The 72089-nt window shown below is 37.5% G+C and overlaps 1 protein-coding gene and 1 pseudogene across 1 annotated transcript; one reads left to right on the plus strand and one right to left on the minus strand.

The window, feature by feature from the left end:
- Window positions 1-22788: 22788 nt before the first annotated feature.
- LOC125869790 (F-box protein PP2-B5-like) lies at window positions 22789-31288 on the plus strand. Its single transcript, XM_049550226.1, has 3 exons — window positions 22789-22892; window positions 30886-31000; window positions 31088-31288. Exons 1-3 carry the CDS (start codon window positions 22789-22791, stop codon window positions 31286-31288), a joined length of 420 nt encoding a protein of 139 aa, XP_049406183.1.
- A 1326-nt stretch (window positions 31289-32614) lies between these two features.
- Window positions 32615-55899, minus strand: LOC125871852 (1-aminocyclopropane-1-carboxylate oxidase homolog; annotated as a pseudogene).
- Between the last annotated feature and the right edge of the window lie 16190 nt (window positions 55900-72089).

A 72089-nucleotide genomic window follows, 5' to 3' on the forward strand; every position in this document is an offset into this window, starting at 1 on the left:
AATGTCTTGTTGATTGCTTAATATATATGTTGATGCTCATTGAATATGGAGAAGGAAGTTCCTCCTATACTTATGTGAAGTAAAGAGTTTTAAGCATAGTGATGTGGTGGATTAAATTCCTACATGACCTGATGATATGATGTTGTTGATATGACTGGTTGTTGTGCTGCTAGTTTTAGTCATTGTCACTTAAAAATAGTTAAATGATGTTTCTAAACCTAAATTAATGCAACTGACTTGGTTTGGAAGAGTAAAATTCTAAACGTCAAGAAACGACCACGACGTCTGGAAACTAGAGAAGAATGTGTTCTAGTGTGTCCTTAGGTTTTGGGCAGGTTTGGGAGTGTTGTATGATTGTATAATCTTGTAAAAAGGTTTAAATTAGGTAAATATATGTTTATAGGGTCAAAACGTTCGAATATGACGCCCCGGGGCCACCCTAAAGGTTCCCCGAGGAGGACCCCAGCCTTGGCCAAGCAAACTGCCAACGCAACTTGCAAATTGCACTTGGATGGAGTAGCTCCATGTCACGGACTAGCTTTCCCAAGGAGTAAAAAGTTAATTTGCGACGCGGTCGTGTCGCAGACTCTACTTTCTCGAAAGTTTATTCCAAATATCTTCAGGGAACAGCTCTGCGTCGCGGACTGGTTCCGCGACGAAAATGCATAAATTCAGCAATCAATTTTTATTTCATTAAAGAGTCCAACTAAGTAAGGGGTATTTAAGGTACTTTAGGGGATGTGTATATAATGATTTTTAAGTCAATTTACCTCACTTTTATCACTCAAACATAAAACCCCAAAGATCAAACCTAATGATCCTCCTTCTCTCTACTCTCTCTCTCTTCTCAAGAACTCCATTGAAGAAGATTGGAGCTTCAAGAGGTAGACCAACTCTACAAGTCTTCAACTCGGATTTTCGTGGTTAATTCGTCAATAAGGTATGGATGCTTATCACTATTGGGATTCCTTTCCTCAAGAGGCCCATTCAAGATGAATTTCAAAACTTCCAATTTCTAGGATTTCAATACAAAAACGTGGGTCTTCTTTCTAAAGTGAAGTTGATGTTATAAATTGACTTTGATTGATGTTATATGAACAATTATGGATGAATTTATGTTTTATTTGTGTTTTCTTGAAGAATTCCCCATGAAACCCATGTTTCTCCTTATTTTCCTAATTCTAACCCTAGTTTGTGTTGGATATTGATTGAAGGCTATTAATTGAAAGTGGTGTTATGTAATTCATGTTTGTATGGTGATTCTACCCCAGGTTATGTATAATTTCTATGAAATTAGGGTTGAGTCTTTGAATGAAGCCTTGAAGGCTATGAAGGGAATATGTTAATTGCTTATATTGATGTTGAATTACCTCATATTATGTATTGGTTATGAATTGTTGGGTAATTGAAGTATGAATGTCCCATAAAGGGCAAGAAGGTATGAAGGTTGTTTCTTCTTTGAACTCATGTATAAAAGGTGAATAACTTAGATTGTAATGATGTTATACCTAATGTGTTGTTGTGGTGTTGATGACCTAGTTTCCTCATCGTTAACCCTCTACACTTGAATTAGCTATGCACTATGTATGTATGTTATGGTATGATTGCTATATGATTGAAAGGTAGTCCTCATGATTATACTGTAATGTAAAGTGAAAGATTTACTCACTTGCTAAGTGTTTCTAAAGTGAAAGGATTGTCACTCACTTATGAACACATATGAGCTATTATGATAAGATATCTACATAAGAGTCTAGTAAAGGCTAATGTGAACTTATGTGATGACTAGATATGGTTACAAAAGGGAATTAGATGCTTAGCACCGAAAGGGCGTGTAAATGAGATGGGGCTCTCACGTTTAGTAAGTTGGACTCCCCACATGGGTTTCCTCACATTTAGCAGGTCTGGATTACCCACGGTATGTGTTGTCTCATGAAATAGAAACCCCAACGTTTAGTAAGTTAGGGTTTCTAGAAGCAATCTCCTTTACCCTTAACTATGTACCCACATAGGACTCTAGCTTAGTGGATCCACCTAGATAGCTATGTTTGAATGGTTACACCTTAGGCAAGTGTTAACCCTTTCTTTTCGGTGTAGGATTAGAACACCGAATTCCATGTAGCTCTCATGGTCTATGTCGGTTATTACAATATTTCCCTAATGTAAAAGTAAATGGAGGTATGAAAGGTGTGAACTCTTACTAGAGCATTCATAATGGTCTCTACGTAGTGTAAGGGAGGGTATGGGACTTCTCTTACACATTGCACTTGTGGGATCCTAAAGATGGTTGTAGTACTGTTCTCTTATGATGATGATGATTATGACTTATGTATGTTGAAGCTATGTTATGTATGATCATTATGAATATGGTAAGTTATGATATATGATCTTATGAATGTATGCATGAAGTAGGTTGATTAATGTGATACTTGGCTTTGGCTAGAGTTATGGGGTTCTATTCTTTACATTGCACTAGTATTGGTTGGGTTGTCTACATGTTGGGATGATATTATGTTCGTTTGGAATATGATGCTTACTTTGTGTGCATATTGGATTTACTTGGTAAAAAACATGTTTTGACTAAATATCTTTTTATGCATGTTTCAACGGTTTTTATGCATAGTAGCCATAGTTAGTACGTGTGTTGTACTAACCCACATTTTCGCCTTTTTCCCCACTTATTTAGGTTCGGGCCATTGAGGATTCAAGCTTACTTATCAAGACACTTGGTGTTCGTTCCCCAAGTTGGTGAGTCCTCAAGTCCGAGGACAAGACTCTATGATCTAGCTTCTATGTTTAGTTCTTTGCCTATGTTGGAAGATTTTGTTGTACTTCCCTAATTAAAGACTTCTTATTGATGTAAGGGCTAAGTCCCATTTTCGATACTTCCATGTCTAGATGGTACATTGTGACGAAGTTAGATTCTGTTTTTCATATATGAAGTGAAGTTGAACTTTCAAAGTAAAAGTTTTAAATTTTCCATGATTTTATTCTATGATACATGCTATGATGAATGTTATGGCCTTTTATGAAACCTCTTCGAGGTTGAATATGTCGGTAACGACTAGGGGGTACTCTCGGGTTGTTACAAACTTGGTAGCAGAGCATAAAGTTAAGAATAATGTAGGATTTATGTCACAAGATACCACGTCGAGTAGAGTTTTGTTCATGGGTGTGAAGCACGCCACACTTATGAATGAGAGGCTACGAGATGCTTAGGAACTTTCACTTTTGTTTTATTCCATAGTCGTGCCTAAGAGTCTTAACTCTGTTTAGTCCTTTTCTTCTAATCCTTCTCTTGTGCTTATAGGCAATGAATACAAGAAGGAACATTGCAAGGAGGGCCGGTGAGGAGGATGTAAATGAGGCGGTTCCCCCTCAAGCTCCTCAAAACCCTCAACTTCCTATTGAAGAAGGGGCTATGTCTAATGTTAAGAGAAGGTCGACTATTCATAAGCCCTCAAATCCCTGTTCGCCTAATCCACTCGGCGCATCATCAAACTTCCACCTAGATCGCTGAGTTACCTTGGTAGATTGTCAAGTTTGGCGTGCCGATCGTCAAGTTGGTGAGCTGAACTTCATGTTTGGCAAAGAAAATAGGCTATTTGGAGATGGGAAACTCATGTTATGACTATACTATCTATAGCAACCCATTATGGTGTGAAGTCTTCCCTCCCAAAGATGGAAATCTCTTCTTGGAAGATGACAGTACTATTGTGGAGAAGGAATGTGTTCAGGAGGGTGGTGTCTATTTTCCCATTACCGCTTCTTATTAGTGTGTTCCAAATCTTAATGGTATGGCCACTGATTTTGAGTCTATTCGCAGTCCTACCCATGAACACACCCTAGAGGAATTTGACTTAAGAGACACCTTTCTCTATTACTTGTTTACATATGATGATGCTCATGTCGTTGAGTGTAGTATGTTGTTGGGAGGAACGAGTTCCCAACTAATAAATGGAGGGGAACTTGATCCATTAATGTGGGCCTTCTATCCTTTTGGTCCCGATGGATGCTTGAAGGCATTTGAACTGGTGAGGGTATCATCTTTTGGGTGGTATTCCCATGTTTTTTTAAAAGAATGACCATTGTCCTTGTTCTCCATTTGTGGGCTTAAATAGCCATGAAAATAGATGATGTTTGATTGTTCCTTGAGTTTGAGTCTCCTCAGTTAAATGTTTTCAATGCTAACCTTTGTACTACCCATCATGCTAAGAGGATAAGCTTCTTGTTGCTTGTGACCTATATGGTTTTACAATGTTGGGATTCGAGGACTCTATTTTATCTACTTGCATATGATTATAATCATGCTTGTGTAGGTAGCTATCTTATGTTAGTAGTGGTAGCAATAGGGCAAATGAGAGTCTCCTTCACTCGATGCTATGCAATCCTTTTCCATTTGACCCCGGTGTCAATTTTAAGTGTGTTGAATATAGTAATAACACCATCTGTTATTCTAAAGATTCTTCTTCGGTATTATTACTTGATCCTATGTGCTTGAACGAGGTATGTTTACCAATTTTGGTGGGGAACACTTATTTACTTGAACCTGCTCATGAATTGGGAATAATTACTCTCTTGAAGTTATCTAGTGAATTGGATGGGGTCTTAATTTGGGTCAACACTAATTGTGCCTTCACACTTAAGTATGAGACTGTTCATGTGCTACTTGTAAAGGAGGCCTTGTGCTTATTTAGATGTGCAACCAATGAGGGCTTACATATTAGGTTGTTTAAGTGTATTGGTTCCTACCCTCTACCCTTTTATCTATGTTTCTTGAGTAGCCAAGTATCTATTACTTTGATGGGTTACATAGCCTTTTTGTTATTTGCAATGCTTGGTTATATGTTAAATGTGTGCATCCTTGGCATGGTGAGGAAATTGTTATTGCTAATGCTAACCCTTATGCCATGAGGTTCTTTGTACTATTTTCTTCCCCTATGATTTCTCAAGGTATGGATTCGAGGACGAATCATTTTCATGCGAGGGAGAATGATGCACTCCAGATTGTCTCAAGGCTAACCTTTCACGAACTTCAAACCTTTGATGGAGTGTTCACAAGGATTGAAGTTGTTGAGCATATATGGATGACGAGGATGGAGTTCCATACCTTGCATGGGAACATATGATGTAATATAGATTACCTCAAGGCTATCCAACCATGAACTTCACTGTATTGATGGATTGTTCACAAGGATAGAAGTTGTTGAGCATGTATGGATGATGTGGATGGAGTTCCATGCCTTGCATGGGAATATATGAACCTTGAATGAGCTCCCTGTTGGGCAACACCATTCTTGGATGATAGCTTGGAGCGTGGGAGGCCTAACGAACCGAGAAGGATCAAGTGAAGAATCTTCTCCATTCGGCGAGCGGAAGGACACTTCGGTGACTCGCCAAAGCCCGTTGGCGAGGGTTCCTGGATCGCCAACTAATCCAATGAGCTGCAGGAGAAGGCTGCCAATTCGGCGTGCATGGAGGACACTTGGCGCATCATCCATTGACCCCCAGACCGCCGAAAGTTATAGCAAACCATCCAAGAAAAATCCTAGGATCAGGGTTCTCACCGAACCCATTGGGTGTATCGCCGATCCATTAGGCGATCCCAATTTGGCTCTCCTATTAGGCCATTTCGGGTCACTTTTAGGCCCATTTATGTAATAATGTCTAAAACTATAATTAGGTCTTTAGGGGTTCATTTTAGGTCAGACTAATTTTGAATATTGTGGTTGTAAACCTAAACTCCTTGTGTTAGTGATTGAAAGCTTGGTATAAGCTTTTGTTGAACCTTGTTTAGAAACGGGGGTTGCTTGGGATATTGATTCCCTTGAGGTCTTTGTAAGAGTTAGGTACTTCTTGTTAGATTAACGAGGTGAGGTCTTTGGGTTTAATATACCCTTAGGTTGCTCTTTGTTTCCTCTTTTCTGTGTCTATCTATTTATCCTTTATTTCTTGTATTTTTTTGCTGCTGTTTCTTGTGATTCTTCTTGTGAGAATTACGTCATTTGGTATCAGAGAAAGGCTTAGTTTTTTCCCTATGAATCTATCTTGTGTTTGTTACAAAAAAAAATGTCAAAACATTTTTGTGAATTTTCTGAAAATGGGTTTGATAATTTGTGCCTTGTTTGAAATTTCTAAGGTTGGATTAGTGTTCCCTAACCTTATTTGAGTCTAGGATTGAGATTTGAAAGGGTTTGGATCACTATTGAAGAATCCACTATTGTTGGTTGAAGTTGAACAACACAAAGTGGGTTTTGAAATCTGGAAGTTTTGGCAAGGAATTGAGTGCTAAAAAATATTGGGCTTTGTTCCCTATATCTACGAGAGCTTGTATTTCGAATTTCGTAAAATTCTGAGCTAAAAATCTAAAGGGTTTTATTTTTCAGTCTTCATAGTTGTTCTTGAAGTTCTTGAAGAATATTCAAATCTTCAAGAAAGAAATATTTGAAAGAAAAAGAGTTTGATTCTAAAAAGAATGAAAGAGAAGGTATAAAGGTGTTTGTACAAAAGGAATTTACCTAAAAAGGGTAAAAACTAAAGGACAAAGGAAGGGGGGGACCACAACAGGTCCAATTTTAGAGCTGTACAGTTTCACATTGAGCACATTGGGTGAGCCCCGACTTAGCTCACCTAGTTCACTTGGCGCCTCGCCCTTTGGGTAGGTTGGTCGCTGAGTTTGCCATTCATTTTGGTGGAGATACTAGAAAATTCGGCGAGCTCAACCTTGGCCATCGAATCCACTCAGTGCATCGCCGAACTTCCACCCAGATCGCCGAGTTGCCGTGGCAGATTGTCATGTTTGGCGAGTCAATCTTCAAGTTGGTGAGCTGAACTTCACGTTAAGGGAAGAAAACAATGCATTTGGCGGTCGAAAGCTCATCTTGTTTCTAGGTCGTTGTTAAGAATCCTAAACTGATTTTCAACTTGTAACTATTCTACTTGTTGACTATTGGTTATTGAATTCACTTATTTGTTAGTGCATTTTCTTTGTGTGCTTTTATTCGTTTTTACTCCGTAGTTAACTTCTTGATTCAAGTCTGTTTGCTTAAATCGAGTCGTTCGTTCTTCTTGAAATAAAAATCTATTCTGACCAAGAGTAGAAATCCAGACCTTGTGATAAACTAAGTATAAGTAATCTTCATCATTAGCCGCGCCAATTTGAGAGGCAATTAAATGTGTGTAAACATGCGGTTGTGAGTTCATTTTTTTAACGCTAATATTGTTTGTTGTTTTTGTGAGTTGTCACTTTGTAGGTACACGAAGTTATAAGGAAGCATGACCTTGATAGCCTCATACCCATGTGACTATGATATAAGAGATTATGATTGTGATGATGAGGGCTTTGGATTTGAGTATAATAGTGATCATGGCGGCTATGATAATAACCATGATCAAGAACCGAACGGAAATGAGAGCTACTATTCTGGAGGAGAATATGGGGAAAATGGTGAACATAGATCTTATGGTGAGGATGGAGAAGAAGCATCTTGTTGAAGCTCTTATGGTGATAAGAGAGCATGTGAGAGATCTTACTCTCATTTCGAGAGTGAAGATGGTTCCTATGATGATGCCGGAACATGTTGCACTTCCCACTCCTAAAATGAGGGTAAGGTAAGGTATAATACTCTATTATATACGAAGTATGCGGAGAATGCCCCTAAGGCTTGTGAAGATTCGTATTCTTACTCTTGTGCTAATACTTAACCTAGTCGAAGTAGTGTGTGGCTATGCTAGCTCAAGTTAAAGTCATCTGAGGGGAATGAAAGAGTGTGCAACTCTAAAGTCTAAGGATACTTTATCCTATTCTTCTCATGGAAATGCACACTATTCGGATTTGGGAACCAAGGCAGGTATGAAGGATGTGTCAAGGGAATCGGTACCAAAAGGATTGATTTTCCTATCTTTAAGGGATTGGGTGATCCCAAGGCATATCTTGATTGGGAGTGGTAATGTGAACAGATTTTCCAAAGAGTATCATCAAGCTTCCTTGACCAATCCGTTCTATTGGCATTCACAGTTTTCACCAAAATCGGTTTGATCTCTTTGTTGGACACTTCAACTTGCCCACTAATCTGCAGATGGTAAGGAATAGCTACATTGTGGCGGACACCATATTTCTCAAGTAGCACTTTGAACAACCTATTACAAAAGTGGGAACCTCCATCACTGATAATTGCCCTAGGTGTACCAAATCTAGAGAAGATATTTTTTTTCAAGAATGCGGTGACACTTTTACCTTCATTGTTGGGGAGCGCAACTGCTTCCACTCATTTCGACACATAATCAATCGTAACAAGAATATACTTCATCCCACGTGATCTCACAAATGGACCTATGAAATCAATGCCCCATACATCAAACCACTCAATCACTAATATCAAATTCATAGGAAGCTCTTGCCTCTTTGAAATTCCTCATTCTCTTTGGCAACAATCACAAGACTTGACAAAATCATGAGCATCTTGGTGGATGGTGGGCCAGTAGTACCCACACTGCAAAATTTTATGCGTAGTTCGAACACCACTATGAGGCCCACAAACTGGCGATGAATAACGCGCCTATAGTATATCCATCATTCGACCTCTGGAACACAACGACGAATAATCCCATTGACACAACTACGATACAAATAAGACTCATCCCAAAAGAACTTATTCACATCATACATAAAGTTTTTCTTTTGATGAGAAGACAAATCCGGAGGCACCAAATCACTTGCCAAATAATTAGAAAAGTCTGCGAACCAAGGAATCAAATCATGAGAAGTAGCCAATACTTGTTCATTCGGAAAAGCATAATCGATTTCAGCCCTACCACCAAGCTTTAACATCACCTCTTCATCTAAACTGTACAAGTGATCGGTAACTTGATTTTCAGTCCCCTTTATATCCTTCACCACAAAGTCAAACTCTTGTAGCAACAATACCCATCAAATCAACCTTGGTTTCACATCCTTCTTCACCTTCAAATACCTTAATACAGAATGGTTAGTATGCACTACGACCTTAGTACCCAGCAAGCAGGATAGACATTTTTCGAATGCGAAAACCACCGCAAGAAGCTCTTGTTCAGTTACCGTATAGTTCTTTTGGGCCACATTTAGAGCTTTACTAGCATAGTAAATAGGATGCAAAATTTTCTCTCGCCTCTGTCCCAATACCACACCAAGCGCCACTTTACTAGCGTTACACATTACCTGAAACGGTTGTCCCCAATCCAGTGAAATATTGATAGGTGTAGTAACTAACTTCTCCTTCAACTCTCTAAATGCTCTTAGACAAGCATCATCAAAATAGAACTTATACTCCTTCTCGAGCAGTTTGTACAACGGATGTGCAATTTTTGAGAAATCTTTGATGAACCTCCTATAAAAACATGCATGCCTAAGAAAACTCCTAACACCTCTTAGAGAGATAGGTGGAGGAAGTTTTCTATTACCTCAACTTTCGCTTTATCTACCTCAATGCCCTTCTCAGAAATACAACGACCTAGCACTATACCTTCTTTCACCATAAAATGGCAATTCTCCCAATTGAGCACTAGATTGCAGTCTTCACACCTCTTAAGCACCTCAGCCAAATGATCTAGATAATGATCAAAAGAGTAACCCACCACTGAGAATCATCCATGAACACCTCAATAGTGTCCTCCATCATATCAGAAAAATATTTACATCATACAACGCTGGAAGGTTACTGGAGCATTCCACAACCCAAATGGCATCCGTTTGAAGGCGAATGTTCCATAAATGCAAGTGAAGGTGGCTTCTCTTGGTCTTCCGGAGCTATAGAAATCTGATTGTAGCCCGAATAACCGTCAAGAAAACAATACCAACCTTTACCCGCAAGTCTACATCTGATCCATGAATGGCATAGGGAAATTGTATTTTTCTGTCCAAGCATTTAACGTTCGGTACCATCCAGTCACGGCACGTATCGGAACAAGCTCGTTTCTCTCATTAGGAACCACAGTAGTCCCACCTTTCTTGGGAAGACACTGAACCGGACACAACTAACTACTATCAGCAATGGGATAAATAACTCTGGCATCCAACCACTTGATGTTAACCTTTTTAACTACCTCTTGCATAGGCAGATTTAATCTTCTTTGGTGCTCAATATTAGCCTTGTGATCCGGCAAGATTTTGATTTTATGAGAACAAATACCAGAAAGGATCCCAATAATATTCGCAATAGTCCACCGAATGGCTCGCTTCAGCCTCTTCAATACGGTAACCAAACACTCTATTTGTCGCCCATTCCAATCAGCCGTAATAATGACCGGTAAAGTATCATAATTTCCCAAGAATACGTACCTAAAATGCGGTGGTAGAGCCTTAAGCTATAATTTTGGTGCCTCCTCAACAGACGGCCGTGCAAGTGGGGACTCACGATTTTTCATGTCCAACTCCAATTTCTTTGGTTTTGACCGATATTTACACTTATCAAGTTTGGCGACCAGCTCATCATATGCTTAAATACCATCATTGTCGAAGTTCATCATAACCGCTGCTAATGCCTCAACACCCATCTCTCCTCAACCTACACCTCAGAAACACTCTCAACTCTATAGTTTATCACCAATACCGATTCGAGCTCACTACTTTGCTTCATAGACCTACAAAAATTGAAAGTCGCCTCTTCATTGTTCAGTTTGAATTTCATCTGCCCCTTTTCCATATCTACCAAAGCGCGTCCCGTATCTAAAAATGGTCTCCCAAGAATGATGGGAACCTCAAAATCAACCTCGCAATCAAGAATCACAAAATCAATCGTAAAGATAAATGACTCCACTTTCAGTAGTACATCATGGAGCAAACCTATGGGCCTCTTCACAGTTCTATTGGCCATTAGCAATTGCATCGCAGTCGGTTTTGGATCTCCCAAACCTAACTTTTTGTAAATCGACAATGGCATCATATTAATGCTAGTCCCAAAGATCACACAATGCCTTAGCAAAATGCAACAACCTGATGGTACATGGAATAGTAAAGGCACCAGGATCCTCCTTCTTCTGCACAAGGAACCTAGTAGCATAGCACTACAATGTTGCAATCTCTCATCATCCTCGAAGCTCATGACCCTTTTCTTGGTCACCATATCCTTCATAAATTTTACATACCCAGGCATTTGCTCCAAAGCCTCTATCAACAGAACATTGATGGAAAGATGCTTCAACATGCTAATAAACTTGCAGTATTTACTTTCTTCAGTATTTTTCACTAACCTTTGTGGGAAAGGAGGTGGAGCCTAGGTATGGGGACAACTTTTTGAGTTACCTCCTCTTCCTTCTCTGTCGCATTCTCGAACTCTCCAGTCACCTCAACCACATCATCATCTTTATTAGCATCAATTTCTACCCCAAACGACATAGGCAGATCAATGGTCTACTTACCTTCTCGAGTCATGACTGCCATACAATGTCCATCATTCTTTGGATTTTGGATAGTATTACAAGGAGGAGTTCCAGGTTGACGTGGGTTTACTATAGTCAACAACTGAATCATCTGTAGCTCAAGATGCTTGATCGACACTGCGTGGGTGTCAACATTTTGACCAATACCAGACAAGTCATTTTGCATCTCCTTCACATTCTCATCAGTCGCGTTAAATCTTCTCATCATTTTTCTGCATCATATCCTGAATACGTGACATATTACCTCCAGCTTCCGTAGGAGCAAAATCCCGATTTCGAGGAGGAATATAAGGTCCAGCCCAATCATTTCTGTTGCCATAGTTGTTTTGGTTGTAATTGTTATCGCGATTGTAGTTCCTATCCCAGACATATTAACCCCTGCGGTTGTAATTGCCATAGTTTCGATCTTGATTTCCTTGACCTTGACACCAATTATCCGTGTTGGAACCTTGGGAGTTTGGTCGAAAACCCGTCGTCTGCTTATTCACCGCATAAGTATCCTCTTTAAAATAATACTCATCTGCCGGTGGTGGAGTTCTAGTCAGATAATTCACATCATTTACCTTCTCCGCTCCTCTAGTCACATTCCTTAACACCAACCCTAGTTCAGTTCTCATATGTGCCATCTCCTCGTGAATATCATCTGCGGGTTTGTTGTTTGTAGCTTGAATGGCAAATGTGCTCCTCCCAGTGTTTGACTTTCTACTGCTCCAAGATTTATTATTTTGAGATATCTTCTCCATTTACTCTGTAATCTGTGCAAAAGTCCATTCACTTTATGAACCTCCCGCAATAGTATCGAGCACTACCTTACCATAATCATCCTATCCACAATATAAATACTCCTTCAGTGACTCATCATCAATACGGTGATTCGGGGCACCCCTCATGAAGGCAGTGAACCTATCCCAAGAACTACACACAGACTATCTAGGTAATGCTACAAAGTTATTGAGTTTATCCTTCTTGTTCAACTTCTTGGACATTAGAACGAATCTTGCTAAAAATGCCTTTGTCAACTGCTCCCATGTATAGATTGAATTGTAAGGGAGTTCATTGAACCACACAGCAGCATCTTCGGTCAATGATAGGGGGAACACACACAACCCAATGACGTTCATATCCTAATCCAGTCGACCTATACAACTTTTACAGACATGATTAAGTTTGGCTATGTGAGCATGTGGATCATTCGCTGGCAACCCCGCAAACAAGCCCCTCGCTGTAAGCATCTGCATCAAGCTACTGGACACCACAAATGTATCCCCCTTTAGGTAGAGGCAGTAGGACAAGAGTTCTGGCAACCCCGGAAACAATCCCCTCGCTGTAAGCATCTGCATCAAGCTACTGGACACCACAACTGTATGCCCCTAAGGTAGAGGCGGGACGACAAGAGTTCCATCAGAATCGACAAAATTAAGGTTGACCCTAAAATTTTCATGCAGGCGTGGTCCTTGTGGTTCCTGTGCGCTCAGTGCATCTCCCAATCTATTCTAAACTGGAGCCTGATTATTTGCATAAATTACCCTCAGAGGTTGCAATCTAACACCCTCACCTAACTCTCCCCCGGTAGGGTTAACTGAAACTCCTTGATTATTCACTCTTCGCAAAGTTCTATTCAGTTCGGGATCGTAGGGAGTAAGTGGTTCGCCTTGGCTCCGTGTACTTGGCATACAGTAGACTAAGACCCTGTGAGAGACAAAAACAAAAGAAAAAGTAAAATTAGGAAATATTTGACTAAAGTTCAATAATTCAATTAAACTTAATTTAAAAGCGTTATTCCCCGGCAGCGGTGCGAAAATTTGATACGCTCAAATTACACTTCTTCTCAGAAGCATGAGAGATAGTTATCACGTAAAGAACCCAACTTGTAGGTTGGGGTCGATCCCGAGAGGAATATCGTTTAGACTTAAGTTCAATAACGATTATATTCGTTTAGCTAATGTATTTCTGAGACAAATAAGTAAAACGGGGGGGGGGGGGGGGGGATTTGTGTAACAAATTTTGGAAATTATGAAAGTAATTAGCAAGCAAGATTCAAAATTTTGTTGTTATCAAATTGACAATGAAACTAGGGCGTACGTGGTCCCGATAAGCTCATAACTTCGTAATACTATTAAGCAACCCCTTCCTGGTGTATTACATGCAAAGCGATAAGTTATGTATCTCTAAATCCTTGGTTCGGCATCTAGAGAATTTCACCCCGCATCTTTGTCCTGCTACGTATGTATAATTTACTAACCCTTACCATTACCTGATATTAGATGTCACATCGATGCATGGCTTAGTTTTCACCCTCGCACCAATAGACTTTAATTTTATTAGATAGTATCACACTAAATCTATGTTGATAACTATTTTCTTATTCAATATCTCCTTGGTCCGGCAAGTAGCAACAAGGCGAGTTCTAACGTTGCGCACCATTAAAAAGTCTTCTAGACGAAAGAATTATTAATGCATGCAAAATACTATTCGGGAATTACTTAGTTACTATTCATACCTCATTAATCTCTCATGGTTCCCACAACCCTAGTTGTGCATTTAGTTACCCATATTAGCAAGAAAACAATTCATAATATTTGAAAAATAAATCATGAACTTACGTAGTAGAGTACAATAATCCAAGAATTTCAACTTGCATTTCAAAGTAAAAATCACCAAAACGGCTTAGGAAATTAAGAATTGCTAAAGTTGCAAGTTAATCTCCCAAGCCAAAACTAGAACAAAAATAATAATGTCTACCCTCCAAAAACGAGGTTTACTATCTATATATAGAAAAATAAGTCCTAACTAAAAAGTAAACGAAATAAGGAAATAAAGTTGCAGGACGCGTCTTCATGCTACGAGACTGACCTACGGTCCGTAAGTCGATCTACGGTCCATAGGTCCCTTACATGGCTCAGGACTTAGGCAATTTTTCTTTCTTCAAATCTGCAAAAACTCTATCGCAATAGACAATTCAACAGTACGGACCGTAAGTCGATCTACAGTCCGTAACTCCACACTAAGATCTTTTCAGCATCAGGTACTGGAGCCAATCTCTGAATGATTTGACGGAGCAACAGTACGGTCCATAGATCAATCTATTGTCTGTAAGTCACAACCGTGGTTCAACACTTGGTCAAGAACTTCCTGATCTTCAACAATGCCTTTCCTGCCCTTCTACGACTATCATCTACGGGGCGTAACTGGACCTACGGTCCTTAAGTTGCCTCTGTAGATGTCCTTTTCTGCACTTCTTTCAGTTGTGTCTTCATGTTTCCGCACCTAAACCTATTCCCTGCAAACATGAGAAAAACACATATAAACTAATATAAAATAGCCCTACACACACACAACTCTCAAGTGAAAGGTATCAAAAATATCGTAAACTCAAGGTACATCACCTACCTTAACCCCTAATTAAATAACTAATCAATTCCCAAACCCCCAACTTAAAACTAAAACTCACAAAAGTGTGACCACCTACGCCCACCTATCCACGGACCATAGATGGGTGTACTGGCTATCGTTTTGTCTTGTGGTTGAGGTCTGCAGCTTAGAAGTTGCAGGCCTGTGCAGGTGTTGACCCACACCATCGACCTACGGGCGTGGATTGATTTACTGGCCGTAGATGGCCATCCGTAGGTCACTATATTTAACTGATTTTTAGGACTGTTTTGGGGTCCTCCTCAAGGGACCCTTGGGTAGTCCTTGGGGGGGTCGTACCTGGTTGTTTAACCCCTAAAACCCCTATTCTAAGTACGGGAACCATTTATCTTGATTTTAATGCTCATACGACACTCCACAACTCTTACCAAAGGCTCTAGGACTCATTAGTTCAACTCACCAAATTACGGGATGTTACAATACTGCACAGAATTACATCGATAATTCATGATCCATGGGGGACTCATAAGATTCACATACCAACACAAATGATCTCCATGTGTCTGTGCAGATGATCTTAACTCACTATCATAAAACTAAATGATTTCAACACGGACGATCTCCACGTGCCCAAATTATAATCTTAACTTATACTCAGTCTCATGTCAATGCATGTGCACAATATGATTTCAATAATAGGGGATGAAGATGAATATCAACCAATCAATTATCAGTATGATATATAATAACCTAAAATATAAAAAATATACTGGTTTAATAAAGAAACACAATCACACAAAAGAATTCAAGTCAATGATATATCGGCTAAAGCCCATATGCTTTTGCATTATCGGATTACAATCCGCATTATATAGTAATAAAATTTCCCTATAAAACACTAGCACTCATACCAATGCGTGTCACATAATTGGTAAGAGACCCCCATCTTTCGCCCTAACCCATGGTCTATTCCATTTTTAATCTTTAATTAGAAAAAATGTCCTTTAACAAAGTCTGAAAGTCTTAACATACCTTAAATGTCGAACATCTATCACGAATCTTCAAAATTTTACCTTTCCCTTTCGTAATTCTTCAGAATGTTCCCAAATCTATCAAATATGCAATATTTGTAAGCAAATGAGCTCATAGACACCCCTATTACTACATGTCTAGCCTAGATCCAAATCTCACCGCAACCTAAACTTAAGTTCCTAATCATGACGTAAAGTTTCATATTTTTCCTAAATTTTTAAGCCTAGGGTTGAGTCTCAATTCCTCCAAATATTCTAAATTAATAATATTGATGTAATATAGTACCTCTAATATCTAATGATCACAAGATTTTTTGATAGAAACCAATATAAAATTTTACAAAAAGGACTCTACACTTTTATAACAAAAACACTCTAGTTCCCTTCCAAAATAGACTTTAATATGGATCTAATCATTACCTAATGATTAACCCTTCAACCCTAATAAGTTTTGATGAAAGATTCTAATTTGGTCAACTTCAAATGACCATATCTCAAGTCTAGAATGAGTTATGTTTTTATACATTTGAGCATGGGTTCTACGTATTATTGGGAGTAATATTAAGCACTGATATGGGGATGAGTTCAGACAACTCAAAATCCTCATAAACCATTTATGCCAACATGGATAAACGATCATATTTTTCAGATTATTCCTTATTGATTTTAAGAATAGCTTAGTGGATCCACTTAATTGAGGATGTTCTATACCCCGGGAAGGTATATGAATGTTCTGACATCATAGACAAGATGATGTATCATCACGTAGATCATAGTGATGGTTATCGGCTAGAGAATCTCCCAAATAAGAGTAAGGAGTTTATTATTTTATTTTTATATACATTTTAGTTATTATATATTATTTTAAAAGCTTTATATAATGCATATTTTATTGTTTCTGTCATGTTGAGTTGAGTTGAGTGGAGGTGAGTGTTTTTCCTTTCTATCCATTCAACTATGTATCCCTATGTTCAGTTTTCCCCTTGCATGCTCGTACATTCAATGTACAAACGTCATTTGGCCTACATAATTTCATGATATAGATACAAGTGTCCACGATCATCAACTGGCACTTCATTGATCCCATTGCATTCTAGCTAGATTGGTGAGCCTCTTTGCTTCTAGAAGGCTCCACAATTAGATTTCAGTTTTGTTAGGATGTCGTGGGTGTTTTCACGACTTCCATCATAGTATTTAGAGGATTCATAGACAATAGTAGTTAAGGAGTCTCTTCCCATTTCCCTTCTGCCTTGCACACCTGTGTTCATTTGAGTATTTCAGATAGTTTTGAGTTAAACCATTTCATTAATGAGACATTATGAGTTGATTTTTGACTTTGAGTTCCTATATTGTTTAGTAAGTGTTTCGGTGAGTATTGAGCCAGGCCAAGGGTTCCCTTGGGGACCAGCTGATGAGTCCGAGATTTGGACTCATTTAGGGCTTTGTTTATACAGATTTAATATCCTCAAATGCTTATTTTGGGCCAACAACTGATGTTAAATCCTTGATTTTCAGGAGTATGGATTGAGGAACAAAGCAAAGACACTCACAGGCAAAAAGGAACAAAACATGCTGAAGAACAAGAAGATGGGCGAACCTAAGGATCGCCAAGAGCACTAGGCGTGTCGCCGAGTGACTCATCAGACCGCCTAAAGTTCCAATGTGCCAAGCCCTAAAGTTCCAATGTGCCAAGCCCTAAAGGAAAGAACCAAGTAGGCGATGAAAAAGAGCGGTTGGAGGATCACCGAGTGATCCCGCAAACCCAAGATAGATCGCCCAATGTTACAGACCTTGAGGATGTTGAATGCCAAGGTAGAAGGGCGATGGAAGAGACCAAAGGGCGGCTCGCCAAGTGGTTTGGCGATCCCGACTTACTTCGCCGAATGAGCTTTGGTAGCGTTGTAAGGACGAAATCACTCTTACCCAGTTGACGGATAATCAATTCGGTAACCGTATTTTTACCTTTTTATGATGTCTAGCTAAAACCCCAATTTGTGGGATGTGATTATGTGCTTATGGGCTGATTTATCTTTTGGGTATTGCTACTTGTTTGTTTAATGCTATTTAAAAGTGTTAAATCTTTAATTGTGGTTTAACCTAAGAATTGTAGTTGCAAATGCAGTTATATGTTTGTGTTCTTGGCTTGGTCGAGAGAGAAGTTTTAGAACTAAGGTTTTTGATTAATAGTTTGTGGGTATTGGGTTGATTTGGGTTCAGCTCGAGAGAGTGAATCCTAAACCCTTTTCCCACATATTTAGCTTGAAATAGTAAATGGATTAAGGTGTGGGCTGCTCTTAATTTGCATGCTTGTTGATGTTCGAGAGAAATCACTTTATTCGGTGTAATTGTTCGAGACAAAATTACCTCCCTTATAGCCTAGCCTACTCGCTAATATCTAGCTATTTACTAATACTTGCAATTACCCATATGTCTATATTAGCCTATAATCGATCACATCCCAAGAATCCGTCTTAGTACTATTAATTCGCATTGTTTATTACTATTTGTAGTTGATAATCACAACCAAAACCCCCATTTGACATTCATGTCACCCCTTGATTTGAATGATGTCCTTATTCGATAACTTTTACTCATATGACAGATTTGACCAAATTTATACTTCCTAATTGAATCTGAAACACGTACCGCTCCCTGTGGGATTCGAACCCAACTCATTTAGTTGGGTTTTATACTGAATTACGATAGTTGAACACCTAGAATTGGATGAGGTGTGTTGTGAAACGCAAAAATAAAAATGGCGCCACTGTCCGGGGGGGTTGTTTGAAATTCTTTTGGTGAAATTGAATTGTATTCTTGTTAGTCATAGTTGAATCTTCTTATTTTTAGTTTTGGTTTTTGTGTTTGTAGTTAAAGCATAGGAAATGAGTGTATACGGTAGCAATGGTAACCAAATGGACAACCCTTCTTCAAAGATTATAATTCTTAGGGATAACATCCTAGAATTCAAGCACTTGAAGGGTGAAACAATCCATGAGTTGTGGCTGAGATTGAAGTCACTGTTGTTGCAATTCCCAACTCATGGAATCCTAGATAAGATGTTTCTAGACTCTTTCTATAGAGGTCTTGGTCTTTGGAATAGACGAGTGGTTGACCAACTTTCTCCAGGTGGTCTAATGCGACAACCCTATGCAATAGTATCCCAAATCCTAGATCGCATGACTAAGACCAACAAGGAGCAAGAAAGGGACAAGAATTTGGCCAAAATGTTGACCGAGCTGGATGACTTGGCCAAAACGTTCATGGAATTTGAAGTACTGTTTAAAAATAAAGATATGTACAGTCCTCCCCACGAGCGTCAAAAGCCCAAAGATTCTGAGGGTGGCAGGACTAAAGATATGCTCTAATGTATTCTCAACAAGGTTGAAGGGTCCGATAAAGTTTTAAAGGAAACGGAGGAAGACGTATTGACGGTCAACAAGACGCTGACCTCTCATTCCGTCTCTATGAAGCTTATGGAAAACCAAATGGGTCAGATTTCTTAGCATTTTAACCCAAGACACAAAAGGGGTTGCCTAGTGGCACTATGGCAAACCCCAAGAATGAAGCTTGAGTGGGTACTTCCGTCGTGCCACATAGTTAACTAATGCACTCATTGGGAGGCAACCCAAGTTTTTATTCCTTTGTGTTCATTTTTGAATAATGGGTGTTGATTGTGCAGGTCGAAGTGTGGAATGTGTTTGGAAAGTGCGGCTTCGCAAGCCAAAAGTCCAATCGGCCACTCGCCGAACAAGTCGGTGAGCCTGACTTGGACTGCTATTGGACTCACAAAAATCATAGGTGAGAGTCTGTAAAACTCGGCGGACCATGGACAAGACGGTGACTCGCCCAACAGGTCGGTGACCCCGACTTTGTCTGCTGTTTGGACCCCCAAATCAACTAGAGGTCCTATAAAACTTAGCGAGGTAAGTAACCACTTTATGTTTCGGTGAGTGGTTCTGCGATGACGACTAATAACGCCGATGGGCCGCGAACTGAATGGTTTTAAAAGGCCAAAGGTTCAAACTTTCAAACTCTTTCATATTCCCTCCTTTTCACCTCGTACAATCACACCCACACTCTATATTTTCTTTATTTCTTCATTTTTATCTCTTATTGGTCGTTGATCTCGTGCTCGGAGTTGGAATCCATTGTTGCCTAGCTTTACAAAATCATATTTGACTTAAAGGTAGGTTTTCTGAACACCGAACTCTTAGATAGCGGTTGGATTCAAATGGAATTGTTTTAAATCTTATTAATGTGTGGTGGGCCTGCTCTGAAATCGTAATGTTGTGCTAGTGTGCCTATTTTAGTTTTGAAATCATGCCTAAAATGCTTATATTGTTGATTTTCTGAGTTTCGGGCTTTAGAAATAAATATGTGGGTTGCATTAAATTGTTGTTAGCTCTAGTCGAGTGAAGCTTGAGTAACTCCAATTGTGCCAAATGACATACTTTTCCCAATGATGGAGCATTTGACATCGTTCTTAAGGGTAAAAGTCATCAAATGACCAATTTTGGCCATACTAGGGGAAGTCTGAGTACCCCGGTGGCATGGGTCATATGGGTCTGAGTTTAATCGATGAAATGTGTGATTTGATTTTGGTTTTGGGGGTTGCGGGCTTGATTTTATGAAACGGGGTTAAAATTTAGCACGTTGCGCAATTTGGCGAGCTCGGTCGAGCTCGGTGAACCACTCGGCGGTTCGCCAATGTCCCCATTTAAAGGCCATAATTTTGTGTTTTTGTTGAGTTTGACTAACTTTCGATGAGAAACCTGAGCTCGCTGAGTTGACTTGGTGAGTTGCCAAAAGTCTCCCTTGATCGCCCTTTCTGTTCCCCTAACCCCTAAAACACATTGTAACTTTCGGCGAGCTAGTCTGAGCTAGCTGAATGGCGTCGGTGATTCACCGAATGGCCCTCCCTATCGCTGACCTAACTTTTTTTCTAGGAAATTTTTGAGTCAGTTCTTCCGACGAGCCTGATCTGGCTCGCCTAAGTAACTCATGGAATTGCTGATCGGTTCAGTGAGTCTTTGTGCAACCTGCATTGTACAATTTTCTTGAACTATTTCTAATTATTTCTGATGTGTTTTGTAGATATGGCTAGACCAAAAAGTAACAGGACGAGACATGCAGCCCCGCAAGATGGGAAAAGGAGTCACTATCAATGAGGATGCAATTGCAGCCAAGGCAAAGGCCACAAAAATTCCTACCACAAGTTGGAAGGGTAAATGAAAAGGAAAGGCACCTGCTCCTGAGTCACCGGAGGTTAGCTCCGACAGTGAGGGACTGTATGCCACTCACCTCACCACTTCTTAGAGTGAGGGTGAGAACCAAGACCCTCATGTTGTCATTTCTAAGAGTGAGGATAATCCGTTGTTATTGGCTAGAAGAGTTGAAATGCGCTCCAAGATAATGCATGATCCGTTTAGGATTCGGGTACCACATGCCACTACTCTTCCTCCTGCCCCAGAACAGGTTGTGGTCCCAGCACCACCTGCATAGGGTCCTCCTCCCCGTCTATTAATAGACTAAAGGTTGAGGGATTGTGAACCATCATTGAGGAGAATAGGTTGTCTATAGATGGAATGATACATAAATATCGAGAGATAAGGCGCACCTTGAGGTCCCACAAGTTCCACATTTTCACTAGACCCTGTGGCCCTTACATTCCTAATTGGGCATGGGAGTTTTACACACCCTACGAAGCTCTAGTGCCACAAGGGAAGAGGAAGGCTACCACATTCAAGTTGGTAGATTATGTTGTTGTTAGGGGCAATAAAGTAAAGTGTGACAGGGATGACATTAATGCATATTTGGACTGCACCAACAATATTTCAGATGACTATCAAGATATAATCAATACAAAATCATTGAAGACTATGAAAAAATGGTTAGCTCCTCTTTTATCTGATGGTACTCCTAGGTGGAAAAAGGCTGCAGCGCACATAGAAAAGAAAGACCTCAATGTAGCAGCGAGGTACTCGTTTAGCTTTACTAGCAGCACTGTCATGCCATCCCAGAATGAATCTATCCTCCGCCACACTAAGGCAACATGTCTTTGTTGCATCATTGATGGGACAAATCTAAACTTGAGTATGATCATTGGCCATGATATGTCCATGAGGGCTAGGCAGCGCCAGACTTCGCTTTCGTTCCCGGTGTTGATCATGGAATTGTGTAGATGAACCCGAGTGCCCTGTGATGAGAAGAAGAATGTTCAAGTGATTCCCACCGCCTCTACCGATATTCAGCTCATTGAGGCCGAGTACTTGAAGGATGAGGTGGAGAAGAAGAAGGCATCCCTGGTGGATTCTTCCCCGGCAATTGACATTGAGACTTTACCTGTAGATCCAGTATTGCCTACTCCGGCCCCTAGCCTTCAAGTATATCTAGTGATGTTCCTTTCATGACTCAGAGTGCTTCTACTGCTCTCCTTCCTCCTAAGTCTGTTGTTAGTGCTACTACCTCCCGACCTCTAATCACCCAGGCTACGATACTACAGATGCGGCATCTAGCACATTCTACTGATAGGAGTGCCTCCAGGCTTGAGGCTATAGTCCTTGGGATGATTGAGAGGTCCCTCATTACAGTTGTGACACCTCATAGTGTATCTATTGATGCCTTTGCAGCAAGGATAGCGGTGTGTGAGCGAGGCCAAGGGGTAACTGATGAGGTGACGACCCTAAAGGCTGCAATTGCTGAATTGATTACGGACGTGGACCAATTGAACTCCACATGTATGTCTATGATTTTTGGGACTGTGGAAATCCTTGATATGCCAGCTGGCTCTGATGTGCCTCCGTCTACTACCGGAGATGAGGTTCGAGCTTATGAGGTGGCTGCTGCAGAGTTCGAGGCTGAGACTGATGAGGAGCAGCTCGTTGTCAATTAGGAGACTACATATGAGGGCCTTACCGATGTTGAGAAGGCCATGGTGCATTTAGTCGTGCAGATTTCATTAGCATATACGTCCATGGCAGGGTCTAGTGGAACCGATGTTGTTGTTACTTTAGGCACTGATGCCCAGCATCAGAGTGTTGCACCGGGCATTGATTTCCCGACAAATGAAGCGACTGTGTAGACATGATTCTTCTTTACCTCCCTCTTTGTCATTTTTATTGAATTTTGATTACATTTGTTGCATTTGAGGACAACTACTATTTATTTGTGGTGGGGTGAGGTAATTCTATTCCTACCTCTTGTGTATATATTGGGTTTTTTGTTTTAAATTGTGTTTTGATCTTATCTTGTGGATTTTTATCTTATGGCTCCTAGGTTTGAAAAGAAATGGGTTTGACCCATCTAAAAAAAATTTGCCACCTCTTGTTGTGTTTGAATGTGGTTGTTCTTGTGTGAATTTGAGTATCAGTTATGATCAATATAGATGACTTGAATAGTTCTCTTAATCAAACAAAAATGAATGCGCGATTAGGATGAGGCAAAATAAAGTTGCATAGACAGTATGTTGAATTTTTGCATCTCGTTGTTACTAGTCGTCTATCGAATGGAATCTCTTGTGATGAACATTGCACACTAGCGAACGTGTGGAGTCTTGTTTAATATTATTGCCAATGTCTTGTGTGATGAGCTTACTTTGAATTTTGTGTGATGACACCTAGAATTTACATCGTAGGTCCGGTTCACTAAGTGAAGCAAGCACTTGAAATGATCTTAGGCAAAAATTTGACAATATACTTCTTTTGTGGACAAACTTGTGAGATGTGTGAACCTTGCTTGAACCCCCTTTAAGCCTTATCCTTTTCTTGGAAGAAACTTGAGCAATTGAGACCCCACTTTATCCATTCACGCATAATCCTCATGAAGTGTGGTTTGTGTGAATATCCAACTTAGGACAAAAGCCTATGTTGGGGGTATGGTGAGAAGAGAAGGTAAATCAAGAATGTGAACCCCTTCTAGCAATTGCCCTGAGAAAGATGGAACCCCTTCATATATAAAAAAAGATAAAGAAAAGAATAAAGCAAAAGAAAAAGAATGAAAAACTTGTGAAATAAAGTTCTGAAAGTTGCAAAAGAAGTGAGGTGTTCGGTATTCCATTGGAAGTTGAATAATATGGTGAATGTTAAGCATGATTGAAATGTTGAAGCAAAGGAAGAAAGTGACGTTCATACCATATTTCATGAGGGTAGCAACCACTGAGCCAAAATGTTCATACCTTTAAACTCGGCCCCGTTACAATCCTTGAAAATACCTATTTTATCTTTAGTGAGCTGAAAGAAATGTTGATTGGAAAATAAGGGCAAAGCTATGCCTGAAGTCACTCATGTGTTCATCTTTGTGAGTGTGAGGGTCGAATGTGATTCCGGAGCTATAAATTTTTGAAGAATTGTGTGTTAATATGAATCATCTTTGTTGTGAGGGCATTTGAGTACCTTTGTTGAGCCTGAACTTGCATTTGAAGCAAGTATTGTGAACTTGAGCATCTTTGATAATGGTGAGTCACTACTTGAATCTTTGAGTGCACAATTGATCCTTGCATTAGTAAGTTGAATCTCTTTGTGTGCATTCATGATCGAGTCTTGTGTAGCACTGTTTGAGACATACTTTTTGAGCTATTGAACTTGAGTGTTACTGGAGGAAAAGCAAACGTTTAAGTTGGGCGTGTTGATGAGTCATAGATTTGGACTCATTTATGCTTTGTTTATATAGATTTAGTGTCCTCAATGATTATTTTGTGCCAATAATTGATGTTAAATCCTTGATTTTCAGGAACAAGGATTGAGGAACAAACCAAGGACACTAACATGCAAAAAGGAAGAAAATAGGTTGAAGAAATGAAGATGGGCGAGCCTGAGGATCGCTAAGAGCACTCAGCGTGTCACCGAGTGGCTCATCAGATAGCCTGAAGTTCCAGTGTGCCAATCCCTGAAAGAAAGAACCAAGTTGGCGATAAAACAGAGCAGTCGGCGGATCGCCGAGTAATTCTGTGAAGCCAAGATAGATTGCACAAAGTTGCTTACCTTGAGGATGCTGAATGCCAAATTAGAAGGGCGATGTAAAAGGCCAAACGGTGGCTCGCTGAGTGTTTCAGCCTGCCTGACTTACTTCACCAAATGAGCTTTCGTAGCTTATATTCGGCAACTATAAATTAAGTTTTTGAACATTTAGTTTAGTATCAAGCAATCTTTAGAACAAATTATTATTAAGTTTTGAGCATATGGAGACAGTTTTATCTAGTTTTTCCTTAGCTTCGAGGGATGGAAGAAATTCACTTCCGAGAAATTAGAAGTGGATCTTTGAGAATCTCAAAATTGGAGCATTGTAAGGATGAAATCACTCTTTCACAGTTGGCGGATAATAAAATTGGTAACAGGTTTTACCTTTATATGATGTGTAGGTAAAATTCCAATTCTTGGTGTGTGATTATGTGATTATGGGCCTGATTTATCATATTGGTATAGCTAATTGTTAGTTTAAATGCTATTTAAAAGTGAGTTCAATCATTATTCTAGTTTAACCTAAGAATTGTAGTTGCAAATGCAGTTCTATGTTTGTGTTCTTGTCTTGCTCGAGAGAGAGGCTTTAGAACTAAGGTTTCTGATTGATAGTGTATGGGTATTGGGCTGATCTAGGTGCAGCTCGAGAGAATGAATCCTAAACCCTTTTCCACACATTTAGCTCGAAAGAGTAAATGTATTAAGGTATGGGATGCTCTTAATTTGCATGCTTGTTGATGTTCGAGAGAAATCACTTGATTCGGGGTAATTGTTCGAGAAAAAATTTCCTCCCTTATAGCCTAGTCTACTCACTAATATCTAGCTATTTACTAATAGTTGCAATTATCCATATGTCTATAGTAGCCTATAATCGATCACATCCCAAGAATCTTTCTCATTATTGTTAATTCGTATTGTTTGTGACTGTTTATAGTTGATAATCAAAACAAAAACCCCATTTGACATTCGTGTCACCCCTTGATTTGAATGATGTCTTTATTCGATAATTTTTATTCCTATGACTGATTTGACCACATTTATACTTCTAGATTGAATTTGAAATACGTACCGCTCCCTGTGGGATTCGACCCCAACTCATTTAGTTTGGTTTTATACTGATTTACGATCGTTGAACACCTAGAATTGAATGAGGTTTGCTTGAAACGTTAAAAATCACCAACGATGGTTCTAGGGTGTCGTCCACGTCCAAGATGTAGGCTCGGAATTGAAAAAGAGGTACTAAACTTTTATAAAAATGATTGGCAGAGGTTAAAAACTCCATGAAATTATTTCCTGAAATAGATAATGGGAGTTAAAACTGTCGTTATTTGAATGCCGGAAATTGTTATTGGGGTAGCTTAAAAACTACCACAAATTAATTGTGGCACACCTAACTAAATGAGTCCTTGAAACCCCTGTAACAGTAACTAGCATGGTTTTAAACCCCAACAATTTGGAACTTTAACCCCCATAGTTTGACCCCTTTTTTGTAGTGATATTTATATAATTTAAAGCGTAAAACTTAATTTTTTACCTTTGAATGCGCACAACAACAAAAATTATAAAGATTGAAATTCCTTAGAGTCCTCAATCATTTTATTTGATAATACTCTTTGCATTTACATACATGTTGTTCAATTGAATGTATACACCTTACGAATTGTTGAGACATGACTATCAAATTTTAAAGACCAAAGTACAATATTATAAATAGAAGACGATAAAATATGAATGAGAAAACATGAAGTGAATAACCTCATATTTATTGTTGAAGAAGAGATATAGTTTTACATGAAAAGTTAACTAATAAAAGAAATTGTAGTACACCCATTTATGAGTGAAATGTCTTAAATTATTTGTGATGTATTTTGGGGTGAACATACGGAGTTTACATTCATTTGGTATAGTTTGTCTCTGTGAGGGTAAACTTTACATTTTGATCAGTGATTTTAGGGAGGATTCAATTGAATATGTTGTGTTAATGTAAATAACTCTAATTAAGGTGATAAGAGAGAGAGGGAGAGAGAGATACAAATAAAATAAAGTAAGAATATAACTTCTCACTCTCTTAAGAAAGGTGTATTTCACTCTTTCTGCCACATCAACATATATATGGTAATCTATTCCACTTTAAAATAATATAAGGGGTTCATACAATCCTCCAAAAATTAGAGTGTATAACATCAATTTTGATTGATGTTTGAGTGATTTTTAAGTTGTTTTCCAAGTTTATTTGATTGTAAGATTTCAGATATTAAACTAATTGTAAATGAAAAGCTTAATAATATATATTCCTCATCTTCTATTTTATAATTATTGAGAAGAGTGGAGTTTAAAAAAATAATATGATATTCATGTGTTATTATCTGTACCAAAAAAAAAAAAGGACTACACGTTGAATAAATAAAAACTGAGCGATATTTGACCCCTGCAAAAAATGTATGAAGTGCTTATTTACTTTATACAAATATCCTATATTATATAATATAAATAATGAAGCCTTTAGTTCACCAAATATTTGAAGTATATTGTTTAATTTCTTTCCTTTTCTGGATGGTATTTGACCATGAAATTTGATAAGATCTTCAAATATTTTCCATTTCCATAAAATAGCTCAAAATAAAATAAAAATTCAAAAAATAAATTTCAAGTTTAAATTTTAAAATCTATGGACAAATGATAGATTCATTATTTAAACATTATTCCAAGAGGCAAAAAGTTTTATATTTATAATTTTTATTGTAAACTCGTGCTGACAAATTGATTGCCTTTTCTATTATTTTCTTTAAAATAATTTGAATAATAAAATTTAAGTTGTGTGAAAGTGTTAATTAGTATTTTATATCTTATTAGGGTAAATAATGATGGAGTACAAATTGAGTAAGGATGGAATTAATATAAAGTAAAATATTAATGTAGTATATAGTCAAACTACAGTAGAAAAACATAATATCATGCTTATTTGTACTTGTACCTATAATTGACAATATAAATTTTTAATTAAAATATTTTCCCCTTTTGATTATTTATTCAAATATAACGTTTTGAACAAAAATAATTGTTATATATTTTTATATGAGTTGTGACATGAATTATTCCAACTTCATTGCTCCAATGGATTATTTTGAAAGCTTGTTAGAAGGTTGCAAATTTAAATTCATTTCAAAAACAACTCCAACAGATGTAGTAAGATCAATAATTTTATCCAAAGGATTCAAATTTGTTGGTGAATCAGATGAAATTTGGAGAAGATTTTTGCCCTATGATTATCAAGAAATAATTGATAGATCTGTTTTTCCTCTTGTTTGCAACACCAAAAAGGAGCTCTTTTTCCATTTGTGTGATTCTCACATTCTCCTTGATGGAGACAAATTGGTAAAATTTCATTTTGATGTGGTTATTTTTTATTATTTTAATATTTTTCTATTTAATATCGATTGTGTGTACATGCCTAAATTATTTATTGGTACATGCTACCTCTCACATGAGGCAAAATCAAGATTTAATCTTTATGGATTGGATTTCAAGTTTCTTAATATTTAACTTGTAATTTTTAATGTTGTGGATTCATATATCCAAGTTGTTATATTTATCATGATTTTTTACACATAAATTCATTCTCTGCTATGGAAGTATTGGGTTAAGATGAATCCTCAATTAATATCTTCATATGTTTCTACCTCTCATCAACACATGCACCAGATAGTAAGGGAGTAAAAAATTCATGTATAGAGATAAAAAAAATACAAGGTGTCACACCTAGGGTTTAAACTCATAAACTAAAATAATCTATGAACTCTCTTTGTTACTAAACTAGAAATTTTCCTTGTATTAAGTGAATTAAATAGTCCATACATAATTTTAAATAATCATTTAACCCTATTTGCATCACTCTAATTTCAAGCAAGGTGATTTAATTGAACTATTTTCCTTCCTCTAGCTCTTCTCCTGATACCAAAGTACTCGGATAGCTCAAGTAGGTAAAAAGAAATGATCACCTTGTATTTTATTTTTTATATTCACCACAATTTCAAATGTAATCTCTTATAATTTTCTATTCAATTCATTAATTGCCACACTTATCACATTTGATGTTTATATTATACTCATTTTTTTTGGGTAGGGTGGCATACAAGTCTCAATGTTTGTTTCGTTTCTCTCTCCAAAGTTTAGGTTATTCAAATGGAACATTGTGCCCTTTGAGTGCTTGCTATCTATTATATTCCATTGTATCATATTTTATTTTAATAACAATATTTATATTGATTGTTACTTAAATATTATTGTATTATATCAGTAAATACATCATTATATAAAGATTAAAGTCTCAACTTCTATAATGAATAATTTGATGTGTTGTGTGTCTTTAATATATTTTCATTTCCTTATTACTTATAATCCTATTTTATAAAAGTAGATCTATACCCTTTTTATATAAGAACTTTACAACGTGTGCTATTTTTCTTTATAATACTGTACGTTTATAATCTACAATTATTGATATGTGACATAACATGAAAAACAATTTATCCAAACATTATTTCATTAAAAGAATACAATGTGATACATTGTGAAACTATATTTGTATAGTAACCATTCAAACAAGTAGGATGAAAGCGCTTTGAAATGAAAAAAATACTATGAAACGCTTTCTTTGATCTTACATGGTGTAAATTTAGATTCATCAAACTGAAATTTTATTTTTTCTATTTCAGAGTATTTTCCTTGATAAGCATAGTGGGAAGAAGAGTTTTATGATACCATCGAGAGATCTCATAATGTTAGATAGTGATGATGCGTTCTCTTGGCAATGGGGTGCACACTGTGATTCTAGCTTCATCTCTTTTTCTTTTTTTTTTGATGTGCAACTCATTTATCTACAAATACGTTTTCCTTTGAGAGATTTTATTCAACAAAGTAGTTTGCTTTCTTTCCTCTTCTCTTTACACTAACTTCTCCCTCTCTATGAATTTTGTCAATGATGCTTGGTGCTCCAAAGCATGGAGGCCGAACACCGATAACTTAACTTGATAGATAGAATACACTAAAATATTACTAGTTAGACCATAGATATATAAAAACCTAAATATTAGCAATTGGTAAAAAAAAATTAATTGAAAAAGAAATTATCTGGACATTATTGCTGAAGCTAACCAAAATATAACAGTCAAAAGGAGTAGATTGTTGTGGACAAAGAGGAAAAGAATCAAATGATTTTACACTTTGATGTCTTACTCATATAAATTACAAACTAAAAGCTACACATAAATGATATTGTAACATTAGAAACTTAAAGGACAAGCAAATAAATATAGGAATGTGAAAGATGATATTACCTTCATTTATTTGTAGCATACCGTTATGAATAATTATTACCTTCATTTTAATATGAAATGAATCAAACATTATAGCAATTTGGTCTGGATACAAACATATCATAAATTACATTATGTATTCTATATGCATATTCACATTGGGTAGATGAAGAGACTAATTGTTAATTATGATTCCATAACTGATAGTTACTTAACTTGGAAAATTTGCGCAAATCATGAATTAGGATAGGAGATGTTAGATTAATATAACAACTAAGAGAAAATATTACCATCAAAGAATGTGGGGCAACGGATGGGGTTCAAACTCTGGATATGAAAAAATTCTTGGTAGGAAATGCTTCTGAGTAGCTAAAGTCTAATACTCAAACTTTGAAGTTAAGAGCTTCCCTTTATTAGCATAGTATAGTAAAATAATATTATATGATATGATTAATGAGGGACAATTAGCACACAACAAAGATGGTTAATATTAATCTGTAGTTTAGAAAAGGTGGTTCATGCCCTTGAAAGGAGACACATTAACATGAATGTCTTAACTACCCCTACCGATAATGGTCTTTATATGGCACAAACATGGTGCACTAATTCTTCTCAATGTTTTGATGGTAATAAAAAACAAATTCTATAAAAAGTTAATTAAATAATACCACGTATGACTCAATATTTTAATTTTTTTTTACATTCGCATATGGTACACCTACAAAATAGATAAAGCCCTACATATCTTCTATATTTTAAAATGAATTTTCCTTACAAATGTTTCTTGCAATGCTTTTGCAGATTTTTTGAAGTGACGTATCTTATCATTGGGAATCAATTGGATATTCGTGGAACAATAGACACAAAAATGTTGTCACAAAAGACAGAATATAATGCTTATTTGGTGTTCAAGTTGGTAAATATGTGTGATTATAGACTTGAATCTGGTAAATCAAGTATTAGGTTTGTTAATTATGAGAGTTAAACTAATACAAAAAATCAGGCCAACACTATGCACCTTCCAAGATTGCAAGAAAGTGGGAATATCCAAAAAATGAGAGGAGATGGATGGATGGAAGTAAAATTGGAATATTTTGATAGCAAGAAAGGCACTGACGGTCCTGTTGAAGCGAGACTGTTTGAGATGAGTCATATTTACCAAGGTGGACTTATTGTTGAAGGAGTCGAGTTTCGTCCAAAATGAGACGCAGAAATGGGATTTTAACTTTTACAAGTTTTGAACAAGAATTGTTTGAATTCTTATTCTGATTACTGTTTAAATGTTTGCAATTTATTATAGACAATTCATATACATTGGATATCCTTGAAGGCTTTAAAATAACTTAATAATTTGGATGTCCTCTTTCTACCTTGTGGCCTATATATTTTGTCTTTAACTTCAATTTTAGAAGGTAGAAAAAGATGAAGAAAAATTCCTTCTTCTGATATTTTTATTATGTTGGATTTTCTTCTCTCTTTAATCTATGTTAGTTTATGTGGTTTTAATTTTATATTAGAAGAGAGCTTTGATGAATCCTGAGGATGGATAAATAATTTTTTGATTTCAACTAATGGATCAATTTCAACTATGTTAAAGGAAGAAAATATAGTGTTATCATTTAGATGTTGTTCCCAAAGGTCCATCATGTTCATCTCCATCTTCTTTAGGTACTAAAGCGAATAGGGTATGAAAATACTATAAGACTATATGTTTAATGAACTTGTTTGGAATATTTAGAGAAATGATAATCATGCTAAGTAAAAATAAATTTGACTAACAACATGATATAATTATTGTGGTAATTTCTCAAGTACCAAGACCAAAGATGGAGGGTGAATGGGTGATTGCAGTTGATATTCCTACAGCCTTCAGATCTGTATGAGCTCCTCCACGCACATGATCCTTTTACCGTTTTGTTCCCCTTTGTCTCTTTGTCCACGTCATAAGCTTTCGAACCTTCCTTAGCATGTAGCATTTTTTTGCTTTCCCTTTACTGAGAACCCCTTCTCATGTAACAACCTTTCCCAGGTCTCTTTGTTCTTTCCCTCAAGTGCCACATGTATTCAATCAATTTTCACCCTGTACAATAGGAAAACTAATGGAATGACATAATCAATGAGTTGGAAGAATTTATGCCCCATGTCTCCAATGCTTCTTAAACTTTGTCCGCAATCTCATTATGTTTAATTTGATCTATCACTGAAAAAATGAACTTTGTTTCACAACTGCTTAGAGATTCCTCTGTTGTAGTTGGTGGAACGAATATTCGTGGCAATTCGGTGTTTCTAGCATCAACATTTCCTTTTGATACCAGCCTCAATGGTTTTAAATCGTTTGTTACATATATAAAAAGGGACCTTTTGTCATTACATAACAAAGGATTTAAACACACAATACAACAAAACTTAAGTAGTCTTTACAAACAAACGTTGTATTTAAAGTAACAAGACGATACACTACAATACATAATAACCAGCATCAAAAGTAAAATTCTCATATCTCATCATAAATTTAGTTATTACATTAGGATTAGATCTTGTAACGCAACAATGCAGAAGTTCCATCTAGACCTTTTTTATGGTAGTACTCACAATAGTCTTTCACTGTTTTGCATGATATTTTGGAGGGTTACCTTCTGACAATAATTCAACAATCGGTCCATAAGGCTTGGAAGATGACATTGAATCTGTGTTGAAGAAACATGTAACTAACAATCTTGGTCCAACTTTATTTGCCAATACTATGTGCTCAACACTTATAGATTTGTCATTTGTTATGAGCTGAAAAAAATCCAAAATAAGCAAATGGTATATTAACTCTTATCGATCGTACATGGATTAGTAAAGAAAAAGGAAACTAGCATGCAAAAGATCTCCAATGTTGACCACAAGGGCACCATGCGTAGGAGGAATATCAACCCATTGATTCTGGTGAAGCACTTGAAGTCCTCCATGTTTATCTTGTAGAAGCGCTGTGAGAAAATCATTGTCAGAATGTCTGTTAGTGCCTATGGTGAGTTCTTGCTGAGGGCATGCTGCATAGTAAAGGGCCAAAACACGAATCCACTCCATGCAATCCATATCTTTGAGTTAACAACGGTCAAGACCGAGACCTTCAGACAATAATCCAAGCAAGGAACAACCCAATTTCATCATATGCTTAGAGTAGTCCATAAGTATTTCCCTGCAACAATTTTGTAAAATTAATGAAACACCACGTCTCAATTTTTATCACCGCATAATACATATTCAATTATTTGTTGGCTTTCTAATTCATATTAAGAACATATACCTATGGTCTTGGAAATTCTTCTGGACTGGGAGAGTTATGCGTCATTTTAAAGTAAATGTAATCTCTCCAATTTGTAGCTGGAATAGAAAGGTTATAAAAATCAAAATTGCTAGCATGAACCGCTTTTTTCATGATATGTCGAGTGTAATATTGCTTCTTAATCTCGATATCTTGCTCAAAAAATTGTCTGGCTCTTCATAACATTTTATGAACGACAAATATTGGAATGCCGTGATTAACCACTTGGAAGAAACCCCATGTCTCCGATGCATCTTTTACTTTGTCCACAATCTCATTATGCTTGATTGGATCCATCTTGTCGATGCCTTTTGTTTGAAAATATAATAGATGGAGAAAATATAATATCAAAATAATAATAAAAGAAATAGGATAATTACTACTACAATAATATTCTTAAGTAATATGTATGTATATATAAATTTTATACTTGAGTCGTGCTAGGCATTGTCCTAAGAAACAATTTCAGCAGAAGATCAAACAAGCCTTCTTTAATTAATTAGAGAACACATGAATCAACAAAATATAAATACTACAAAATAAGCAAGTCGAAAGAGAATGTTAGAAAATTGGCAAAGTCTTACTACTTCACTTGGTTCTCTTTCCTCAAAATTCCCTCAACTACTATATATAGAGGAGCATAGGTGTAACACCCCGGAAAAATTTTGAGCTAAGACTCGAACCATTGTTCGTAGTGAGTAATCCTAATATACGCCTAGGGTTTTACGAGTCTAATCCTATAGGTTCAGTTTTATAATCCTAATATACGCCTAGGGTTTTAGTTGAGAGATCAAGAAGAGAAAAGGAGCGAAAAAAGGAGAAAAGAGGAAAGGATCAAGCCGTTCGTCGAGGTTCTTGAGTTTTGTTGTAGACTTTTGCCATGGGTTTGATCCCTAAGAGTTATGTAAGTTTGCACAGTGTTGGGTTCGTTCACCCATAGGCCAATCATGATTTTTCAGATTCGAATTTGTCCATAAATATTGTAAGATTTAAGTTCTTTAAAAGTGTTCTTGAAGTTTCAGTCTAAATCTTGTTTTATTGGGGTTTTAATGAATGCTTGAGATGAAAGTGAATGTTTTGAGGGCTTTATTGAGTCGATTAGATTGTAATTATCTGGAGTAGTTCAATCTTAGTGATTGCAAAATAAATCATTCGATTCTAGGTGAATTAGGGTCTAAAAATGAGTAAGGAAAAGTCGGATAGAAACAAGATACCAAGTCGACACGGATCCTTCAGAGTGAAACTTTTCTCTTCGCGTCGCAGAGAAAACACGGAACTCTTTGATTCAAAAATTATTTCAACCAAACATTTTAATTCATCTCTGCGTCGCGGACTTGTTCCCTAGACAGTGTTTTTCAATCATTTCTCATGATTAACTATATAAAACACTTTTAATCAACACAATATATTTCCAACCACAAATCATAACATTGAATTCACAATTCAAATTTTCGGTAGAGTTAAGAGTAAAGGCTTGAGAGTTCTTTCGAACATTTTCGAGAAAGTCCCTTTGAGTGTTTTTGAGGTGTCTTCTACAATTTCTAACAACTTGTTTCAAGACTCAAGCAAATGAGTATGAGAATGGTGAGAATGTATTCATGAGTCTTCTTTAGCATCACAAGATCCTTCATATCATGAACCTTAACTCTTGAATTCATAATTCAAATTAAGAGAGAGTTAAGAGTAGAGTTCAAGAAAAACATTTGAGTTTAATAATGAATCCTTTGAGATCAACTATCGATTTTGAGTTATGTTTTGAGGAAGTAAATATGTGAAAGAGAAGAGTGGTATACATGAGTTCCATATTGTTATTCATAGCCTTCAGTCGGGTCGTTCATGCCCTATAATTCTGCATGAACTCTATAAGTTGAGTATATTCGAGAGGAGTAGTATCTTCAATGTTCTAAGGCTTGAGTATGGAGTTCCTAATCCCTTTTGATATTTTATTCCTAATCATGAGACTATTACATATTACCGATGGAGTCCTCGAGTGGAGTTGTTCATGCCCATAAGTTCGCATGAGCCCTACAAGCTGAGGAGTCTGGAGATGAGAAGTATCTTCGAGTCCTTGTGTTGAGTAGTTCATGCCCATAATTGCTGCATGAACCCTCTGAGCCGAGAATTCTTGAAACGAGTATTCCCATTAATGTTCTTGAGTTTTGATTTGTTGAGTCTCGAGTATTGAGTTCTAATTATGGTTATTGAAAACCTTCAATTGAGTCGTTCACTTCCATAATTCGGCATGAACTTTATTTTGAGAAGTCTTTTACAAATTTTTATAAAATTGTTTTAAGACTTTATCACTTAAGTTGAGAAAGAGTAGAATCGAGTTCATTTTCTTTAAAATGATATATGGCAACTAAGTATTCTCTAGAGTAAATGTTTCACAACTAAAAGAGAAGGAAACACCATTATCCAAGAGACCTTTTCAGCTAGTTTTTGAGTAATAATCTCAAACCATAGAGAAAGAGTTATGTTTTTAAAAATATGAGTTGCGTATATTTTGGGAGTAGTATTGAGCACTGATATGGGGATGAGTTCATAATAACTCAAGTCTCCATAAACCATGTAGCCATCGTGGGTAGAAGGGTCATACTCTTTAGATGATTCCCTAATGATGTTAGCATAGACTAGTGGATCCACCTAGTTGAGAGGTTCTATGCCCCGTCAAATTATAGGATAGTTCTTGCAGCGTGGGCGAGACGTTGTATCATCACATAGCTCATAGTGATGGTTGTCGGTTAGACAAACTCCCACAGAGATATTTTGTATTTTTATATACACATAGTTTACTTTGTATTTTCATATACAAGCAGAGTTTATTTGGTATCCTTGCATACAAACTAAATTGCTTTCTATTGTTTTAAAAGCTTTCCATGTATTGCATATGCATTGTTGCTTTATACTGAGTTGAGTATCTTATTATTTAGTTGAGCCTTATTTCACTGAGTTCAATATCTTATCATTGAGTCGAACTATGTTCTTTGAGTTGAGTTGAGATTGAGAAGAGGTAAGTATGTGTTTTTTCGACCAGTTCAACCTTACGTTTATGCTTTAGAATTCCCCTTAAATGCTCGTACATTCAACGTGCTGAGCCATTTGGCCTGTATCTTTTCATGATGTAGATACAATTATTAAGGGTCATCAACAGGACCTTCGTTGATAGTACATGGAGTTCAAGTTAGCTATGGTGAGCCTCCTTGCTTCCGGAGGATTTCATTTACTTTTTCAGTTTAGTTACGATGTCATGGGTCTTTGATACGCTCAAATTACACCTTCCTAAAGAAGTATAAGCGATCGTTATCAAGTAAACAACCCAACTTATAGGTTGGGGTCGATCCCACGAGGAAAATGGTTTAGACTTTACTTTAACCAACAATTATATTCAATTAGCCAAAGTACTTCTAGAAACAAGAAATAAAAAGGGGGGGGGGGGCGGGATTTGTGAAACAAATTGTAAGAATTCAGTAAGCAATCACTAACCAAAAGTCAATTTCGGTTTTTATCAAGATGAGAAAATTAACCAGGGTAAATGTGTTCCCCACAAGCTCATAACTCAGTAATCCTAGTAATCGCATTCCTCTCCTAGTGTGTTACATGCAAAGTGAAAAGTTAGGTATCTCTAAATCCTTGATCCGACATGTAGAGAATTTCACCCCGTACCTTGATCTGGCTACATGTGTATAATTTACTAACCCTTACCTTTACCTCATATTAGACATCATAATCGATGTTTGGCTTAGTTATTACTTCGCACCAATCGACACTAGCCTATTAGATAGTATCACACTAAATCTATGTTGATAATTCTTTTCTTGTTGATTACCTCCTTGATCTGGCAAGTAGCAACAAGGCGAGTTCTAACGTGTGCACTAGTTAAAAAGACTTTTAAACGAAAGAATTATCAATGCATGCAAAACACTATTCAAGAATTACTTATTTACTATTCATACTTTGTTAATCGCTTATGGTTCCCACAACCCTAGTTGTGGATTTAGTTACCCATACTAGCAAGAACATAATTCATAATATTAGATGAATAAATCATGAACTTACGTAACGAGAATAATAAACCCAGAATTTCAACTTGAATTACAAAGCCAAAATCTTCAAAATGAATGTAGGAAATCAATAATTGCTAGGGTTGCAACTTAATCTCCAAAGTCACAAAGAAAAAATTGAATAATAATGTCTAACCCCCAAAAACGAGGTTTACATGTCCTATTTATAGAAAACAAATCTAAATTAAAAGGGAAACAAATTAAGGAAAGTTTGTTCAGGTACGCGTCTTCAATCCACGAGACTGACTTACAAAACGTTGATGGATCTACGGTCCGTAAGTCCTTTCCGTCAGCTAGGACTTAGAAAATATTTCTGTTTCCAAAAAATCATCTTCTCTGAAGCAAACAACGGACTAACAGTACCGACCGTAGATCGATCTACGGTCCGTCAATCCCCTCCGTAGCTCCATACATAGAATCTTCAAAAATCAGGTACTGGAACCCTCGGAGTATCATTCTATGGATCAATAGTACGGTTCGTAGATCAATCTACGGACCGTCAATGGACACCGTGGTTCCACACTTGGTTAGAGTTCCTTGATTTGTCCTCAATACCATGCCTGCTGATCTACGGTCATCACCTACGGACCGTGAATGGACCTACGGTCCGTAGATCACCTCCGTGAATGCCCTGTTTCTGCATTTCTTTCAGCTGTCTATATACTTCTGCGCCTTAACACCTTTCCTACAAAACACGATAAAAACACATAAGAACCAATATAAAAAGGCCCTAGACACACATAAATTGTATGTGAAATGTATTAGAAATACCGTAAACTCACGGTAAATCAACACCCTCAACTTAAATTTGTTGTTTGTCCTCAAGGGACGCACTACAACTCTAAACGACACTTGCGTAGAAGCAAGCATTTTCAAACCCAAGAAAACACATGGCTCCCTACCCTCCTCATTGTTTGGGTTCACATTCGTTCTCTTAGACTCGACAAGCCAATTCATGTGGATCACACCATGATACAGATGGACCAACTCACACACAACATACATCTTCTCACTATAACCAAAGTACTAACTTTTCGACAATGTAACTAGTGCCCTTACTTCAAATGAAATCTCCTTTTCCCAAGAATGAATGACATCATTGTACAATGATTTATTCAACACTCACGCTCAGAAGTAATTTGAAATACAGTTAGTGCTCAATGCCATCAGCTTGCCCTTATTTTCACTGCTTAGACTCTCCAAAATAGACTCTAGGATCACTATAGGGCTTTCTTGGCTTGTAACGTCGGCTCAGGGTCATGTGTGATACATTTGGGTACTGCTTAGTGACTTTCTGCCCTCCTTGACATTACACTCGACTTTCAACCTCTTTTTGCCCTATTTTTGTCATCCTATCATTTTACTTTCTTTCCCTTAATTTTCTTCAACCACGAATGTGACCTCAGACTTTGCAGTTCTTTTTACTTTTATTTTATTATTATTTTTTCTTTTAGCTTTCAACTAGTCACATCCTTTTATCTTTTTTTTCTTTTTCTTTTTTCATATCACTCTTTTCATACACATTTTTCTTTCAGTTCCCTGTTTCATTGCCACCCTCAACTTATGGATTTTCTATTAGTTGAAGTACACAATACCCGATGTCAGGTCAGGGCCAAGATTGAGGTTGCTTACATTAGCCACCCTCAACTTAGGCTTTTGGCCTAAGTCAAAGTGCACATGTCCAAGGAGGGACTGGGGCCAACAAAGTAGATTATGGGAAAGTGAGATCAGGGTTTAGAAAGAAATGGTTTAATTTTAGGCTCAAATTATTTGGATCAAAGGGAGCATTTATTTCATTTGGTTGGATCCTTCTTTTAGGCTATTTGTGGATTTTTTAGAACAATGGCCTATGATCACTTTCTAACCTCTAGATTGAATTGTCTTAGCAGGACTAACCAGACAAGTTCTAGCTTTGCAGAAAAATTGTTTGAACACTCAACGATTCTCACACACTCTTGGCACATAGTTCCATCATCAGGTTATTATATTACCCAGTTCAAGTTTCAGCTTAAGTCATGCTGTCAAGTAGATTGTTACTATGTCATACTCAGAGCCAACACAATCAACTAATCGTAACCTACAACTTTCTAGCATACATCCCAAAATCTGACTCGTATCATTTTTCATAAGTCATGATGCTTCTACACATAAGATCCTAAGACATGCCAGTTCAACAAAAATTAAACAGTCCCTTGGGGAAAAAGAACACAGGCAAGAAAACCCCAAGAGAGGATTCATGAGTTGGGTTATTCAAATTTAACCCTATCACTCACAATCCATTTACCCCACCCCCAACAAAAATAGATGCAGTTTTCCCCAATGCATACATAAACATTAAAAGAATATGGATTGGGTGAAGCAAACCTGTGGCGCAAATTGCCGATGAATCATCATCAAGCAGGGGGGTCCGGTTTCCCGGAACCCGCTGGAACAACAGTGGGGGCACCCTCAGTAGTGCCCACATCAGCAATCATAGCACCCTCAGTAGTGCTCTCTAACAATCTCTCCGCACCATCAGTGGTGCTCACCATGTTCGTCAAAACAGGCTGAACCTCTGCAACTTGGGCAGAGCTCGATGCCCCTGCAACTCTCTCACGCACCCTCTGCTGGCGCAACTCTTCGTCTACAATCGAAGCCCTCCTAGCCACCTTCTCCTGCCGACGCTGTCTCTTGTGAGCATTCTCTTCCTCCGTGCGATGAGAACGGTGCCGCTTGCCTTTGGCATGTGTCGGTGCAGGCCCCTCCTCGGTAGTCCCACTGAATAGAGCATCTAGCATTGTATCATCAGCCAGTGCAGTAGGAGAAGCCTGAGTCTCAACTGAAGGTGCAACAAGAATGATATCAATGTCAGTCCGGAGACTGGCTACGTCAGCCTGCAAAGTAGATAGGTCTATGGCCGGAGTTGATCGCTCGAGGACTCGCAACTCAAAGGCATCAAGATGCTTATTAACAGCCTGGACCTTCTGGTCCATCATCCCCTCCATCCTGTGCTCCATCCTAGCCTCAGACTCGGTTATCGACTTTTGCATCCACGGCTCGATATGATGCAGCAGTGTGGCCATCTGCGCCTCTAACTTCTATACTCTGGCCATCGGGACAACAGTAGCACCTAACTGTGGTGTGGACCGGGAAGAGCTAGGAGCCATACTAGCTGCCTGAGATGAGGAGCCCGGGATAGTGTCGGTGTGGTCTGGGATCATGGAGTCACCGCCCTGTGCCTGCTCCACTGTGTCTGCAAGATCGGTACCCAAGGGAGGTACCTCAATCTGGGGTTCTCTGTGAGGTGCTGCCACATTTGCCTCATCTCGAATAAGGCCAATATCTAATGCCCCTATAGGGTGGACTAACTTGTCACAATGCCAGATCGGCACTACAGAGTCCCTGCACAAATGAAAAATCAGACACGAAAAGGGGTAAGTAGTGGAGGTTCTGAAAGCCCTCTCGTGAATTTCTGCCAGCAGCATGTGGGCAAAGTCGATAGGCACTCCTGCTACCAATGCTGCAACCATGACCGCTCTGTCCCAAGTTACTTGATTATCAGCTTTTGTAGGCGACACTCTATTACGCACCAGCAGCCAGAAGAACTTGGCTACAAAATTTAGTGTGGCCTTCCGGATGCCCAATCGTGGAGCGGCGACCTATTCTGCATGCTCACCATCGGCAGCAATGTACCTAGCCAACCATAGTAGAACAACCTCTCGCTGCTCAGCATTCCACTGGAAAGTGCCACTCCGCACGATGTCCCATCTATAGTCAAACTCAGTTGTGTTGAGCGACCAAGAGTGACCCGTAGTAGGACCATAGAGAAAGCGTTTGATCGTGGCAGGTGATATGTCCACCGGGCACCCTCGAACCAAAGTGGAAGTGAGCGGATCCTGCGCTGGCTTTGATCGCTTAGAAATGGAACCGCGGAGAGTGGCAGCATAGGAAGCATATAACTCCCGCACAATCTCCTCGCTGTACGTCCCTGGGTCTAGAGCTATCCAGTCACACTTGTGAAGGTTGAACAGCCGGTGAATGTTTGGCACAGTATGCAGGCTCCCCGTGACGATACTGCGCTCCTCTGTAATTAGTCAGGCCATCTTTTGTTTGTTGTTGACCATCTTAGCATCCCGATAAATTTGCCATTGACCCTCTACACACCACCTATTTAGCTCGCCTGCTACAGGAGTGGGGTCATCATTCCGTGGTGCAGGTATGGACTCTGAGCTAATCGCCTCATCAGACGATGCTGCTTGGTCATTCTCTCCAGACCTTGTGGATGATTTGGCATTGGACCCTGTAGCATGGGCAGACTCGGATCGTGAAGAGTGGGAAGCCTCGGAGCCTGAAGCATGGGCAGACTCGGACCCGGACATAGACCCCTCTAAACTAGAAGTAGCCCTAGTTGGTGACCTGATCAGTGTTTTCTCCTCATCAGACTGGGAGACAGTGACTACGTCGGGAAGCACCTTCCGGGGGGTGCCTCTACGTGCAGCGCGAAAAGTCCTAGGGTTGAGAGGCACATATGTTAGATCAGTGTCGGCGTCTCTGTCCTCATCAATTAACCGGAAACTAGGGGCAATAAATTTGGACTTGCCCCTCTTTGAGTAGGTGACCATCTTCTTGGGTGCCATTGTACCTGCGGGAGCGATATTAGTGCCCAAGACTAGCCACATAAAAAATTTAGACAGATGCTACAGTGGTCATCCACGGAGGAGACCTATGGTTCGTAGACTGATCTACGGTCCGTGGATCTCTTCCGTGGATCAGGGGGCCTGTCATATAGGTCGCAGATGGAAACCACGGAAGTGCAGAACGGTTCGTAGATGAACCTACGGACCGTAGTCCACCTCCATGGTTTCATACTTGGTGAAATTTTTCATGTGCATCCATTTACGAATCCCATCTACGGTCCGTAGATGGGGTATCGTGGATGCCATCTGTGCCAAGTATCATACATTTTTTGCCTTAGTTTTCAACATTAACACAATCTCATCATGCATTTACAACATTAAATTATGCTAGTTCTTCATTCTTAAGATTCCGACCGATTATTATACCAAACAATTTAGACTAGTTGTGGAACCCTAGGTCGAAACTAGCATATAGTTTTTTTACAATCACATCAATAATTCTACACAATCACTATCTATCGTTCCTAGGGCATTGTAATTTTCAAGTTTATCATGCAATTTCATCTAACAATTACCCAAGGCCAAGACCCAACTCCCGACTTTCTATAGCCAATCTATGAATCGAAATTCAAAGTGAAGGGAAAGTCTATTACCTTACAAGAAACAAGGAGTGGGGTGATTGCGTGATGATACTAAGCTTAGCAAGATCAAGGAGTCACCTCTTCGTTATTGACCAAACACCGGACCCTTTTTGTTAGATTATAGGATGGGTTGTATTTGAAATGGAAGGGAAATTGGGGAATTATGGAAAGAATGATATGAATGAGTTATGGAGTGATATAGGAGGTTAGGAAATGTTAGAAACGGTTTTGGGAGTAATGGAGGGAAGGGGAATGGTTTAAAACAAATGGGGGGTTTTTAAATGGAGAAATTCGGGTCGGGTCAAACAGCCTGAGGTATGGACTCACGAGACCCCGTCTACGGTCCGTGAGTCGATCTACGGTCCATAGATCAGGACCGTAGATTACTCATACACTTGAAAATTTAAACACTTATCTGGGATCTACGGGTACCATTTACGGTCCGTTGATTAATCGACGGACCGTCGATTGTGTCCGTAGACTTCTGCACCAGACAATTTTCTGCAGAATTTTAGTGGTGTACCTGCACATGTAGCAACCAATAGGCTATTCTTTTTACATTTTCTGGACACTTTTTAGACACGGACCCTATTCTAATTCTAGCCAACACTAGTACAAAACTAATTTGATACATAAAATAAATCGAATAGCGCAAACTACTAGAGAAAAAAGAAAACTATATCCTATCGTTGGCTAGATTGTACATCTTGGGTTGCCTCCCAAGCAGCGCTTGATTTAACGTTGCGGCACGACGTAGGCCTCTTGATTACTCAGACTTCATCAAGATTGTAGGCCTCAATCACTTCTTGCACAGTTTCAGCATTTCCCAAATAGATCTTGATCATTTGCCCGTTTACCGTGAACCTTGTTCCATCCTTTTTTTCCTGCTCAACCGCCCCATGGGGGAACAATTTTGTGAGCAAAAATAGTCCGGTCCATTTTGACTTGAGTTTGCCTGGGAACAAGCGCAACCTAGAGTTGAATAGAAGCACAAGATCACCAACCAAAAATTCTCGCTTTTCAATTCGTTGATCATGATACCTCTTCATCTTCTCTTTGTACAAGGCTGAACTTTCATAAGCTTTTAGGCGAAACTCATCAAGTGCATTCAAGTCATCCATTCTTTGATTAGATGTGCTGCCCCAATCCAAATTTAATTTCTTCATTGCCCACATCGCCTTATGCTCTAGTTCTACTGGTAAATGACAAGACTTCCCATATACAAGTTGGTAGGGAGACATACCTATGGGGGTCTTATATGCAGTGCGGTATGTCCATAGAGCATCATCAAGCTTCTTTGACCAATCCGTTCTATTTGCATTCACAGTCTTCGCCAATATATGTTTGATCTCTCTGTTGGATACTTCAACTTGACCACTAGTCTGTGGGTGGTACGTGGTGGCTACATTGTGGCGGACACTATATTTCTCAAGTAGTACCTTGAACAACTTATTGCAAAAGTGAGAACCTCTATCGCTAATAATAGCCCTTGGTGTACCAAATCTGGAGAAGATGTTCTTTTTTAAGAAACCAGTGACACTTTTACCTTCATTGTTGGAGAGCGCAACTGCATCCACCCACTTCGATACATAGTCAACCGCAACAAGAATATACTTCATCCCATATGAACTCACGAATGGACCCATGAAATCAATGCCCCATACATCAAACAACTCTATCACCAATATAGGATTCAAATGGACCTCTTGCCTCTTTGAAACCCCTCCTTCTTTTTGGCAACGATCACAAGACTTGGTGAAATCATGAGCATCTTGGTGAATGGTAGGCCAGTAGTATCCACACTGCAAAATCTTATGTACAGTCTGAATACCACTATGATGCCCAACAACAGGCGATGAATGGCATGCTTCAAGTACACTCAACATCTCAACCTCGGGCATGCAGCGACGAATAATCCCATCAGCACAACTACGATACAAATAAGGTTCATCCCAAAAGAATTTCTTCCCATCATGCATAAACTTTTTCTTTTGGTGAAAAGACAAATCGGGAGGCACATTATCGCTTGCCAAATAATTAGCAAAGTCCGCATACCAAGGAATCAGATCATGAGAAGCAGCCATTACCTGTTCATTTGGAAAAGCATCATTAATTTCGACCCTATCTCCAAGCTTTAGCATGGCCTTTTCCTCTAATCTGGACAAGTGATCGGCAACTTGATTTTCGGTTCCCTTTTAATCTTTTACCACAAAATCAAACTCTTGCAGCAACAGTACCCATCTAATCAATCTTGGTTTTGCATCTTTTTTCGCCATCAAATACCTCAATGCAGAGTGGTCAGTATGCAATATGACCTTAGTACCAAGCAAGTAGGAACGAAATTTCTCGAATGCAAAAACCACCGCAAGGAGTTCTTGTTCGGTCACAGTATAATTCTTCTGGGCCACATTTAGAGCTTTGCTAGCATAGTAAATAGGGTGAAGAATTTTCTCTCACGTTTGACCTAATACTACACCAAGCGCCACTCCACTTGCATTGCACATTACCTCAAACGGTTGTCCCCAATCCGGTGAAATATTGATAGGTGTTGTACCCAACTTCTCCTTCAGCTCTCCAAATGCTCTAAGACAAGCATTATCAAAATAGAACTTACTCTCCTTCTCGAGCAGTTTGCACAAAGGATGTGCAATTTTTGAGAAATTTTTTATGAATCTCCTATAAAAACCTGCATGTCCAAGAAAACTTCTAACACCTTTTATTGAAATGGGTGGCGGAAGTTTTTCTATTACCTCAACTTTAGCTCTATCAACCTCAATACCTTTCTCTGAAATTCGATGTCCCAACACTATACCTTCTTTAACCATGAAGTGACACTTCTCCTAATTAAGCACCAAGTTGCAGTCTTCACACCGTTTAAGCACTTCGGCCAAATGATCTAGACACCGATCAAAAGAGTCACCTACAACTGAAAAATCATCCATGAACACTTCAATAGTGTCCTCCACCATATCAGAAAATATCGACATCATACACCGTTGGAAGGTAGCTGGGGCATTGCATAACCCAAATGGCATCCGTTTGAAAGCAAAAGTCTCATATGGGCAAGTAAAGGTGGTCTTCTCTTGGTCTTCTGGAGCTATAGAGATTTGATTGTAGCCCGAATACCCATCAAGAAAACAATATCAACCCTTTCCTGCAAGTCTATCCAACATCTGGTCAATGAATGGCATAGGAAAGTGGTCCTTTTCTGTCCACGCATTCAACTTCCGGTAATCCATACAAACTCTCCATCCAGTTACAGGCCTTATTGGAACAAGCTCATTTCTTTCATTTGGAACCACAGTCATACCACCTTTTTTAGGCACACACTGCACAAGACATACCCAACTACTATCTGAAATAGGATAAATAACTGTTGCATCCAGCCACTTGATGATCTCCTTTTTGACTACTTCTTGCATAGGTGGATTTAGGCTTTTCTGGTGCTAGATACTGGCCTTATAATCTAGCATGAGTTGGATTTTGTAAGAGCAAATACCGGGGGGAATCCCAATGATATCTGCTATAGTCCACCGATTAGCTCGCTTGAACCTTTTTAACACAGTCACCAAGCACTCTACTTGTCCTGCATTCAAATCTGCCTCAATGATGACCGGTAAAGTATTCCCTTTGCCCAAGTATACATACCTCAAATGCGGTGGTAGAGCCTTAAGCTCCAATTTTGATGCCTCCACAATAGATGGTCTTGCGGGTGGGAACTCGCGATTTTTCATGTCTAATTCATGCTTCTTTGGTTTGGTCCGGTATTCATACCTATCGAGTGCGGCTACCAACTCATCATATTCTTCAATGTCATCACTATCGAAGTTCATAATAACTGCTGCTAGTGCCTCAACACTTAGTCGCTCTTCAATTTGCACTCCAGTCCCAGTCTCCACCCTGTAAGTTATGGCAGATACTGTTTGGAGCTCACCACTCTACTTCATGGACCTACAAATATTGAAAGTTGTTTCTTCATTATTCAGTCTGAATTTCATCTGTCCCTTTTCCATATCAACCAACGCATGCCCTGTGGCAAGAAATGGTCTCCCAAGGATGATGGGAACCTCAAAATCAACCTCACAGTCAAGAATCACAAAATTTACCAGAAAAATGAAAGACTCCACTTTCACTAGCACATAGCACACCAATGGGCCTTTTCACAGTTCGATCGGCCATTAGTAACCGTATTGTAGTGGGCTTTGGGTCCCCTAAACCCAACTTCTTGTAAATAGACAAGGGCATGAGGTTGATGCTAGCACCAAGATCACATAATGCCTTAGAAAAGTGTAACAACCCTATAGTACATGGGATCGTGAAAGCACCAGGGTCTTCCTTCTTCTACACAAGAGATTTTGTAGCAATAGCGCTAGAATGCTGCAATCTATCATCATCTACAAAACTCACAGACCTTTTCTTTGTCACCATATCTTTCATAAACTTCCCATACCCGGGCATTTGTTCCAGGACTTCTATCAAAGGAACATTGATAGAGAGTTGCTTCAACATAGTAATAAACCTGCGATATTTACCATCCTCAGTCTTCTTCACTAATCTCTGTGGAAAAGGTGGTGGAGGTCTAGGTATGGGGACCCCTTTCTGAGATATCTCCACTTCTTGCTCTATTGCTTTCTCAGACTCTGGTCTAACCGCTATCACATCATCTTTTTTTCTAATCTCAATTCCACCACAGACGGCCTAGGTGGATCTATGGTTTGTTTACCCCCTCAAGTAGTAACTTCCATACAATGACCATCATTCTTTAGATTATGGATAGTGTTGCTAGGAAGAGTGCCAGGTTGACGTAGGTTCACTGCAGTAGACAACTGAGTCATCTGTTGCTCTAGATGCTTTATTGACACTGCATCGGCATCAACCTTTTGTCCAATACCATATAAGTCGCTTCTCATCTCCTTCACTTTCTCATCAGTTGCATCAAACCTTCTCATCATCTTCTACATCATATTTTCAATACGCGCCATATTGCCTCCAGTTTTCCTAGCACCAGATTACCGATTTTGAGGGGGAACATAAGGTCCAACCCGATCATTTCTGTTGCCACAGTTGTTCCTGTTGTAGTTGTTGTCGCGATTTAAGTTCCCATCCCGGACATAGTGACCCTCTCGGTTGTAATTTCCATAGTTCCGACCTTGGTTTCCTTGACCTTGGCGCCAATATTCCGTGTTGGATCCTTGGGCATTTGGTCGGAAACCCCCGTCTGATCATTCACAGTTCTTCATAGTAACACTCTTCCACTAGTGGTGGAGTTCTAGTTAAATAATTCACAATATTTACCTTTTCTAGTCCTCCGCTCACATGCTTCAATACCAACCCCAACTCGGTCCTCATCTGGGCCATCTCTTCACGAATATCATCTGCAGAGTTGTTATTTGTACTATGAACGGCAAATGTGTTTCTCCCAGTATCTGACCTCCGAGTGCTCCATGCTTTATTGTTGCGAGAGATCCTTTCCTGTTTTTCAGCAATCTATGCATATGTACAATCACCATATGAACCTCCAGCAATAGTGTCAAGTACTGCTTTATTGTTATCATCCTGTCCTCGATAGAAATACTCCTTCAGTGACTCATCATCAATAAGGTGGTTTGGGACACTTCTTACGAAGGCAGTGAATCTGTCCCACGAGCTACTCACAGACTCTCCAGGTAATGCCACAAAATTGTTGACCCTATCTTTGTGATTGAGCTTCTTAGACACTGGATAGTACTTTGCTTTAAACAATTCTGCCAGTTGGTCCGATGTGAATATTGAGTTATACGGAAGCTCAATGAACCATACTGCAGCATCGCCTGTCAGTGACAGAGGGAACACTCGTAATCCAATGACATTCATATCCAAATCTGGTCTACCTACACAACTTTTGCAAACCACTCTTAGCTTAGCCAAGTGAGCATGTGGATCCTCCGATGGCGATCCTGAAAATAAGCCTATTGCTGTAAGCATATGCATCAAACTACTAGTCACCACAAATGTGTGCCCTGGAGGTAGAGGAGGTAGGACAATGGGTCCATCAGAATCTCCTAAATCGATGTTGCCCCGATAGTGTCATGTTGTTGTGGGCCTGGTGGACCATGCACTCTAACTGCATCTCCCAATTGATTTTCATTTAGACCCCAGTTTTCCCCACCAACTACTCTTGGCTCTTGTAACTCAACTGCTTCATCTAGATTTCCTTCTATAGGATTAACTGGAAGTCCTTGATTGTTCATTCTTCGCAAAGTTCTGTTCAACTATGGATCGTACGGAGTAAGTGGTTCGCCTTGGCTTCGTGTACTTGGCATACACTAGAGTCGGAACCTGAGAGAGACAAAAACAAAGGTAAAAAGTAAAATTAGGAAATATTTGACTAACGTTCAATAATGTAGTTAAAAATAAATCTAAAAGCCAGATTCCCCGGCAGCGGCGCCAAAATTTGATACGCTCAAATTACACCTCCCTAAAGAAGTATAAGCGATCATTATCAAGTAAAGAACCCAACTTGTAGGTTCGGGTCGATCCCACGAGGAAATGGTTTAGACTTTACTTTAACCAACAATTATATTCAATTAACCAAAGTACTTCCAGAAACAAGAAATAAAAAGGGGGGGGGGGATTTGTGAAACAAATTGTAAGAATTCAATAAGTAATCAATAATCAAAAGTCAATTTCGGTTGTTATCAAGATAAAAAAATTAACTAGGGTAAACGTGTTCCCCACAAGCTCATAACTCAGTAATCCTAGTAATCGCAATCCTTTCCTAGTGTGTTACATACAAAGTTATAAGCTAGGTATCTCTAAATCCTTGATCCGTCATCTAGAGAATTTCACCCCGCACCTTGATCCGGCTACGTGTGCATAATTTACTAACCCTTACATTTACCTCATATTAGACATCATAATCGATGTTTGGCTTACTTATTACTTCGCACCAATCGACACTAGCCTATTAGATAGTATCACACTAAATCTATGTTGATAATTCTTTTCTTGTTGATTACCTCCTTGATCCGGCAAGTAGCATCAAGGCTAGTTCTAACGCGTGCACTCGTTAAAAAAACTTTTAAACTAAATAATTATCAATTCATGCAAAGCACTATTCAAGAATTACTTATTTACTATTCATACTTTGTTAATTGCTCATGGTTCCCACAACCCTAGTTGTAGATTTAGTTACCCATACTAGCAAGAACACAATTCATAATATTAGATGAATAAATCATGAACTTACGTAATGAGAATAATAAACCCAGAATTTCAACTTGAATTGCAAAGTCAAAATCTTCAAAACGAATGTAGGAAATCAATAATTGCTAGGGTTGCAACTTAATCTCCAAAGTCACAAAGTAAAAATAGAATAATAATGATTGACCCCCAAAAACGAGGTTTACATGTCCTATTTATAGAAAACAAATCCTAAATTAAAAGGGAAACAAATTAAGGAAAGTTTGTTCAGGTACGCGTCTTCAATCCACGAGACTGACTTACGGACCGTCGATGGATCTACGGTCCGTAAGTCCCTTCCGTCAGCCAGGGCTTAGAAAATATTTCTGCTTCCAAAAAATCAAATTCTCTGAAGAAAACGACGGACTAACAGTACGGACTGTAGATCGATCTACGGTCCGTCAATCCCCTCCGTAGCTCCATACTTAGAATCTTCAAATATCAGGTACTGGAACCCTCGCAGTATCATTATACGGATCAACAGTACGGTCCGTAGATCAATGTACGGACCGTCAATAGACACCGTGGTTCCACACTTGGTCAGATTTCCCTAATTTGTCCTCAATACCATGCCTGCTGATCTACGGTCATCACCTACGGACCGTGGATGGACTTACGGTCCGTAGATCACCTCCGTGAATGCCCTGTTTCTGCATTTCTTTCAGTTGTCTCTATACTTCCGCGCCTGAACACCTTTCCTGCAAAACATGATAAAAACACATAAAAACCAATATAAAAAGGCCCTAGACACACACAACTTGTAAGTGAAATGTATTAGAAATACCGTAAACTCACGGTATATCAGTCTTGTCTCGACTTCCATCTTTGTCATCTAGAAGCTTCATAGATAGAAAGTAGAGTTTGAGAAGTTTGTTTCATTTATTTTGTTAAATGTTTTAAGGACTTCAGTTGCCTATTTCTGGCGAGTTGATTATATTATTTTATTCATAGTTAATCTTTTGAGTTAACGATTTTGTAATTGAGTTTATTGAATTTATTTCAATTTTTAAGTTTTTGTATGCTTGAGTTACTCTTCCGCTTGTAGTCAGCCAAATTGGGGGTTCGCTTGGATATCATCTATGGTTCTAGAGTGCCGGCCACGCCCATGGAGTAGACTCGGGCTATGACAATAGGAAGTGGAGGAAAACATATTACACAATATAACTTGGAGGAAAATGGAGCATTGCTTGGAGACAAAGGAATTAAACTTGGGGACACAGTATATTAATACTTTGTGATTACGTTTATGACATAAGCACATTCATCATCAACTTAATGACATTAGTGCGTTTGTCACAAATTAATAGAGTTCAAAATATGTCTTAAATTATTTTACAATATCAAAAAATACCCCATATATTTTAAAATAATTTTGAGATAGAAGAACTCGACTTGCTTTATTTTGTATGAACAAAATGTTATAGGTTTTGTGTCTTTCTAATATGAACCAAACTTAGACCAATAAAATTTAACTTATTGAATTATTGGTGAAATATAAAATTTCTATTAATCAATTATTCATTTCTAAGTCAGAGATTCTACCAATCACATTTTAATCCTCATATTTTGTTGTTAAACACGGTTGTATGCCAACAAGTCATGCACGTGCCTGGTTATTCATGAGAGCTCTAGAGACTAGGCCAAAATCTCATGGGAGAGACTTCACTCCACTTCTCATGTGAATTCATGAAGTATATAATGCTTTAAATACACCATCCATAAGGCCTATGAATTCATTAAGAGTTAATAATCATCCCTCATATTTAACAGCAATTCAAGCACTCTTTATTGGTGCGCAGTGTTAATATAGACTTGTTATTACCAATATGAACCTACTTCATGGGTCTCCAATCACTTAGGAGGAGTTACCATCTCTATTTACAATCATATTGGCCTTAACCCCATCTCTTTCGAGGATTGGAGAATTAATTTTCTTCCAACAGGTTTAGTTAGTGAATCAACCTAATTTAATTCTGACTTCACATAATCAATGGAAATTACTCCATCTTTCAATAGTTGCTTAACCACATCATGTCTCAATTTCATGTTTCTACTCTTACAACTGTAAGATTTATTCTCCGCAATAGCAATTGCGGCTTGACAGTCACAATGTAAAAAACACATGAGGTAATTCATCCTTTATTAAATGGGTATTCGCTAAGAAATTTCTTAGCCGCTCAGCCTCAGAACCAACCAGATCCAGAGCAACAAACTCTAATTCCATAGTCGATCTATAAATGATCGTCCATTTAGATGATTTCCACGATATTCCACCACCACCTCCGGTGAACACATATACCCTAGTGGATTTTGTCTCATCTAAATCATGGATCTAGTTTGCATCACAATAACCTGCTAACGTATACAGATATCCACTATACATGATACCATAATTGATGGTTCCTCTCAAATATTTCATCAGTCTATTTAATGCAGATCAATTCTCTTTATTGGGATTATGAGTATATCTACTCAGTCTACACACAACAAAGGCTATGTCAGGCCTAGTAAAATTCATTAAATACATTAGACTCTCAATGATCTAAGCATAGTTAGACTAAGCAACTGGGTCATCTTTATTCCTTTTCAATTTAGAGTTAACATCATATGGAGTGACCACAGTTGTCACCTCAAAACATTCAAACTTTTTAAGAAGTCTTTCCACATAATGTTCTTCTGACTACATTATACCATTTTCACTCCTTATAAATTGAACTCCCAATATCATATTTACTTCACCCAGATCTTTCATATCAAAATTAGTTCACCAAAATAATTTGGTACTCTGCACAATAATTAAACTTGTACCAAATATAAGCATGTCATCAACATATAAACATATTATCACATAATCATTGTCTACCACTTTAATATAAACATATTTATCCACTTCAATAGAAGAAAAAATGTTTGTCATCAAGGCTTGATCAAATTTTTCATTCCACTGCTTAGGAAATTGTCGAAGACCATAAAGTGATTAAACTAATTTACAATCTTTATTTTCTTGTCCAGAAATAATACATCCGTCAGGTTGAACCATATAAATTTCATCTTCTAAATCACCATTTAAAAAAGTTTTTTTTATGTCCATTTGATGTATAAAAAGTTTATGAATTGATGCTAAGACAATTAAAATTTGAATAGAAGAAATTCTAGTCACTGGTGCAAATATATCAAAATAATAAATATTTTCTTTTTGAGAAAAACAGTTTGCTACTAAGCGAGCTTTATATTTATCTATAGATCCTTCAAAATAAAGTTTCCTTTTGAAAATTCATTTGCAACCAATAGGTTTTACACCACGAGGTAAATAAGTTAAAATCCATGTATTATTTTTCATAATCGAATAACATTCAATTTTTATTGCCTCTTTAAAAAATTTAGCATCAGAAGAAGATATAGCTTCTAAATAATGTCAACAAGAAAAGTTTGAAAATCATTTCTATAAGAAAAATATTCTTTCCTAGGACTTTTACTCCTTCTTAGTTCTTCAATATTAGAAATAGACTCACTATTTCTTTCAGCAGGTACACGAGAAATTTAATCACATAGTGAAAAAATATGTTCAAAGAATTCAACATTTTTTGTCTCAATAATAGTATTGCAATCAAGCACATCACTCTTTAAAACAACAAATCTATATGCAACACTATGTTCAACATATCCAATAAGCATGCAATCAACTATTTTAGAACCTATTTTTCTCTTCTTAGGATCAAGCAACAAAACTTTAGCAAGACACCCATACTTCTAAATATTTCAAATTTGGTTTATAACCTTTCAACAATTCATAAGGTGTTTCACTAGTTCTTTTATGAGGAATTCTATTTTGTAAGAGACGTGTAGATAATATAGCTTCACCCCACAAATTATTAGGTGCATTAGAACTTATTAACACAGAGTTCATCATTTCCTTTAATTTTCTATTTTTCCTTTCAGCTACTCCATTAGATTCTGGAGAGTATGGTGGAGTTACTTCTTGAATAATTTCTTTTTTAAAAAAGGCATTGAAGGATAAATATTCTCCACCTCTATCAGACGTAATTCTCTTGTTTTTTCTACTAAGTTGATTTTCAACTTAAGTTTTATATGAAATAAAGGCATTAAATGCATCATCTTAGTTTCTAAGTAAATATAACTTAGTAAATCTATAAAAATCATCAATAAATATCACATAATATCTTTTACCACCTCTAGTCATTGTTTGTTTCAAATTACCTTAATCAGTGTGAATTAAAGACAATAATTCAGTTTTTCTATTTACTAAAAAACATGATTTCCTTGTAGTTTTAGCTTCAGCACATACTCACACTTATTAATATTATTTGAATCTAAATTAGACATCAAACCAAGTGATTGCATATTTTTTGTATAAGAGAAATAAACATATCCTTATGTAGCATGCCATAAAGAAATAGAATCTATCATGTAAGTAGAAGTAGATGCGTTTTCATTCACAATATTAAGTACGAAAAGTCCCTGTTTATAATAGTCTTTTCCCACAAACACATTATTTTTTGTCAATATGATCTTTTCAGATTCAAATGACACTTCAACTCTAGCTTTATTAAGCAAGACTACAAAATCAGATTTGCATGCATTGTAGGAACGTGTAGCACATTCATAAAGGCTAAAAAATTTCCCGAAGTTAGGTTCAGGAGCACTTTACCCTTACTCAAGACTGTAGTAGTTCTTGAGTCTCCAAGGTAGACTACTTCTGTGTCATACCTTATTGATGTATAGCAGGCAAATGCTTCTCTATCTGCACAGATGTGCCGAGTAGCCTAGTGTATACCACCCATTCTTATATGTGCTAAAATGTTTACTTGAGAAATGACAACTACAATAATTTCATCTCCTTTAGCTAAATTAGCCTTGGAAGGATAGCACTTTTCTTTGTCATTTTTTATTCTCTTCCTACATTGTGCGGCATAATACGATGATTTTTCACAAGCAAAACAAGAGCCTTTCTTTTTTTTTAAATTGCGATTATAAGACTTGTAACCTTGAGACTTATTAACATACCTTTTATTTTTTACTGCTTTGGTCTTGTACTAAGTTTGCTAGTATTGTTGATTCCTTTGCTTTGAATGACTTTTTTTGTAGCTTGTTGTGCCATAAACTTCTGTTAGAGTGCCTGGAATAGTAACAACTATGATAGCACCATCATAAATATTATTAGTAGTGTCAAGAAATATATTATTTGCCATAGTTTCTTAGATTGTTGGAAAATATAATAGATGGAGAAAATATAATAATACAAGAATTAGGATAAATACTACTACAATAATATTCTTAAGTAATATATATGTATATATGAATATAATACTTGAGTCGTGCTAGGATTTGTCCTAAGAAACTATTTCAGCAGTGTGAAATGTTTTCCCAAGATTAAACAAGCGTTCTCTAATTAATTAGAGAACACATGAATCAACAAAATATAAATACTACAAAATAAGCAAGTCGAGAGACAATTTTTGAAAATAGGTTGAGTCTTACTACTTCATTTGGTTGTCTTTCCTAAAACTCCATGAACTACTATATATAGAGTAGCATAGGCAGTGGAGGAAAACATATTTCACAATATAACTTGTAGGCAAAGGGAGCATTACTTGGAGAGAAAGGAATTAAACTTGGGGACAAAGTAGATCAATACTTGGTGATTACTAATCTGTTTATGTCACAAATCAATCGAGTCCAAAATATGTCTTAAATTTTATTTTAAAATATCCAACACCTTCAAGGTCAGTCACAGGAAAAAAGAATTGTGTTTTACTTGGATATGACGAATCTGTCCTGTTTATTGGTCGTAGAATGAATATTTGAGGTATCTTAGTGATTCTAGCATCAACAAGCCTTTTGACACCAGCCTTTCTATCATCAAAGGCTTTTAACTCACTCATTTTGTCATAATTACTTGTCTGATCAACTATGGCCTCCAAATTCTCAGTGTTAGAGATTACCATCTTCTTTGGTAGGATGGGATGTTATAAACAATTAATTTGTAGAGCTCCTAATGGGCAGCATGGGATAATATAACTAGTTATTACTATTTATGCACATCACTATCATCCCTAACGTCCACAAAAAAAAAAGAGGCTATATCCTAGATCTTCACGATAAGCTTAAATGCCTTTCACTATCACTGGCTGAACCCACTTAAATGCTTCAACCCCACCTATATCCCAGATCTTCATGTTAAGAAGATTCATGTGATATACCAACGTGGCCTCCGGACAATTAAACTTTATTTTTAACAGAGAATCATATGTTGTAAAAGATGTTCCTCAAGTGTGGAGGACCTAAAGAGAATTAGTGAACAAAGTAAGTGATATGCAACATCCAAAGAATGTGTTTCAAATTCATAACTCTAATTAAATTTTAGAGCACTCTTGGAAATTACTGCAAGGCAACTAGTAGCCGGATTAGCAATATATACAATTTTAACTCTAGGATATCATGAAGTTCAGTTCAATGTCATTGTTCATAACATTCAAGATCTCTAATAAAGTGGAATATATATTACTTGGATTTACAAAATTTTCTTCCATAATAATGAACAATATGTTTACAAACGACACTATAAGTGCATATTAGCAAATAATCTAAATTAATTCATCTATAAAATAATTGAAATCCGGCTTCCAGATGGAAGCAGAACCGAGTAAGAATTCTTATACTTAAGTTGTTCTGACACAACACTGTCCAAGAACATTGATGAGGATAATTGAAGCAAACTTCATAGATAACACTCCACTTGACATGCAATATTGGGATCGAGTTTCAAACAAGATAACAATTTTTCATTTTTTTTTATCCCGTATCTCATGGATTCTTTCCCTACAAGGAAATGAAATTATCTTCACCTTTTCAATGTGATACTGAGCAGAGTAAGATACACGTTCTATGAAAGGATAAAAATTCCAGAAAGAAAACTTCACTGTTAAATTAAAAAAAGAGTCTAGTGTTGTTTTTTACCTTTTTTTCTATTACAATAATTTCAACTAATACACTACCGAAGCCGATCTTTTAAAGACTAACATTTATATTATGCTTTTGACTTAGAACCTTCTACAACATTCTTATGGCCAATATTCAAATTAAGTTTTTATTCCCACCGCCTTTTTCTTGGATGCGGCAACCAAAAGTTTTGGATGGATGAAGAAGTTTTGTATGCTATCACTACAGTCAATTTTAGATATGGCTAATGAATTTTTAGTCAAAGAATTAACAAATTTTATATAAAATCTCATTTAAAGCCAATTTGGTAGTGTAGAGTGAAGGTTGAAGATAGTTTACAATTGGTTGCCATCATCTAAGTATAACTCTCTCTCTCACTCACACACACTCTCTCTCTCACACACACATATAAGGAATAAAAGAACAATTTCAGTGGAAATTAAAGATTATTTAAGATTAGAGTTTGATCAAATACTTGTCCGAACATCATGTGTGGTTTTCTTCTACTGTATTCTCTTTGTGGGTGATAGATGGACCATCCTTGAACACTAACACAAACTTAAAGTAAGTAAGTATTAATTTGTAATGGAAGTAGTAAAGTCTTTCAAAGGGTAAAGCCTCATATCCAAATTAGCAGGTGTATATTAATTGAGGAACTATTATACCTGCTAATTTGCATATTTGTTAGGTTTCTATAACTGGACAGAGTGTCTAGAAATCACAATCAACAAATCACTCAATTGTTGATTCTTCAACCACTGAAAGAACTGTCAAACCAAAGATCAATTCCATGAATTTCATGGTAGTAATTATAGCAGGAGTTGGTTAAGAAGGTGTGAGAATCTTTTCTAACTGTTTGACACACCAAAACATAGAAAAATCAGCTAAGATCCTGTAAATTTGGGGGAAAGGGTGGGTATATGGTTTTTAGTTATATAGTCACTTATAGGAGAAGGATGACTTGACAGAGGTGCTGCACCAAGTTGTGTAAAAGGTTTGGTAATATCATGCAAATGAAACACATGCATTTTGTTTCAAGTTTCATGAGTAGACTTAGGCCTGAATTAAAGCCATTGGTAACGTTGCAACAAAAAGCAGCTTTTACTAGCAATAAGTATGCACATTAATAGGAAGTGTTAAAGTCTTTATCAACATCTGTTAATTGCCGGTGAATCTAGTGTCACTATACGCTTTTGAGACATTTACATAGGTGTTAATTGCCTCTAAATAATATATTAGCGGCAATTAAGTTATTACCTTTAAGTAATTGCCACTAACGATCATTTTGGTGTAGTGTAAAATTGTGAAACAAACTAGAAAGATGTGACATGATTCCCAATATACATAGTGTTTCAAGTGTCCAGGCATTATACAGTCATACAGAGGAAGTTTTAACAGGTCAAACGATAACTATGATAGGCGAAAAGAAATATTACAAAGAGAAAGTATAGGTGGGTAGAGAGAGTTCTACCGAAGCAATGTTTTCTATATATGCTTTATGCACCTATTGTACATTTTCAAGTCCATACCTTCATGGATAGTAAAATATTAGTAACCAAGTTATGCTTTGTAAAGCATCATACCTAGATTGTGTGTATATATTTTGGAGGACATGATGCACAACTTCTGAAGAAGCAAGGGGGAACTAATGGTATTTGTACAGGTATGAAACTTATCTCTAACTCAATCCAAAAAGATAGCTCCTGAGGGGAAGATTTCTCAAGTCCATTTAAGGAGACCACCAGTCCATTTTTCTACCAACGTGGGAATTTTACCCACCCTAACACCCCCCCTCCTTTATGCTCAGACCCGACTAGAGCGTGGACAGGGAACCCAAATGGGGATAGACCTACCTATAATACCATGTAATCAAATGGAAGAAGACTATTTATTCCAATAGATAAGCAATGTACAAATACAATAGATTGTGTGCTAAAATGAAATAAAATATTATCCCTATAAATCTGTTTATTCCTATAAATTTGCTATCTAATTAAGGTTATGTACTTTACTATGAATGAAGTTTATATACATTCTATAATACTCTCCCTCACGATGGAGCATAGATATTGATCATGTCCAGCTTCTTACAAAGATGATCAACTCGAGATCCATGTAACGCCTTTGTGAGCAAATTAGCTAGTAGCTATCGTGTCTTCACATAGCAAATGGAAATCAAGTACTCCTGAATTTTCTCATTAATAAAATTACAGTCAACCTCAATATGTTTAGTTCTTTCACGATGCACTAGATTTGAGAAAATATGAAGAGTAGCTTGATTATCGCACAAATTTATACTAGTGTATGATGCTTTGGGCCAATTACCATTAAAGGATGATGTATCGATATAATCTCACATGTAAACTATGAAATAGATCTATACTCGGATTCTGCACTGTATCGAGATATAAAAATTTGCTTCTTACTCCTCCATGAAACTAGGTTCCCGCAAACAAAGACGAAATAGTATGTAGTCATATCACGACCCAAAATTTGAGGTTATGATGGTGGACACACAAGTTATTCTCAAGAAAATAGTTCCAAAATCTCCCTCCCATGCTTCCATAATGGAGAAGATAGTTAAATGGAAGAAATGGGGCAAATTTTAGCCATTAATTGAATATTTAACCACGAGTTGAGTATTGACGCATAACCTGCACTATATCCTTTCATGACGTAGGTTCAGGTCCTCATCATCTAGATCACGCACACATCGATTCTCGGTTCGCATTAGCAGCTTTAGCAGTGAGTCGTCATATTTCGAGGACAATAGTTATGCTTTTATTTCAATTTTTACATTCAGTTTTTAGTTTTGTTAGAGTTAAATGGGGGCATGTCCCAGCAACTCAACTCAGTTAGAGGATTTTCAGACATACTAGTAGATTCTTCTTGAGTTATTAAGTTTATCTTTCAGTTATCACTAAACTCTTACTATGTTTAGTATTTTCAGACTAGTTGGGTTTTTCCCCACTTTCAATTATCCATTATTTTAACTTCTGCATAGTGCATGTCTTATTAGTTATTCTCATTATCCTTGATATATAAGAGACACAGGGCTAGCTTGGGGTCACTCGTGATCCTAGATCCCGTATTACGTCAATAGGGTAGCCTTGGGGTGTGACAAACTTGTTATCAAAGCATTAGGTTCAAGAGTCCTAGGATGTCTTAAAGCCGCACTAAGTAGAGTCTCTTTAAGGGGTTTGAAATGCACCACATTTATGAGGGACAGGTGTTTTAAGAAAAACATCATTTTCTTTGCTATTCTTATCGTGCGTGAAGAATGATTCAAAATATCTTTTCTGATTGATCGTTATGTGTTTTAGATCATGCCTCATTGTAGAGATAACACATAGAATGCTAATGCACACAATAATAACACAGTTACTCCAATCCCGAACTATGAGGTTACAAATGTAGAATTTAAAAATGTGATCCAAATCTTAGATCGGAGTGTAGCCAATCAGAACAATCAGCAGACAATAGTTCCTCAAACACGAATGGTGGATCCGTGGCAGCTAGGGTTCGGGACTTTGTTCATATGAATCTGTTTGAAGTTCTAGGATCGAAGGTTTGTGATGACCCATAGAACTTCATTGATCATGTTAAAAAGATTCTTGGGGTAATGCAAGTGACTTGTACTGGAAGTGTTGAGTTAGCATCATATCAACTTAATGATGTGGCTCATATTTGGTTCATTCATGGAAAGAAAACAAGGGTGCGGATGCAGCTCCTGTGAATTGGGACTATTTTACTGGAGCTTTTCTGGGAAGGTTCTTCCCAAGGGTGTTGAGAGAAGCTAAGGACCAAGAGTTTATGAACGTGAAGCAGGGTTCAATGTCGGTCAAAGAGTACAGAATGAAGTTTACCCAGCTCTCTAAGTATGCTCCACACATGGTTATCGATCCAAGGGAACAAATGAGTAAGTTCTTATTCGGGGTATCCGATCTCGTGAAGTCCGAGTGCAGGAATGCTATTCTTCTAGGGGATATGGATATCTCCATACTAATGACCCATGCTCATCAGGTTGAGGTAGATACGATTATGGAATTGTCTAACGATAATAATAAAGCCAGAACAGGAAATTATGAATACTCAACAACAAAAGTCGGGCAGTGAGAATCACTCACAGTTTCAGCAAAGGACTCCAACCCTAACATCTTCATCAACTAGTGCTCCATCCCCCATGTTTCGACAGTATCAAAAAGTAGGGCACCAAGATCGAAGTCATAGGGGAATACTTCAGGTAATTGGACTTTTTCCAACTTGCCCAAATTGTGGTAAGAACCATCCTAACGAGTGTCTTGAAGGCAGGGAAGGGTACTTTGGGTGTAGTCAGTTTGGCCATAGGTTGAAGGATTGCCCTTCCGCCAGACAAGGGCAATGAGGTAATAACAATAGGGCTTAATCTACAACTCCAACAACACCAGTAGGTCGCCTTACTCAATAGGGTGCTTCGTCTGGTACATGTGGCGATAAATGCTAGAACTAGTTGTATGCTCTTCAGGCTCGCCAAGATCAATAAGATTATCTTGATGTAGTCACTGGTATGTTACGAGTCTTTCATTTAGATGTTTATGCATTGTTATATCTAGGTACTACACTATATTTTATAACTCCCTGTATAACAGTAGAATTTGGTGTCGATCAAGAAACTCTCTTTGAACCCTTCTCACTCTCTACTCTAGTTGGTGACCCAGTTATAGCTAGACGGGTATACATAAATTGCCATGTCATAATGTCATTGAAAGCCACCTCAACAGATCTTGTAGAGTTAGAAATGGTGGATTTTGATATCATTCTAGTCATTGATTGGTTACAATCCTGTTATGCCTCAGTCAATTGAAGAACTAGAAATCATTCGATTTCAATTTCCAAACGAGCCATTCATAGAAGGGAAGGCTAACTGATAAGTGCCTATAGGTTGATTTATCTCATACCTTAATGCTAGAAAAATGATTTCCAAAGGCTATATCTCTCATCTTGTTCGGGGTATGGATTCAAACTCTACAACCCCAACTCTTGAATCAGTTTGAGTAGTAAATGAGTTTCCAGAAGTGTTCCTAGAAGATCTTCTTGGAGTTCCTCTCGAAAGTGAAATCGACTTCGCAATATATCTCTTTTTAGATACCCAACCTATTTCGATTCCTCCATGCAGAATGGCTCCAGTCGAGCTTAAGTAATTTAAAGGGCAGTGGAAAGACCTTCTAGATAAGGGCTTCACTAGACCTAATACCTCTCCATGGGGTGCTCCAGTGTTGTTCATGAAAAAGAAAGATGGTTCTCTTAGAATGCGCATTGAATATTGTTAGTTGAACAAAGTCACAATCAAGAATAAGTATCCCATCCCCATGATTGATGACTTGTTCGGCAAACTTCAGGGTGCTAGTTATTTTTCTAAGATAGACCTCAAAACCGGCCATAATTATCTCAGATTCAGAGATAGTGACATTCCGAAGACACCCTTCAGGACTCGGTATGGTCATTATGAATTTGTAATTATGTCTTTTGGAATAACAAATGCTCTTGCTGGTTTCATGGACTTAATGAAAAGGGCGTTCAAATAGTATATGAACATGTTCATCATCATCTTTATTAATGATATTCTCATTTATTCTCAGAGTGAGGAGGAGCATGTGAATAATCTTAGAGTTATTCTGCAACTTCTCAATGATTGCCAGTTATTCTCTAAGTTTAGCAAATGTGAATTCTGGTTACAATCGGTCGCTTTCTTTGGTCATTTGGTATCTAGTGAAGGTATCTGAGTGGATTCTCAAGCTATTGAGGCACTACAACATTTTCCCAGGCCTACTTCTCAAAAAGATATCATGAGTTTCTTAGGTTTGGCCAGTTATTACAGAAGATTCGTTGAAGGATTATCATCCATAGCTGCCCCATTGACCAAGTTAACTCAAAAGAAGGTCAAATTTCAGTGGTAAGTTAGTGTGAGAAAAGTTATTCAGAATTGAAGATTGGGTTGACTACAACCCATTTCTTGACTCTACCAGATGGTTTTGATGATTATGTTATTTATTGTAATGCATCCAAGGTGGTCCTAGGTTGTGTATTGATGCAGCGAGCTAAGGTCATAGCTTATGCTTCTAGACAGCTTAAGGTCTATGAGAAGAAGTACCTGACACATGACCCCGAACTTGTAGTCGTAGTATTTGCCCTAATGATTTGGAGACATTACTTGTATGGTGTTCATGTTGATGTGCTCACAGACCATCAAAGCTTCCAATATGTGTTCACCCAGAAAGATTTGAATCTTCGTTAGAGGAGATGGCTTGAATCCTCAAGGACTATGACAATGTACTTTACCATCTTTGTAAGGCCAATGTAGTGGTTTATGCTTTTCGCAGGCTGTCTATGGGTAGTGTAGCACACATTGAGAAAGAAAGAAAAGAGATAGCCAAAGATGTTCACCAACTTGCTCGCTAGAAGTTTGCCTTACAGACACATCAAATAGTGGGGTGATAGTTCAGAATGGATCAGAGTATTCCCTGGTAGTGGAGGTTAAGGAAAAAAGGATAGTGATCCTATATTACTTTAATTGAAAGGTGCAGTTCATAAGCAGATAGTTAATGTTTTGTCCCAAGGGAGAGATGGGGTGCCTTGTTACCAAGGTAGTTTTTGTGGTGCTATTGTGAGTGAGTTGAGGCAGCACATCCTTATAGAAGCTCATAACTCCAGGTATTCCATTCATTCAGGTTCTACTAAGATGTACCGTTATTTGTGGGAAGTCTTTTGGTGGTACGACATGAAGAGGGACATAGCAGATTTTGTGGCTAAGTGTTCTAATTGTCAATAGGTGAAGGTAGAACATCATAAAGCAGGAGGTATGACTCAAGATATTAACATTCCTACATGGAAGTAGGAAGTGATAAACATGGACATCATTAAGGGTTTACCTCATACTCGCAGACAAGTTGACTCTATTTGGATGATAGTAGACAGAGTCACTAAGTCCGCTCACTTCTTGGTTGTCAAGACTGTATATTCAGCAGAAGACTACACCAAACTCTACATCAATGAGATAGTCAGGTTGCCTGGGATTTCCTTGTCTATCATCTTAGATAGAGGTCCTTAATTTACCTTTCATTTCTGCAAATCATTTTAGAAAGGTGTTGGTACTTATCTAAATCTCACTACATCAATTAATCCACATACAGATGGTTAGGAAGAACATACCATTTAGACTTTAGAGGACATTTTTAGAGCTTGTGTGGTCGATTTCAAGGGCAGTCGGGATGATCACCTACCTCTCATAGAGTTCACCTATAATAACAACTTTCATTCCAGTATTCATTTGGCCCCATATGAAACACTATATGGGCAGAGATGCAAGTCCCCAATTGTTTGGTTTGAAGTAGGTAAGTAGCCTTGATTGGGCCAGATTCGGTTCATGAGGGTATGGAGAAAGTTCAACTCATCGGAGATTGATTAAAGACAACCCGGAGACGTCAGAAGTCCTACGCAGATGTGAGGAGAAGGGACTTAGAGTTTCAAATCGATAATTGGGCTTTACTGAAGGTGTCACCTTTGAAGATGTAATGAGATTTGGAAAGAAATGAAAGCTCTTTCCTAGGTATGTAGGGCCTTACAGAATCTTCAAAAAGGCTGTTAATGTGGCTTATGATTTAGAGTTGCCAACAAAACTAGCAGGGGTTCATCTAGGCTTTCACATTTCCTTTGTTGAAGAAGTGTGTGGGTGATCCAACATCAATAGTACCATTAGAGAGTGTCGTTGTGATGGATAGTCTCACTTATGAAGAAGTTCAAGTTGAAATTCTTGACCGTGAAGTTTGTAGGTTGAGAAATAACGAAGTTGCTTCAGTAAAGATTTTGTCGATGAGTCAAACTGTAGAGGGAGATACTTGGGAAAAAGGAGCATACATGATGGTCAAGTATCCTCACCTCTTTCCTTCTGATTCTGTTTCAGCTTGAGGTAATAGTTCCTCTCTAGTCTCTTAGTTTACTCTTGTGTATTTCAGTCTCAACATCTTGTTCCCTCACTTATTCTTGCATTTAAGCATATTTACATGCTCTTGGAACTCAGTTCAGTTAGATATCAGTTTCTAGTACTTAGTTGTAGATCTTCCCCTCCATACTCAACTTGTTTAGACTTCATTTGAGGATGAATGTTCCCAAGAGGGAGATAATGTAACACCTTGTATCTCAAAATGGAGAAAATCCTAGTTTTAAGAAGAAATAAAACAAGTGCCAATACCAACGGAATCACCCATGGACCAAAGGTAGAACCACAGACTGTAGGTGGGGTTCAATCGTTAAGGCCCAAATGTTGATGGTCTCTGATCCCACACATGTTCGACCACTACGGTCCGTGGTTGGACCTACGGACCATATGCCTAACCGTAGTGTAGGTCAGAAGCCAATTGGAGGGAAATGATTGTTGGGTCAACATCAAACTATCATATCTTTAAGCACAAAATGAATTAAGTAGCCCATGACCTATTAAATTAAAGATAATTGAATCCTTTTTCCTACGCCACCAAGTTTGATGAAATCCCATCTCAGAGTAAAATTTTATGCTTGTTTTAGTGAAGGCCTGTCAAGCAGACCACGAACCACGACCGGAGTCGATGATTGGTAGTCCAAACGATAGCCCGTCGGTCCCTCCGCGGATTGCCTTTGTCAGCTTTTAAGTTAGGGTTATTTAGTTCTTTTGCATATTTGTTAGGTCCTTAAACTATGTCGTTTAATTCCTAAACTATGTCCTTTTACTCAATCTAAGCCTAATAACTTAGGTACACTTACCCAGAGCCCTCATTCTAAAAAAATCATCCAAAACTTGAAGCAAAAAGAAAAGGAAAAGATCGAACAAACCTCCCAACAAGCAGAAACGTTCTTCAAGGTTCAGCCTCGAAATCTAAAGGATTTCTCCATAGATTATGTCACCAGGTATGTGGGATTTCATTATTGAGTTTCTTTCATTCACTAGGTCCCTGGAATTCAGTTTGTTTCTTGTTTTTTTATATCCTGTTTAGACCTACGGTTTGTAACATCTGAGGAATTTATTGTGATTTCAGCTGCTATATAATCCATAATCTAAATATTAGTTTTTCTTGGAAACGTTGTTTAATTACTTGTATGAAAATTAGAATCATAGTTTGTATAAATTATCTTAGTTCATTATACTTGCTAGGTCAGTTAAATAGATAATCATGCTCTAGATTTCGAATATCACATTATTAATATATAAATGTTGCATTCTCATATTACATGTCAGTACTTTGAGATATTCAGTATTTCAGTTACATTTGTGTCATACATATTCAGTTGGAAGTAGATTGAGCACTGAGTTGGACTAGGGTTCAGTGTACCTTCATAGTCTAAGAACTATGTGCCCTTGTAGGATAATAAGTCCCTTCTTTTGGGCATCAAATGTAGTGATCACGCTAGTCATTCCTTTCTACCCTTTGCAAGGTATATTGGGTCCTCTCGATAGGGGTATACATCAGACTACATGTTTAGCTAACGTGGTTTATGTCGGTTAATAGTAGCTCCCACAGTCAGACTCTTAGTGCATTTGACCAGGTTTTCAACAGTTATATCAGTATACAGCTCAACATGTTATTTTCATGATTATTGCTTGGTCATTGCATTAAGTTTAGCTTTGTAGTTATATTTTAGTAGCTATATCTCTGCTGAGATTACATCATTGATCATTTATGCTTTGTTCAGCCTATATATGTTTGTTCATCTTCATATCTATATCCTACATGCATATACATTCCAAGTACTGGCGCAAACTCTGCGCTACATACTTTAATGATGTAGGTTCAGGTACTGAGTATCCAAATCATACTTAGATCGATACTTGGTCTGCATTTAGATGGTTCAGTGGTGAGTCCATATATTCCGAGGACAATATACATGCTTTCAATTTAGTTTTTACTTTCAGTTTTCAGTTTTCAGTTTTGTTTGAGTTAGCTGGGGGGCATCTCCCAACAACTCAACTCAGTTAAAGGCTTTTCAGACATAGAAATGATAGTAGATTCAACTTTCGTTATTAAATTTATCTTTCATATATCATTAAACGCTTACTATGTTTTATATAATCAGACTAGTTATGTTTTTCTCCACTTAAAGTTATCCATTGCTTTACCTTCCGCATAGTACATGTCTTATTTAGTTAACTCAGTATGTATGAGATATGCTAGACACATGCTTAGCTTGGTGTCACTCGTGATCTTAGGTCCCATTTTACCTCAAGTGCGTAGCCTTGGGATGTGACAAAGACTCTACTCGATGTGGCTTATGAGACATCCAAGGACCTTTCTAAACCTTATCCTCTAAATACCAAATTTGTCACCACCCCAAGGTATATCCTAGGTGTAACATGGGGTATAAGACGTCGAGAGGCCATACACAAGCCACCTAACATACATCATATATCAAAAGTTTGACAAAGCAGAAGTCTAACACAAGTCTCAAAGCCATCTAATACATCATAAGGAAAGAAATTAGTGCGTAACCCATACATCACTTACTATGTTTGAAACGAAAAGACATAAAATATATAAAGTGTCTTAGTCCTCAGATCCTAAGGACTCACCAATCAACTGAAGCACCCAGGGGATGTTTATCCACGAGTGTGTGGAGTAGGAACATTGGACCCCACATTTATGCGATATAGGCACAATTATGCATTAGTACACATGATGTACTAAGTATGGGCCAATATGCATAAACATGAACATGATAGTATAAATGGTTTAAAACATTTAGACATGTTCAATAATGGGACACTTAAACATAAAGAAATAAAGAATTGAAATTATAGGATATAGTAAATGCATTTGGAATAAAGGACATAGGAAAAACATTGAAGAAAACATAATCATTTTTGTGGGATTTTTGGTTTAACCGGCAATAAGACCATGAGAGCTATATCATGAAATCTGATATATTCCTCATACCGAAAGAAAGGAAAAGTTCTTGCTAAGGTAGAATCCGTACATATCATGTTTTGCTAAAGTTGATACACTAATTATGTCATTTAAGTCAATCGTATGGGGGCACATAGTTTGGGACTAGAGGTTGCTACTAGATACTACCCTATTTGAGTCTCCACCTCAAAATCCTCTTTGTTCTAACTCTATATCCTTATGGAATAGATAAGAAGTCAAACATCAATTCAATATATTAAAGGAAATGATCAATAACAATTCATATCTTTCAAAATAAAATCATAGAATAGCTCCTTAAACATAATTCAACATAGATGAGAAAATCTTTAATTTCATCAAAGTAAATATATATGTGAGAAATATCTTTCACAATCATGATCATAATAGCATGTGAAAAAAACACTCACAGTAGCACTGACAGTTTCCTTTCAAAACATCCTTAAATTCATTTATAAAAACTTCATAAAGACTTGCATATCTTCACAAATTTTATACTTATAGGTTTATGTGTTCATCATAGCTCCATAGTTGAAAATCATAATTTAGGAATGCTTAAACATAATTTCAACTACGCATCATGTATTAACATTAATTTATGCATTAGAAAACTTAATTAATAATAATCAATCACAATTGAATAAAACCCATGAGATTGAATTGAACCCCTAACTTGAATCAATGAAATTAAAAGGAGAATTTGAAAACCTTTGAGGACCCCGTGGAGGAAAGAAATCCATGGGTGAATACTCACATACCTTAATGCCAAAAGCCCAAGAACAATGGAAGATCAAAAACGTGGATGGAATCATAGCTCTTCTTCTTCTTTAGTCTTAAGAGAATTTGAGAGGATTATTTTCGGTGAGCTTTAGGGAATTTGAGATATTCAATTTATAGTGGGTGATTTGGGACTTAAAATATTTCTATAAGGATTAGGGTTTAAGGATAAAATGCCGTAGTTTTGATTTAAAACAATTAGAGAAAAAAATCCTTTGACTAACTTCCAGGCTTCGGCCTACGGTTTAGACCTACGGACCATAGGACTTTCAACAGTCCATATAAGTCAATCGTAGACCAATTATTGGGACCATAATTTCACTATCTCTTTAAACGGAACATTTCTACGTCTCATAGGTCTTCCAAAAGTTACTAAAAACAACCTGTAGAACCTCGCTTTGACCCTTAAAATTTAACTAAGTATGGGACACACATATGAGACCTATCTACCACTCGTACAGGTAACTAAGGACCATCCTGGTGAACCGTAAAATGGGTACTGAGACGTGATTTCAAAAATTTATTTTCCCCTTCGTACAATTGTCATATACTGCTCATACAAGCTTCTGCAATCCTTAGATGGGAACCATAGACATAACCTGTAACCCAAAAAAATATTTTCCTTCTTTTCCAAATCGTAGGTGTTACATGATTATACGATCGCTTTCATGTATGCTCCAGTTCATACGAAAAGACTTAGGTCAGCTAAGATACTTTTTAAGAGTAGAAGTTAATGGAAGCAAGAAGGGAATTTTTCTATCTCTATTCTTGACCTACTTGTAGACATCTAAAAGTTGGCAGCGAAACCTTGTAGTACTCCAATGGTTCCCAACGCGCATCTTACAAATGATGATGGTGTTCCTTTTAATGATCCTAAGAAATATAAAAGGTTTGTTTGAAAATTAAACTACCTTAATGTGACTCATATGGATGTTGCTTTTGCGGTAGGTGGTGTTAGCAGTTCATGTCTGAGACTACGATCAAACATTGGGAAGCCTTGACTCAAAATTTTATGTTACTTTGAAAGGGGCCCTTGGACTTGACATATTGTATAACAATCAGAATTATACCTATTTTGGGTGTTGTACAGATACAGACTATACAAGATCCAAAATATATAGGAGATCGACTTGTAATGTCCCATTTTCATAAAAAAAATTTATTTGTGAAATGACCATTATTCCCTTTCTTGTTGGATTTTCATGCTTGGTTTGTATATCGGGGATGGTTGGTGTAGTCCCCAATGCGATCGAGTTTGGTTTTAATAATTTGACCATTCTTGAGTTGAGAATTCTTGAAAGGGTTGACTTTGGTCAAAATTTTTAGTTATGAGCATTGGATGGGAATTTCCTTAGTTCCGAATGTCAAATTTGAGAAAGTCGAGTGGTTGGTAAGGTTTTTGAGGCATTAGGTTGAGAGTTGGGTGTTCAGGCGAGAAGTTGAGCTTAAGGCCTAGAGAGAGGTCCATGAGGGTATTATTGTCAAAATAATCTTTTTTTAGAATCCAACTATTCCATTGAGTTTGAATGTCGAATTTAGTAGGGTAGCATATTTTTTTTATTTTATCGAGTCCTGAATGAATCCCGATGTATTACCTTGATATTTGAAAGGACTACAAAGAACTAGAAGTTGAAAGAAAACTCTTTTTTCTTGGAAATAATCAAATTTGGAAAGTTTGATAAGTTAAGCTAAGTATGAGTTTTGGGTCAACATCAAACCACCAACTCTTAGAAAATGATGAGTTAGGTGAGATACAAGATACTATATGAATGGTCTTTGAATTATCTTTCCACCACCGCCGAGTTTGCTCATTTTTGACTTTGTATGTGGGAGATATGCCCATTTGAAGTTGGATTGTCTAGATAAGGAAAAGAGGAGAAAAGAGGAAAAAGTCAAGTGTTCTTGGAGATTTCTTGCGGATCGAAGTCATTTAGCCAAGAGTTGATACCTAAAGTGGTATTTGAGACTTTCATAGTGTTGGGTTGGTTCACCCACGCGCCAATCATGTTTGTTTCAATGTAATTCATTTGTAGAAAGTTGAAAGAATTATGTTCTTGAATTTGGATTTAGTTCTTCAGATTTGATGGGATTGTTGAGTTCTTGATGGAATCGTCTCAATTTTAGAGTTGTGTTTCATTAGATTCTTGTGTTCATGTGTTGGGTATCTGAATCTAAAAAGGAATTGACAAATAGAATCAAATTTAGGTGAATTGGGGTTAGAAAACGAAGAAGGAAAAAGACGAGTAGAAATAGGCATGCAAGTCCACGACGAGGATTTCTCCCCCAGTGAACAAATTTTCCCTTCATGTCATGGAAAGGATGTGGACTCCTCTATGTCAAAATTATTTCACAACCAAATATTAAAATGCATCTCCGCGTTGTGGACTGCCTTCCAGAGAGTGATTTCTTGATCGCTTCTCAAGTTTAACTATCTAAAACACTCCTAAACATCACGAGATCTTTACTATCACAAATCACAATCCTTGAATCAATAAATTCAAATTCAAGGAAAGTTAAGACTCCAGTCTAGAGTGTTCTTAGAGTCCTTACAAAAGTCTCTTGCAAATCCTTTAAACATGTTTTAAGACGTGAGTTTTAAGTTAAGCAAGCGTAACAAATGAAGTTCATTTATTCAAAAAGAGTATATGGGATGTAAGTATTCCCAAAGAGTTAATGTTTTCCCATTTAAACAAGAGAGGAAATACCGATTTCCAAGATAGCCATTGAGCTAATTTTTGAGTAATTATCTCAATATACAGAAAGAGTTTTTGTTTTTACGCATATTAGCCGAGTATTTTGGGAGTAGTATTGAGCACCGATGTGGGGACGAGTTCATAATAACTCAATGTCACCATAAACCATGTAGCCAATGTTGGTAGAGAGGGTTATACTTTTTAAATTATTCCTTAGTGCTTTTTAGCATAGACTAGTGGATCCACTTAGTTGAACCATTCTATATCCCAGTAATTTATAGGACAGTTCTGGTAGCGTGGGCGAGATGTTGTGTCATCACATAGCTCTTAGTGATGGTTGTCGGTTTGAGAAACTCCCAGAATATTTTATTACTTTACTATATGATTAAATTTTAGGTTATATTTACTGTTTAAATGCTTTAGATAAACTGCACCTTTACTGTTGTTTAAATCTACATTTGAGTTGAGTATCCATGAGTTGAGCAAAGCTGAGGTAAGTGCTCATTCATAATTAATTTCAAGCTTATGTCGTGTTTAGTTTTTCCCTCACATGCTTGCACATGAAATGTACTTATGACATTTATCCTACATCATTTTATGATGATGATATAGGTAACCAGGATCAACATTGAGCGCCTCGTTGATCCAGTTGAGCACTCAGAGTCAGTTGGTGAGCCTCCTTCCTTTCTGAAAGATCCTCTTTCTACATTATTTTTAGTATTTCATTTGTTAGGATGATCGGGGATCTTGTCCCGACATCCCTCATAGTTTTAGAGGCTTCATAGACGTATAAATATA

This window comes from Solanum stenotomum, chromosome 7 (assembly GCF_019186545.1).
Source record: "Solanum stenotomum isolate F172 chromosome 7, ASM1918654v1, whole genome shotgun sequence".
Classification (NCBI taxonomy): domain Eukaryota; kingdom Viridiplantae; phylum Streptophyta; class Magnoliopsida; order Solanales; family Solanaceae; genus Solanum; species Solanum stenotomum.

Excerpts from the sequence above, each read along its gene's own strand:
- LOC125869790 (XM_049550226.1), top strand. The coding sequence starts at position 22,789 with ATGGCAGGGTCTAGTGGAACCGATGTTGTTGTTACTTTAGGCACTGAT. Across the intron at positions 22,893-30,885 it reads CCGACAAATGAAGCGACTGT|ATTTTTTGAAGTGACGTATC; the intron begins GTAGACATGATT and ends ATGCTTTTGCAG. Across the intron at positions 31,001-31,087 it reads CTTATTTGGTGTTCAAGTTG|GCCAACACTATGCACCTTCC; the intron begins GTAAATATGTGT and ends ACAAAAAATCAG.